Source organism: Apium graveolens, chromosome 8 (assembly GCF_009905375.1).
Source record: "Apium graveolens cultivar Ventura chromosome 8, ASM990537v1, whole genome shotgun sequence".
NCBI classification, from domain to species: Eukaryota; Viridiplantae; Streptophyta; class Magnoliopsida; order Apiales; family Apiaceae; genus Apium; species Apium graveolens.
In genome coordinates, this window is record NC_133654.1 from 67,212,862 (window position 1) to 67,284,950 (window position 72,089).

The following is a 72,089-nucleotide window of genomic DNA, read 5'->3' on the forward strand; positions in this document are numbered from 1 at the left end:
TCATAAACTTTTGACCTAAATCACAAGTGCATTTCTCACAAATACAACCAGGAATTAGATTAACATCATCAATATTGTCCCAAAAAGTCTTCAATTTTGTGTAATACTCAGAAACAATTTGATTATCCTGAGAAATCTCAATCAGTTTTTGCTCTAGTGAATACAGTTCAGTTATAGATGACGAACCAAATCTTTCTTCCAGATCTTTCCATATAGAACGTGCAGTTTTAAGGAATAACACGCTTCTTGCAATAGTTTCATCAAGATTAAACAAGATCCAAGAGATCACCAAAGAATTACACTGCTCCAAAGCATTATAATCTGGTGAAGTCGATTCAGGCGGCATTAAATTTCCGTTAACAAAACACAACTTGTTCTTCGCTGATAAAATCAACATCATCGATCTTTTCCAGTTACTAAAATTAATTCCATTAAATTTGACGGAAACAAGCTGAGTTGTATTTCCATCATATGGATGAATATAATACACACTTGATGGATCAAAATTTGACTGAACAATTGTTGTAGTTTCAGGAGTCTCGACCATTTTTTAGTTCAGAGTTTATCGACTAAAGATACTCAATCAAACAATTTATTCAATCCAAACAGATCGAAACAGAAATTACAGATACTCAATCAATCAAGTTACTCAATCGAAACAGAACGAAACAAAACACATCAATTTCTAAACAGATCTTCAACTATTCTCACTAAAACAGACAATTCATGAAGATTAGTTTAGAAAACACCTTGTATGTTTGCAAGTATATGATGAAAATAAACGGATCTGAAATACAGAATCAATCATTCTCGAACATTGCAATTTTCATCACGATCGTCATCACCAGCTATGATACCATGTTAACTTTCTGAATCTAGATTTTGATATGTAAATGAACAAGCAAAACTAAGAAGCAAAATGTATATTCATTGCTTGAGTCAAAAACTATACAAAGAGTTTGTTATATTCAGAGAGAATTGCTTAGTTGCTAAGATAAGATCTAAAATGCTCTAATCTACTTGCTTATATACAACTCTAATCTGACACATGTACAGCTGGCTACAGACTAACTATCTCACAGAGTTTGTTACATTTCTATAAATAATTGATGACGTTGGGTGATGTATGGAAGTAGTAGTTTGTGCAACATGTGTTTGGTGTGTGTGTTCGATATGATCAATAGACTTACCTATACTGTAAGAATCATATTTCTCCATAATTCTCAATGTCTCCAAACCAAAAGCTCATGCTTGTTATATTCAAAATTAAGCCGCAGCCTTTTATCCAGGAAAGAACATTTTCTATATGTGTCACATTTCTAATACCGAAGGCAATCGTATAACCATCCACGGAGTTATCCTCGAAATTCAGTGCTTCAGCATCTCCCTCAACCCATACAAGTGAATAAGCGATCCATCTTCCCCGAGACCTCTTTCCTGGGCACGCATTTGGCCAACATTGAGCATATTCGGATTGATATCACATACATGTTGAGTATACAACAGCGAAAGCAAAACCCAAAGCGAATAAACAAGAACAAGAAAATAAACGAAAATCACACAAGACAAAGATTTATGTGGTTCGGAAATTCCTACTCCACAAGCCGCACTAATTTTGTATTGATCTCTCACAATTTGTTGTGCTATGATTTTACAATTACATGAGTATTTATAAGAGAAGAAACTAGGCCTAAATTAAAATTATAGTCCAAATCTGAAAAGTAGACTAATCCATAAACTAATCTGAATCTGAATAGTCTATTTTCAAGGGCTTAATTAATAGACTCCACAAACCCAACAATCTCCCACTTGGAGTCTGGCCAATCTTCACTTCACTCTTGTAAGTCTAATAAAATCAATTCTTCAATTAATAACTCTAACTAGTGCAGTGCCTTCTCATCAATCAATTCTAAAGGCCAATTGAAGTTACGCAAAGCTTCAACTTTTCATTCATAACCACCTTAGTCAACATATTTGTAGGATTCTTTGAACCAAGGATTTTCTTCAAGGATAAAGTACCATTTCCTATCAACTCTCTTATAAAGTGATATCTCGGCTAAATATGCTTCGTCCTAGCATGAAACACGGGATTCTCCGCAAGATGAATAGTGTAATATCCCGTATTTTTAGAATTATTATAATTATTATTTGAATATAAATATGTGCTTTTATGATTTAGAAGGAATAAAATGGTGGATATTTTATTCCTGTTTGACGAGTTGGTGTTATTAAATGGTAATGTGCTAATTGTTAAGTTTTATATCGATCATTGTTAATTTCTGAAATTATTTACTTAAATTATTATTTTCAAAAGTTATTTGAAACCCGGTCTTATTGATATCGGTAAATTGAAATTGTTTTGTAATATCCGGGAAATATCATGCAATTATTTTTATCAATAAATAATTATTATGTGATATTATGGGAATTTTGGTGAATTATCTGATGATTGATATTTATATTTGGGTATGTATATGTGATAACGTGTAAGTATTTTTGATTTTTAATATATCCAGAATAAAGTATAGATAATTATGGTATTTTTCTGGTAATTTTTGGATTGTTATATGATTTTATAAGGATTTATAGATTTAATAATTATTTTCTGAGTAATTATAAAACTATTTTATAAAGCTGGGAATCATCCAACTCCAACCGTTTTTACATTTTTACAACCCAAATTTCTTCGGAAAACTCCTTCCTAACCTAATCTGGATATTCCGAACATTTTCCGTGTTTTAACTTTTTCGATCCGGATTACGGTTTGACCCGAACGCGTCCCGGCATAAAATTTTCGATACGATAATCATTTCGGTAGATCAATAAAAACCGTATTCTCCAGAGACGGGATATTTTTACATTATTTTCTCATATAGTGTTTTATAAGAAGCCCGATTTTAATAATTATCCAAATCTGATACTAAATTGTATCATTTTATAGTTACTTAACTGCTAAGTAATCTATTTTCGGATCCGATTTGATCCAATGGGATACTCGTTACGTGTTTAAATTGCATTTATATGAATCGATCCGTAATTTGGACGCATGTTTATTTGCGTCTTTATCGATCTACTCGTTTTATCTCGTTTTATGTGTGTTGGAATGTATTTTATGCGTTTTCAGGATTTTCTGTTAATTTAGGAATCGTTTTTGTTTTTCAAAAAACGGACCGGGACCCCACCAGGACGTCAAAACCCACAAAATTCATGTTTTTATTTTTATAAAATCATTCGTATTTTAAATAACCAGTATTTCTGCATTTTTGAATTATTCGCAATTTTTGGGAAATTTTGATACAAATTTTCAGGGATCCGTTCGTGAAGCTTGAGTAACCAAACTAAAGCTTGTTTCAAGGCCGTTATTTTGATCCCAAGATCATCAACTGAGGTTGAGTAAATCGTGAATTCGTTTTTCTTGTTCTTGAGCTCGAATTGGATTCTTGATTTCTATGAACTTTTGATTGTTTTAAATGTTTGTAGTAGCTTTAACATGATCCTAGGAATCGATTTATGTAACTTTTATTGATGTTGTACTTCGGGATTTCATAAGTCAAGTTCTTGTATTTCTGTTTTTTTTAATCTCGATTTTCCAGATTATTTGCATGTTTGTTGTTGATTTTTAATATGTAGTTAAGATGGGTTGATTGTTAGCTTCAATTCGATATATTGAATTTGGTTACCGTTTCTGAGTTTTCGTGTTCCGCCGTTTTTTTGGCCGGAAGTTCGTCTGAATTTGGCCGGGGATTTGATTCCGGTGATGGTTGGAGAATATACGGATTCTGGTTGTGTTGTGGAGATGATAAGGAGCATTTTGGCATCAAAAGGAGCTGAACCGGGGAGTTTTGGTGGTTGACCGGGTGATCACCGGAAAACGGCGAAGTCGCCGATTTCTGGGGACGAATCCAGATTCCGGTTGACCTTCGACCGGTTTCCGGTCGTCTTCTTCGACCCCGCCACCCTTAGATCTTCCTAAGGCCCTTTCCTGTTTTAAAAAAGTGTTTCTGCAGATTGTATTCTTAAAATAAATCAAAAATTCTTTATTTTAAATTCCTAAAATCTATTTAATTCCAATTTTAATTTGGTTAATTATTTAATAATTAACTGAATTATTTTAAATTCCAAAAAATTATTTCTTTTAATATTTTCAAAAATCTAAAATTTTATTTATTTATTATTTATTTAAATTGATTAATTATTTTGATAATTAACCAGTTTATTTACATAATTTGTATTAATTGTATTTTAATTCCAAAAATTATGGAAAAATCATTTTTAATTCTGATTTTCTTAAATAATGATTTAAAAATTATTTTGAGCTTTTCAAAATATATTTGAGTATTTAAAAATCAATTAATATTATTATTAATTGATTTATTCTTGTTTTATTCGTAGAAAATATACCGTTCGCCCGTTTAACACGAAACGAATGCGTATAAACTCAGAAAAATATTCCGCTTTCATTAAAAATACTTTCGAGACCCAAATCCTTTTTGTTTCGAAAGGTCGCTTGTTTTGCAAGTTAATTCTAAGTCGCGTATTTACAAAAAAAGACGTATTTTGACCCGATTTTAGTTTTAAACGTACCGAATCGAATGTTTTGACGAACCGAGGCATGTGCGATATGAATTATATGATACGTGAGTTATGTGTTTATATGCTATGTGAATTATGTGCGTATGTGGGTCAAGAGTCCTGTGTTTGACTGTCTTCTTTATGTGTGGGCTATCGTATGGGTAGATGATAGATTTTTGACGCGCAGTTCTTCGAGTAATTACCGTTTAGATGATTAAAGCTGTATCTTTTAATTATAAATGCGGATTGTTCAAGTTGATCGGGACTAGTCATTGGAAAGAATGGAATATGATGAGTTGGTTATCAAGCTTCTAGCAATCGCAGGAGTAGTATACCAATGAAGTGTCGAAAGGAAAGACGGTGATGCTTTGAGATGCCAGACTGAGATAATTGTGTTTTGCGAGTGTGACTAACTGCTAAAAACCCAAAGGAAAGTATCCCTATCATCACTTATTGTTCAAGTGATATTTATTTTAAATCTTCTTATGCAAGTATTGCTTTCCCTATTCTCTGTTCGGAATAGATAAATGTTTTACATATCGCTGAATTAAATGATTCTGTTTATGCAAGTACTTTTCTGCTATTCTAAGTTCAGAATAGCTAAGTGATTTTACTCATCAAATTACTGGATTTATGTTTTGGATTTTGAGAAAAATGATTTTGTTGCAAGTATTCCTGCCCAAGTGAATGGGGGAATAAAATTATTTTGGGTATCGATTATTATGACCCCTTTTCAATAAAAGGTTTTAAGATTGGATGGTTACTGGTTGCGTAAGAGGTCGAGGCACCGGTCCAGCGTGAGCTATTATACGGAAGTGTAATATCTTACAAGGCGAATATATGCCTTTTCTGGCACCCTATAGGTACCGTATGGCTGCGGAATACGGGTAGTACCTATATTTACGGTATGACTGCGGGATACCGGTGCTGTTTCTTGACTGATCATCAGGAACAACATAGTGCATAATTGGTTCCAATCTAAACTGTTGTTTCTAAATTGTTTTGATAATCATAGAATAAATGAATTATCGACTGTTTCTGTTTTGGATTAAAGGTGAAATGCAGTTTTGATTCAGTTTCTGATTTATGCTGATACTTACTTTGTAGTTAGATATCAAAGGTGGTATTAGTATAGATGATTAATGTTGACTTCCGTATGGGATGTTGTGAGTATCAAAGTTCGTATTGATATCTAATTTGATATGACAACAAAATAAGTATTAATTTCAAGAGTTCGGTTTTCAATAAAGTTTATGATTCATTCCATAATCATTGTTTCATGTTGGTGTGTTTACGATATTTCCGTAAATACTGTTTTACGAGTTTTTTTTCTCGACAAGATTCAAAGTATTGCTGAAGCATTTCGCTCGAAAATATAAAAAAAAAAGAGTTTTGAATACAGTGACAAACAATTTTCCGATTCTTTAACAAATTTTCTGTTTCAGCAATTATGATTTTAAAATGATCAGCGCTATTGCAGATGTCGGTTTTATATCAAAACGACCATATATATATATATTACAATGATCTTGCTGAGCATTTCTTTCGCTCATACTTGCCTGTTTTCAAATTTAACCTCCGGTGAGGATTAGCTTGTGTTGTTTAGCCGCGTAATTCGAGAAAGCAAGGAAGAAGCTTTTGGAAGGTGGTTGGTCCAGGATTTGCGGACTAGTGTAAGTTTTATTGTGTAAAGTTATTTATATTATTTTATATTATAGTTGTGTATTGTATAGCTGGGCCTAGTATACTTCTTTTCGAAGTTACACCAGTGGGTTTAGTATTGAGTTGGAATATATTGAAAAGAGTTTTAAAAGAAAGTGAAAAAAATATTTATGGAATTTGGATATCTTGTTTCTAGAACTGTAACCTTAAAAGATCTTGGATTAGTTTGGGGTCATAGATGTTAAATATCTTACGCTGGCATTTGTTTATTGATTAAACATGTTAATTTGGATTGAGGTTTCATAGTGACGACCAAATCCTCTGACCCCGGATGTGGGGGCGTTACAAATAGCACCCTGACTGTCGCTATATAAAGCACTGTCCGCATGTTTCTTACCCAACTCCTCAAGAAAATTCTTCAACCAAATCATCTCCTTGCTAGCTTCAGAGATATCCATATATTCTGTTTCTGTGGTTGAAAGAGAAATACTCTTTTGAAGTCGAGACATCCAACTAACTGCGGTGCCACCCAAAGTGAAAATATAACCCGTTGTACTTTTTCTTGTATCCAAACATCCACCCAAATCTGCATCAGAGAACCCTTCCAAGATAACATCTTTCTTACTGAAACATAGTGCAACCTTGGATGTGCCTTTCAAGTAGCGTAACAACCACTTGACTGCTTCCCAATGCTCTCTTCCTGGATTAGACATAAATCTGCTAACAACTCCCACTGCATGAGCAATGTCTGACCTTGTACACACCATAGCTATCATTAAACTGCCAAATGCAGATGCATAAGGAACTTTAGGCATATCTTTCTTGCCTTCATCCGTTCTAGGTGATTGCTTCTTTGTGAGATTAAAGTGACTCGCCAACGATGTACTTCTGGTCTTCGCATCCTGGACATTGAATTTCTGCAACAATTTCTCAACATATTTCTCTTGAGATAATTTTAAAGTACCTTCAGCTCTATCCTTTATAATACTCATACCAAGTATCTGTTTTGCTGCACCCATATCCTTCATCTCAAACTCTTCAGACATTTGTCTTTTTAACCTGTTGATTTCCTTCATGTTTGATCCTACTATCAACATGCCATCAACATACAACAACAATATGATATAAGATGAAACAAACCGTTTAAAGGAACAATAATGATCCATAACACTTCTCGTGTATCCATTCTTCATCATAAAGCTATCAAACTTAAAGTACCATTGTTTTGGCGCTTGCTTTAAACCATACAAGCTTTTTATAAGCTTGCAAACAAGGTTTTCTTTCCCATCTACCTAAAATCCCTCTAGCTGAACCATGTAGATGTCTTCCTCAAGATCACCATGTAAGAACGCGGTCTTAACATCTAGTTTCTCTAAATGTAACTCCTATGTAGCCACAATACTTAGCACAATTCTAACTGTAGTCATCTTAACAATGAGAGAAAATATATCGGTATAGTCAATACCCTTTTTCTGTTGATAACCCTTGACTACTAACCTTGCCTTGTATCTCTTGCTGCCATCATGTTCTTCTTTAATCCTGAACACCCACTTATTCTGTAAAGCCTTCTTTCCTGCTGGTAACTCTATTAGGTCACACAACACTATAGGAGGGGGTTGAATATAGTGTTTACACAATCAAATCGATTTCAATACAAGTATGTAACAAAGATCAAGTATATTCAAATAAACTCTGCTACAATAGAACTGTTGTTCTCTCTCAGTGATGAACAATATCACTAAGAGCTGCTAGGTTATAATGTATAATCTTCTCGATTATGATAACACATATAGTGTAAACCCTAAGCTGTGTTTATATAGTACACAGTTACAAGATATCTTCTAATTGATATGGAATATAATTATGTCTCCTAAAATATATCAATCAGATATCTTCTACAAGTCTTCTAGTTCTCTAACTCTTCATGCATATCTTCTTTTGTTTTAGTCCAGATCTTCTCCTATAAATCAATCACATTCCTTATCTGAAGTCTTCTCGCACTTAAGTCCTGATATATATCTTCTGACGCCTTAAGTTCTGATATTAAGTTCTGACTTCAGTAAGTTCTAATTTCCAGTAAGTCCTGATAAGTCCTGTTGTTAAGTTCTGAAAACTGAACACAAATCAGATTAGACATGACATCTCAAATATATCTGACAAACTCTATTAAAGACCAAGTCTCATTCTTCTCAAGAGAACTCATCTCCTCATCCATGGCTGATTTCCACTGAACTGAATCATCCACTTGTATTGCCTCTGAATAACACTGAGGCTCCCCATCCTCGGTCAATAACATATAATATGATGAAGGAGAATATCTTTGTGGTGGCCTCACACTTTTGCTAGATTCTCTTACCTCAGTCTGTGGAGTTACTGGAACCCTGTCATCAACATTCTCCGAACTCCCACTATTTCCTGCAAGATCTGTTTCTGTAATATCTTCAAGCACTCTTCAAGCACTGCTTCCTCTTTCTCAGGTTGTTCCTTTGTAAACTCAGAATCGACTACAAACTTATCCTTATACACTGCATTCTCATTAAAAGTAACATACTACTTCTAACGACCTTCTTAATCAGTTCATCCCAGAAACGGTAACCTATATTATCTGAGCCATAACCAATGAAGATACACTTCTTTGTTTTCGGATCAAGCTTGTCTCTGTCAGAATCTTTAACACGCACATAAGAAATACAACCAAAAACTCGCATGTGTGAAAGATTTACCTCTTTTTCTTGCCACTCTTCTTCAGGAATCTTGAACCCTATAGGACTTGAAGGTCCTCTATTTATGAGATACGCTGTTGTGCTAACTGCATCTGCCCAAAACATATTTGGCAACCCTGCATGTAATCTCATACTCTTCGCCCTCTCATTCAAGGTTCTATTCATGCACTCTGCAACACCATTCTGTTGTGGTGTCTCTGGAATAGTTTTAATCATTCTAATTCCAAATTCCGCGCAATAACTTTTAAACTCATCATTATTGTATTCACCTCCATTATCCGACATCAAACTCTTCACCTTTAAACCGGTCTGATTTTCAACTTCAGTCTTCCACTTCTTGAAAGTAGCAAACACATCTGATTTATTTTTCAAAAAATAAACTCATACCTTTCTAGTGGAATCATCAATGAAAGTGACATAGTAGGGAGATCCACCCAACGACGCAACTGTTGTTGGACCATATACATCTGTATGAACTAGCTCTAACTTCTTAGCCTTGGGGGTCCTCCCTGATTTTGCAAAAGTAACACGTTTCTGCTTTCCAAGAACACATGGCTCACAGAATCCAACTTCCATATTCTTCAACTCTGGAATCTTCCCTTCGAAGTTAACAGCTTCATACCTTTTTCACTCATATGACCAAGCCTTTGGTTCCACAAAGTTGAAGACTCAATCTCATCACCAACTGCATTTGCTTCATAGCTAGATTGTTCAACAATGTACAAAGTCCCTTTTTTCTCCCCACGAGCAATAACAAAATTCCCCTTTATAACCTTCCACTGTCCGTCTCCGAAAGTAACTCGATACCCTTCCTTATCTAACTGACCCACAGATAACAACATCTTCTTCAGTCCAGGAATGTACCTTACATCTTTCAACATCCAGCTAGTTCCCAAAGAGGTTTTGAGATTAATATCTCCCATGCCCGCAATATCCAAAGTCTCATCATCAGCAAGACGAACTTTACCAAAATTTTCAACTCTGAAATTTAACATTAAATCCTTGCAAGGGGTAACATGGAATGATGCACCAGAATCCATAACCCATGATTCAACCGAACATTCAACACAACAAATCAAAGCATCGTCATCCACCACTTCTTCAACTATGTTAGCTGAATTATCCTATTTACTATTTCCTTTAGGAGCCGCGGGATCCGTGCACTGATTCCTGAAGGTACCCTTCTTCTGACAATTCCAACAAACAATATCCTTGCGATCTTTGGATTCTCCTCTCTTCTGTGACTTCGATCTGCTACGCCCCTTATTCTGCCCCTTTTCAAACTTTCTGCCTCTACTCTCAGCACTCAACAAGGAACCTGACGACTCTCCTGAGTTTCTCCTACGAATATCTTCTCCAAGAATCGAATCTCGAACTCCATCAAAAGTCATCTTACCGCTCCCAGATGAATTACTTATAGCAGTGACAAATCCCGACCAACTGTCTGGTAATGAGGATGCCAATAACAAAGCTTGTACTTCATCATCGAATTTAATATCCACCGATGCCAATCTTGCTAGGATAGAATTAAATTCGTTCACATGATCAGCAACACAATCTCCTTCATTCGATCTCATGACAACTAACAAGGGAATCAAATACACCTTATTTGAAGCAGATGGCTTCTCATACATGTTTGACAAAGCCTTGATCAAACCATAAGTTATCATTTTCTTGACGATATTGTAAGCAACGTTCTTTGTCAAAGTCAACCTGATAACCCTCAGAGTCTGCCTGTCCAATAACTTCCAGTCTTCCTCCTTCATTGAAGTTGGCTTCTTCTCTTCCAGCGGTTCATGTAGTTTTTTCTAATACAAATAATCTTTAATTTGCATCTTCCAAAATCCATAATCTTTGCCATCAAATTTATCGATCTTTACCTTCCCGTCTTCTGCCATCGCTCCCACTCGCCTGAAAACCTAGGCTCTGATACCAGTTGTTGAGTATACAACAACAAAAGCAAAACCCAAAGCGAATAAACAAGAACAAGAAAATAGACGACAATCACACAAGACAAATATTTACGTGGTTCGAAAATTCGTACTTCACAAGCCGCACTAATTTTGTATTGATCTCTCACAATTTGTTATGCTATGATTTTACAATTACATGGGTATTTATAAGAGAAGAAACCAGACCTAAATCAAAATTATAGTCCAAATCTGAAAAGTAGACTAATCCATAAACTAATCTGAATCTGAATAGTCTATTTTCATGGGTTTAATTAATAGGCTCCACAAACCCAACAATACAAATATCCGAGTTTCTTGTTGCAGGTTATTTTCAGGCATATCTTATGCTCTACGCCTGGCACGGTTTATACTTTCTATAATTCTAAAAGCCACATCCCCTATTTTTTCTGGAAAAGAAAAAATATTTTCATTAAATAGAACGTAATCAACTTTTAAGTGTTAATCCGTTAAAACGGCTTACTTTCAGTTACTCAGTTTTAATCTTGATGTGGTTAAGTTTTGCCAAAATTTTGTTAGGACAAGGGAATTACCACCTGGAAGTAATCAAACGCTGGTTTGTTTGATTCCCAAAGTTAAGACTCCTCAGAAGATGACTGATGTACGTCCTATCTCGCTCTGCAACGTGCTGCTTTGAATTCTTTCGAAGGTCATGACAAATCGATTGAAACCTTGTTTGGGAAGTATCATTTCGGATAAACAAAGCGCGTTCATTGAAGGGCGGTTATTGACAGACAATGCTCTTATTGCTTTCGAGGTAAATCATTATATGAAACGTCGAACTCAAGGGAAGACAGGGTTAGCAGGAATGAAGATTGACATCTCAAAAGCCTATGATAGACTTGAGTGGAATTTTATGGAAAATATATTGCTGAAATTTGGTTTTAGTGAAGTGTGGGTTAGCAGAATCATGGGGTATGTAAGATCAATCTCATATAGCTTCCTGCATAATGGTGTTGTTTTTGGTGATATTGTATCTCAACGAGGAATTCGTCAAGGGGACCCTATATCCCCTTATCTCTATATTTTATGTGTGGAGGGATTAAGTGCTATCATGCGAAGAAATGAGGAAGCGGGGTTGATTCATGGGTGTACTATTGCTCGTGGGGCACCTACCATATCCCATCTACTTTTCGCAGATGATTCTTACTTCTTTTTTAAAGCCACTACAGCGGAAGCCAATGTGATGAAAAACATCCTTATACGGTTTGAAGTAATGTCAGGGCAGAGCATTAATTTTAATAAATCGACGGTCACTTTTACTTCGAATACAACAGGAGAAGATAGACAAAGTGTATGTACGTTGTTAGGAGTTCAGGAAGTGAAATCACCAGGTAAATATCTCGGCATGCCAATGATCATTGGTAAAAATAAGATGGAGGTTTTTGGCTTTTTAAGGGATCGAGTCAATCAAAAATTACAGGGATGGGGGAGAAGACGTTGTCTAAGGGTGGTAAGGTGGTGTTGTTAAAAACTTCAGCTCAAGTACTCCCGAACTTTTGGATGAACTTGTTTTTGATTCCGTTAGAGATTTGTGAGGGGATCGAAAAGAAAATGAATGCGTTCATGTGGGGAGATGTAAATACGGGAAAGGGCATTAAGTGGCTATCTTGGGATAAGATGTGTATGAGCAAAGAAGGTGGTGGTTTGTCTTTTAAAAAACTAAGAAGCTTTAATATTACAATGCTTGCAAAGAAAGGGTGGAGACTTATTAATAATGAAAACCCTCTTGAGACAAATATTATGCATGCAAAATATTTCCCGGGATCTGATTTTCTTAGTGCTTCCCTAAGCACTAACCCCAGCTATATGTGGAGGAGTATTATGGAGGCTCAGGATTGGGTTAAACAAGGATGTAGGCGTCGAATAGGGGATGAGAGTAGTACTAAAGTATGGCAGGTTCTGTGGCTTCCTTGTTCGAGTAATGGATTCCTGACAACAAATATGCCTGAGGAGTTAAGTGAGATCGTGGTGCAAAATTTGATGATGGAGGACAGAAGAGAATGGGATGATGAGATACTTCGGGATATATGTAATGAGAGAGACATGACTTTAATTAAACAAATTCCTATACCAATGAGAAGTCGTGAGGATACTTGGTTTTGGATATTTGATGATAAGGGCGTTTTTACGGTGAAGAGTTGTTATCAGAAAATTGAGGGCGAAAATAACTATGGAAAAGCTGGGTTCTAGAGAAAACTGTGGTCGCTTAAGTTGCCTAGCAAGGTGCTTCACTTCTTATGGAGAACGTGTCGAAAATGTCTACCTACAGCAACTGCCTTGCTAACAAAAAATGTACAAATGAGTGCAATATGTACATGGTGTCAGGTGCATGTGGAAGATTCAAGGCATGTACTTTTTAACTGTGACTTTGCTCGTCAAGTCTGGAGTTCGGTTGGGTTGCAGAATCTTACTACGCTGGAGCCAGGTATGTCAATAATGCACCTGTTTTGGAATATTTTTGACAAAGGAACGACAGACCAATGTGCTTTGGTTGGGTTGTAAATGGGTGTGGGATCGTGTGGGTACTTCTGTGTTTGGAGTCAAAACTGCATCCTTAAGCTTGTTATCAGACTGGAAGAAAGCTAGAGAGAGTGAAAGTGTAAAAAATATGGCTCAAAAGACTGGGTCAAGGTCATGGGTGAAACCTCCAGCTGGGTGGATTAAGATTAATATTGATGCTTCTTGGGGACTTCAACCAGGATCTGTGGGTCTTGGAAATGTAGTGCGTGATGAAACTGGTAACTTCCTTCGAGCTCGTTGTAGCACAACACATGCTACCACGCAGCCAAGAGATGCTGAGGCATTGAGTTTAAGGGAGGCTTTATCGTGGATTAAGCAATGGAGGCGGACTAAGTGCATTTTCGAAACTGATTCAAAACTGTTAGTTGATGCACTTAATGGAGTTAGAGGTCGAACTTATTTTGATACGATTGTATCCGATTGTTTGGAGTTAGTTAAGCACTTTGATGATGTGCTTTTTGCGTTTACGTATAGATCTGCGAATAATGTCGCCCATATGCTAGCAAGGGTGGCTGTTAGGTCACACTTTCACTGTAGAGGGGGTGAATACAGTGTTTATTACAATCAAATCAAACTTCAAGAACTTATGTAACAGAAAACAAACTTTATTGAAACAATAAACTCTGTTACAATCTGGAACTGTTATCTCTCAGTGATGAACAAAATATCACGAGAGTTGCTAGGGTTACAGTAAATAATATTCTCGATAATGATAACACTTATAGTGTAAACCCTATGTCTGTGTTTATATATTACACAGTTACAAGATAATCTCTAATTGATATGGAATATAATTCTGCTTCCTAATATATATCAATCAGATATCTTTTCTTCCAAGTATTCCATTCTTTACGGAATTCCTTCTTCATGCATATCTCTTCTTATGTTTATCTTGATCTTCTTAACTTTAATCAGCTACTGTCCTTATCTGATCGTCCTTCAGCACTTAAGTTCTGATATCTATCTCCTGATGCTTATCTCCTGATAACATAAGTACTGATATCCCTTAAGTCCTGACGTCCAGTATAAGTACTGATCAACAGTTAAGTACTGATTTGTCCTGTTCAAATAAGATCTGAAATCTAAACATAAAACATATTAGCCATGACATTATCAAATATATCTAACAATCTCCCCCAACTTGTAAATTAGCAAAATATACAAGTTTAACAGATATTTGATGATGTCAAAAACATTAAGTACAAATGCATGAGAATTAGACAAGATAACTACAACTTACAGTCCTTAAAGCTTTTACCAATTCAACTTCTGATAACAACTTTAGTCTGTATACACATCAGAATTTAAGCAGTTGTAGATCTTCGACTTGGCTTCATCATTTTCTGATCTCTCTGATGTCAGGAGTTATTCTGAGATAATTCTTCAACAAACATTTCTCAGCATATCTGAGTTCATCAATCATTCTCCGTTTGACATCTTTAAACTCTGCAGTATCTTCACCAATTTGAAATATTGCAGCTCTGAGATCATTAATCTTTGCTTTTCTCAACTCCTGATCTAGTCTTATGACATAAGCTTTGTCAGACTCTAGATTGAATTCAAGCCCCTTAATACCAAGATATGTTCTGATCTGTGCAGTATTAGGCTTCATATCAACAATATCACCATTGTGATTTCTGTACTTTGGAACATATATGCTGTCAGACTTAACAGAATAAAGTCTTTTCTGTCTCTGAATCTGTTCTTTCAAATAGTTTGCAGCAGTCCCTGTCAATCTGTCATCCACTTGAAGTAAGAATAATACATGCTCAAATTCTTCAAAATACTTCAATGGAATGGCATTTTGTCTTATATGATAAACCCTACCATCTGTCATGAAATACAACAAGATGTGTTCCTTCAATTAGGTATGGTAAACCATTTGTACAGATTCCAATTGATTCAATCTTTCAGGAGTTGCTCCAATTCCTGGTTCACTCAAGGAAGTTGGATCATTGGTAGTGTTGTGTACTCTTCTTTCATCAGCACTTCCCAATCCAGTTTTATCTCTTGCTTCCTTTCCAGTAACTACTCTAGCTTCAAAACGACTTGCAGTAGTCTTCAAAGGTTGAGTTTGTTTTGCTTTAGTGAATCCTGGTAGGAGTGTTTTTGATCTTCCTTCTGATATCAAGTTAACTTGAGCTGTGTCAGAGGTTACTTGCTTCTTTTGAATATCAGAACTTTTAATTTCTTGACTCTGAACAACTTGAGCCATGTCAGAGGTTGTTTTAAGAACTTTTCTTGAAGTCAGAGCAAGATTATCTTCTTTATCAGTAATTTCTTCATCAACAGGAGGTACATAAACTTTAACAGGTTCACCAACCTTTTCTTTACCCTTGGATCTTGGATCTATCTTTGGTTGTGATTTAGCAAATGTTGCTTCAGTTTGTGCCTTTTCTTTAATCACAATACCTTTCAGTTTTGGAAATGACTTTTTACCAGAAGCTTCAGATTTAGATGTGGCTTTCTTTGATTTAAGTCTAGCTTCTTCTTCCTTTAAACTTTCCAAGTCCATTCCTGGATTTTCTTGAAGAAATAACTGTCTTGACATTTCTTCATCAAGATCTAGAAGTTCATCAGAATTTATTCTTTTACCAGTATCAGAACTTATTCTCTTCCCAGTATCAGAACTTATCCTGTGACTTGCAATTTCAGCATTTCTTGATGAGAATCTTTTACCTTGACTATGACCTCCACCCATTCCAGAGTTTCCTTGGTCATCTTTTTCATCATCCTTTCCTTGCAGTGTCTTGTCATCCTTGCATTTGGACTTAATCACTTTCTCCCCCTTTTTGGCATCAGCAGGAAGTAGAAGAGAGATAAGCAATTCCACTGAAGATTGGATTTCAGTCAGTTGTGATTGCTGAGAAGCTTGATTTTGCAGAATTTTATCAATCTGTGCTTGTTGACGATCTTGAGTCTTCTCAATATAAGCAATCCTGTCCATAGATGGTTGAAAGAACTTTTTCTTATCAAGTTTCCAAACTTGTTCTTGTTTGATAAAGTTCTCCTGAATCTTGTGTATTTCTGCATGAGTAGTTGAATGAAGACCTTGTAGATGTTTAGTACTCAATGCAGTGACACGAAGCTGAGTTTTGAAATCATCAGAATTTAACATTTCATCAGCTTTAGTCAAGTGCTCAGTAAGATGTAACGCAGATGGAATACATGAGACTGAGTTCCATTCCTTAGTCCACTCCTGTCCTGCAGGAGTTTCACTCCAAGGCACTGGTGGTTCCTCTGTAACAAGAGTGAACTGTTCAAGGACGAGTGCCATTAGTCCTAACCATAGACTATTAATCTTCCACTTCAACATATTCTAAATTAATCTGAGACTGTTACCAAATTTTACTCACAGATAAGTCAAAGGGTTAGACTGAAAAATCAGAACTTAGACCTATACCAGAACTTAACAGTCATCAGAACATAATGTCTTAACTCGAACAAGGAATATCTATCTTAGTAAGTTTTCATACAAGTTCTGAGTTATAGTCTTCAGAACTTAATCATCAGAACATATAACTAGAACGTGTCCTCAGAATTTGTGCAAGGTGACACAGTGACTGTTTGTCTAAAAGAACATAGATCACCACAAAAATTTCATCATTCATATGGAGTGATTTGTGTGTGCATTAAGCTAAATAACTAATAAAGAGTAAAGTCTGATTTACTTCAGTACATCTTAGAAATAAGTCATAATTAAAATTTTGCTAAAGAGCTGTCATTATCCTGAAACCTACTGATAAATGAGTTCATGCATGAGTCCACCTCAACTGTTTTTGTACTAATTTTATGCATCTTTTTAAATTCTATTTTACAGTGGCTTCTCAGTGTAAGTGAGTTACGACTGCTTATCAGAATTTATGCTATTATCAGAGTATTTCTCCAGTAATCATAGAGTGTGAAAAGTCACCAAGAAAATATTTTGCTTTTCTAATGCATATTTACTTAATACCAGCTATGCACTTGGGTCGTCCCATTCACATTTTTACTCTAGATCTCAAAGGAGTACCTGATATTATTCTTTGATTCTTTTTCTTCTTCTTTTGATAAGTGAGGTTTATCAGCACTTAGTACATTCAGCAGTTTTACTAGAATCAGAACTTAAACAGATGAGTAGCATTATTCTAATTTGGGACTTAGTAATAAGATGAATAAAGTAAACTAAACTAAGCTCAAGTATCAGAATTTGCTTGTGTCATAAGATTTCCACAGAAATAATTACTTCTTTCATGGGATCATTTGTTTATTGAAGACTAGTAGGTCAGTATCTAGCACAATTATCCTCATAGGATTGAATGATTACTTAAACAGATATATCACTTATTAGAGTTAAGAGATATATATCAGACAACAGTCAGTACTTAAAAACATTTATCAATTAAGCACAGAATACACAAAGAGATTAATTCTGTAAATACTGATCATAAAGTCTGATAACATAGAACAAGTTTAAGCAGATTTAGAGAAAGAACCTGAAATCATTCCAAGTTCATTTACCAATCTTGTAAAGGTAGCTTCACACAGTGGTTTTGTGAAGATATCTGCTACTTGTTGATCTGTGGGAACAAAATGCAATTCCACTGTACCTTCATCCACATGTTCCCTAATGAAATGGTACCTGATGCTGATGTGCTTTGTCATAGAGTGTTGAACTGGATTACCTGTCATAGCAATAGCACTTTGATTATCACAGTAAATAGGGATTTTGAAATATGTTAACCCATAATCCAGTAACTGATTCTTCATCTAAAGAATCTGTGCACAGCAGCTTCCTGCAGCAATATACTCTGCTTCTGCAGTTGATGTGGAAATTGACTTTTGTTTCTTGCTATACCAAGAAACCAATCTGCCTCCAAGAAATTGGCAGCTTCCACTTGTGCTTTTCCTGTCAATTTTGCAACCTGCAAAATCTGCATCTGAGTAACCTATTAATTTAAAATCTGATTCTCTAGGATACCATAATCCTAGATCAGCTGTTCCTTTAAGATACTTAAAGATTCTTTTTACAGCTGTTAAGTGAGGTTCTCTTGGATCTGCTTGAAATCTTGCACAAAGACAGGTAGCAAACATGATATCTGGTCTACTAGCAGTTAGATAGAGAAGTGAGCCAATCATACCTCTGTAATCAGTAATATCTACTGAATTACCAGTATCCTTATCCAGTTTTGTTGCAGTGGCCATGGGAGTGGATGCACTTGAACAGTCTTGCATTCCAAATTTCTTCAGCAAGTTTCTGGTGTACTTAGATTGACAAATAAAAGTGCCTTCTTCACTCTGCTTGACTTGAAGGCCCAGAAAAAATAACTAAGTTCTCCCATCATACTCATCTGATATCTTGACTGCATTAGTTTGGCAAACTTTTTGTAAAGTTTGTCATTTGGAGACCCAAAAATGATATCATCAACATAAATCTGGACCAAAAGTAAGTCCTTGCCATGGTTGAGATAGAACAGTGTTTTGTCAATAGTTCCTCTGTTGAATCCACTTTCCAGAAGAAACTGAGCTAAAGTCTCATACCATGCTCTAGGAGCTTGCTTAAGTCCATAAAGTGCTTTATCAAGCCTGTAGACATAATCTGGATGTTTGGAATCTACAAAGCCTGGGTTCAACATATACTTCCTCCTCCAATTCTCCATTGAGAAAAGCACTTTTCACATCCATTTGAAAGACAGTAAACTTTTTGTGAGCAGCATAAGCCATGAATATCCTTATGGCTTCTAACCTAGCAACTGGCGCAAATGTTTCATCATAGTCAATTCCCTCCTGTTGAGAATATCCTTTTGCAACCAGCCTTGCCTTGTTCCTTACAATTATGCCATCACTGTCAGTTTTGTTTCTGAATACCCATTTTGTACCAACAACAGATCTATTCTTAGGTCTTGGCACTAAGGTCCAGACTTTGTTTCTTTCAAATTCATTCAACTCTTCCTGCATTGCTTGCACCCAATCAGCATCTTGAAGAGCTTCTTCCACTTTCTTTGGCTCAGACTGAGAGAGAAAAGAATTGTAAAGACATTCATTCGAAGTACCTGTTCTAGTTCTGACACCTGCATCAGGATTTCCAATTATCAAATCAGGTGTATGTGATTTTGTCCACTTCCTTGAAGATGGAAGGTTTTCTCTAGAACTGGATGCTCCCCCATGATTCATGCTGTCTTCGTTTTCATTTTCTGATGCTCCCCCTGAAACTATGCTCTCTGAGTTGGATCCTTCAGCATTTAGATTTTCAGCACTGTCAGTACTTGGCTTATCAGAACTTGACGAATCAGAACTTGAAGAGCCAGATGTATGTTCTGATGCTTCTTGAGATGTGATAATATCTTGAGTATGCTCCCCCTGCATTGGTGCATCTTCCTTTGACGTAGTCACCACAGTTTCAATAACATCAGAGTTTAATCCATCAGAGTTTACAGTATCAGGACTTAGACTGTCAGGACTTAAGGTATCAGAATATGAATCTTCATTTTCAAATCTCAGCTGATCATGATCAATGCAATCTTCAAGTCCAGTGATCTTCTTGTAATCAAAAGAGACATTGATAGATTCCATGACCACTTTTGTTCTCAAATTATAGACTCTGAAGGCTTTTGTGGAAAGTGGATATCCAACAAAGATTCCCTCATCAGCTTTTAGATCAAACTTGGATAGCTGTTCAGGATGAGTCTTGAGAACAAAACACTTACATCCAAATACATGAAAGTATTTCAGATTTGGCTTCTTGTTCTTCACCATCTCATATGGTGTTTTTTCATGCTTGTTAATGAGTGTTGCATTTTGAGTAAAACAAGCAGTCTGCACAGCTTCAGCCCAGAAATAGGTTGGAAGCTTTGCTTCTTCAAGCATTGTTCGTGCAGCTTCAATGAGAGTTCTATTCTTCCTTTCAACAACTCCATTTTGCTGTGGAGTTCCAGGAGCAGAAAATTCCTGCTTTATTCCATGATTTTTGCAGAACTCTTCCATTATCAGATTCTTGAATTCAGTGCCATTATCACTCCTCAAAATTTTCACAGAATCTTTGATCAATTTATCCAGATGTTTGACATGATCAATCAGGATAGATGCAGTTTCACTTTTTGTGTGCAAGAAATACACCCATGTGTATCTGGTGAACTCATCTACTATGACCAACGCATATTTCTTCTTTGCAATAGACATGACATTCACTGGACCAAATAGATCAACATGAAGTAGATAATAAGGCTCAAGAATTGATGATTCAGTCTTGCTCTTGAATGAAGATTTTCTTTGTTTGGCCTTCTGACATGAGTCACAAAGACCATCAGGAGCAAACACTGATTTTGGCAGTCCTCTCACAAGATCTTTCTTGATCAGTTCATTTATCTTGTTGAAGTTTAAATGAGAGTGTTTCTTGTGCCAATTCCAGCTTTCTTCAATTGAGGCTCTACTCACTAAACAGATTGCAGAACCATCAGAACTTGTTGAAAGCTTAGCTTCATAAATGTTACCACGCCTGAATCCCTTCAGAACAACTTTTCCTTTAGATTTACTAACTATTTCACAATGTTCTGCAAAGAAATCAACATGATAACCTCTGTCACATATTTGACTTATACTCAGTAAGTTGTGTTTAAGTCCTGAAACCAGAGCTACATCTTTAATGATGACATTCCCAAGATTGATATTGCCATATCCCAAAGTTTTTCCAATGTTGCCATCTCCATAAGAAACACCTGGGCCAGCTTTCTCCACAAAGTCTGATAGCAGGGCCTTATTTCCAGTCATATGTCCAGAACATCCACTGTCCAGAACTAAAATATTTTTCCTGTTGCCCTGCAATCAAAAAGACCACTAATTATTAGTTTTAAGGACCCAGACTTGCTTGGATCCTTTGGCCTTTTTAGGTTTGTTAACATTTGCAGCGGATTTAGCATCAGATTTTATGTTAACAGTTTTCTTATCAGAACTTATACTACCAGACTTTGAATCAGAACTTACACTAGAAGGAACAACAGAAACTTTCTTTAAAGAAGGTTTTATTTGATAATAATCATAGTACAAACTATGATATTCCTTACAAGTATAAATGGAATGCCATAAACTACCACAATGAAAATAAGGATTTTGTGGTTTGTATCTAACAGACTGACTCTTAACTCCTGATTTTGAAGATAAGGAGTTAATATTCTTATTCTTCCTGCAAAAAGAAGCCAGATGGTTAGAACTTCCACAGTTATGACATGCTTTCCTAGGAGCATCAGGAACAGATTTATAGTTATTGCTTTTATTCACACCTTCCTTTCCATTCCTGTTTTTCCTAGGTGATTTTACCTTGTTTGCATTCTTAACATCTTTCAGCTTATGCTTAAGCTGCTTCTTTGTCATTAAGCCTATGTTAACTTCAGCTGTCTTTTCCTGTTTTAGTTTGTCAGAAGCTAATTCCTTTTTAACTTCTGATTTCTCATTTTCAGATTTTTCAGTTACAAACTTAACAGGTTTTAACTTCGGCTTTTGCTTATCAACAGGCTTAATTTCTACAGTTCCTTTTTCATTTTTATTTTCTCCATAACCTAAGCCCTCTTTCCAGTTTCCACTGCTTAGCAAATTTTGAGTTGTTTTGCCAGAGTTAGTCCAAGTCCTAATAATCTCTCTCTCCTTTTCTAACTCAGTTTTTAGAGATTCATTCATTTTTAGCACTTCATCCCTAACATAAAAAGCATCATCTCTATCCTTCTGAGTTTGATGGAACATGACTAACTCTTTTTCTAAGAAATCATTTCTTTTCCTAAAAGCAAGATTTTCAGAAGTTAATCTTTCACATGTTAAAGTTTGATCTCTATAACTAACAAACATGGTTTTAAGATATCTTCTCAACTCATTAATATCATCAGTATGAAAAGCATAAGTAGTCTGAGGTACCTTTGTTTCAGCAGCTTCAGAACTGCTCTCAGAACTTGATTTATCAGCATTTGCCATCAATGCATAGTTCTCCTCACTTTCAGAGTCTGAGGTGTCTGTCCAGCTTTTCTGCTTTGTGACAAGAGCTTTGCCTTTGTCACTCTTGGTCTTCTTGCAATCAGGAGATATGTGGCCTTTCTCACCACAATTATAACATTTAACATTGGCGTAATCTCCTCTGTCAGACTTTCCTCTTCTTCCTTCAGATCTTCTGAAATTCTTCTTATCAGAACTTATGCCTTTCCTGGAAAACTTCTTTCCCTTCCTGAACTTCCTGTATGCAATCTTTGTGATTCCTTTCACCATAAGAGCACACAGCTTCATCATCTCCTCATCAGCATCAGTTTCAGGCAAGCTTTCAGAATCTGAGTCATCATCACTCTCAGAACTTGATGACTCAGTATCAGACTTTATGAAAAGAGCTTTACCCTTGTCTTTCTTTGAGGAAGGTGCTTTGGGGGATTCCTCTTCAGCCTTGAGAGCAACTGTCCTTGACTTTCCTCCTTTCCTCTTGCTTCTTTGTTTCATCTCAAGTTCATGAGTCTTGAGCATTCCATAGATTTCATCAAGAGTTGTTTCATCAAGATTGTAGTTGTCTCTTATTGTTGTTGCCTTCAAATCCCAGCATTCAGGAAGAGCTAACATGAATTTTAGGTTGGTATCTTCAAGATCATACTCTTTATCAACCAATGACAAATCATTCAAAAGTTTGACAAATCTATCATATAAATCATTCAATGACTCATTAGATTTTGAGTCAAAATGTTCATACTCTTGAGTGAGTATTGTCTTCCTGTTCTTCTTAACTGTTTCAGTTCCTTGACACCTTGTCTCCAGTGCATCCCATATCTCCTTGGCAGTCTTGCAGTTGATTACCCTGTTTGACATTACATTATCAATGGCACTATGCAGTAAGTGTCGTACCTTGGCATCCTTAGCAATAGATGCTATATCTTCAGCAGTGTAATCACTCTTTTCCTTTGGTACAGTCTTTGCTGCTTCACCTGCAACTACAACAGCGAGCTTGGTAGGTTTGTGAGGCCCTTCCTTGATTCTATCAAGGTATTCTGGATCTGTTGCTTCCAGAAACATGGTCATCCTTACCTTCCATATGGGATATTCAGATGGTCTCAATATGGGAACTCTGATAGTCTCATATCGACTCTGAATTGATGTCTTTGATGATTCCTCAGTTTTGGTAGGCTTAGTTGGAGTTTCTGTGTCAGACATGATTGTGTTTGGATCTTTAACTGTATGTGTGTTAACAGAAGGCTCTGATACCACTTGTTAGGTCACACTTTCACTGTAGAGGGGGTGAATACAGTGTTTATTACAATCAAATCAAACTTCAAGAACTTATGTAACAGAAAACAAACTTTATTGAAACAATAAACTCTGTTACAATCTGGAACTGTTATCTCTCAGTGATGAACAAAATATCACGAGAGCTGCTAGGGTTACAGTAAATAATATTCTCGATAATGATAACACTTATAGTGTAAACCCTATGTCTGTGTTTATATATTACACAGTTACAAGATAATCGCTAATTGATATGGAATATAATTCTGCTTCCTAATATATATTAATCAGATATCTTTTCTTCCAAGTATTCCATTCTTTACGGAATTCCTTCTTCATGCATATCTCTTCTTATGTTTATCTTGATCTTCTTAACTTTAATCAGCTACTGTCCTTATCTGATCGTCCTTCAGCACTTAAGTTCTGATATCTATCTCCTGATGCTTATCTCCTGATAACATAAGTACTGATATCCCTTAAGTCCTGACGTCCAGTATAAGTACTGATCAACAGTTAAGTACTGATTTGTCCTGTTCAAATAAGATCTGAAATCTAAATATAAAACATATTAGCCATGACATTATCAAATATATCTAACAGTGGCGTATTCTATGCCAGATCCTCAGGAGTGGGTAACCACTGCCCCTGATTTTATTGATTGTATTATTGTTGTTGAGATGAATTAAGTAATGCAAGTACGAGTATTTCAAAAAAAAATCAAGTTATGAATATGTCTCAATTATAAAATGTGTTACGTAAACGTTTAATAATAATACAAAAGTTTTATATATAGGATTAAAACATCTCCACCGGTATTGTTAAAAACTGTTAGTTAAAATAATTTACAATAGAGATTATCTAAAAATTTACCGGACCTGTAGGGTTATTTAATTCGGTAGAGTTGATTATAATGATTGACTATATTTTAAAAATGATATGTTATTATTATTTAAGGTTGTTATAAAGAGAATGTATTATTTGAATATGGTAACAAATTATGTGTAATTTAAGAAGTTCGACAAATATAGCCAATATAGAGGGATTGACTAAATTTTTAGTTAAGAGAAATGCACCGATTAATTTTTTACATAATATGTAAAATATATATTTATAAGAGCATCTCCAATCATATAAAACTCTTAGCTAAAAATCATTAATACATATTATAAATACAAAATATAGAGATTATGTAAAAAAAATTCATCTCCAATGGTACATTCCCCTTGTTTATAAATATAGTCAACCTGTTGATGTTGGCTATATTTGCTGAACCACAACAGAACTGTAAAAAATTTGTAAAAAAAATCTAATCATTTATTACCATATTGAAGTAATATATTGTATTTATAGCAACATAAAATTTTAATAACATACTATTTTTAAAATATAGCTGACCAATATAGCCAATACCATCGAAGTACAATGTCTTACAGGTTCAACAAATTTTATATATTGTCCTACATGTCTGATTTAGTCCACGAATTATAGCCAAAACCATTAGAGATGCTCTAATATATTTGACACATTTTTAGCTAAGACTCGTCCGGTCGTGTTTCAGCGTGATTTCGTTACATTTTTAAAAATAAAAGCTAAATTCTTAATCAAATCATACAAATTGGTCCTATAAAAAATTGTCTAGCTCAATCCAGTAGGATATCCGTCAGATTTAGAAAATTTTATCCTACAAATTGTTTAGCTCAACTAAATCCAATCAGAAATTTTGTCAAAAAAGGGTTTTTTATTATTATGTCCCAATTCAAAAACTGATTTATGAATATATCCCATTTATTATTATATTTACAAATATATCCCATTTTCAGATTTTTGTAAAATTTTAGATTAAATATGATTAACTTCACAATTTTACAATTTCAATGACATATATAATCTTCGATTATTGTTGTGCAATGTGTATGATACCTTAGTCACGTTGCTAACAGATGACAAAACCGTATCAATTTTCCATCCCAATTAAGTATCTATTTTTCTTAATTATATTTTCATAGTTTAATTTTTGTTGGCGAAAGAGAAGAAGTCTATGTTTTTAGAAGACTTCAACTTCCTTATTGTTCTTGTAGAAAGAATTAAGAAAGTTACCTATGTATAAAAGGTTTGTATTGGTCAACGCTGTCTAATCTTATTATCAAAATTAGTATGTGCACGCTACAAACATAATGTTTTTTTTACTATTATCATCAAATCAATTGAAAATGTAAAACAATAAAAAAAAATTATGTTTCACTAAAAGATAATAAGAATTAATAATTTAAAAAATAGTATCTCATAGGATGAAAAAGATATAACATATTTGTATTTTTTGTTTCCAAAAGAACACATTTGATGTAAAGAATTGGGAAAGTGATTTTAGGTGATGCATTATAAACTAACTTTTAGGATGAATTTTTTTTTAATATATTTGTATTTTTTTCTACAAAAGAACACATTTGATATAAAGAAGCTGGGAAGTGGTTTCAGATGATGCCTTACAAACTAACATCTATAGGGGTATTCTGGTCATAGATACTAGACAAATAATTATTTTTATAATTTAAAAATATTAATATGAGTTAAATGTGAGTTAAAACTAACCGCAGAACATATTTATAATTATTGATAATGATAAAGTGACTCTTGGGACATATTATACAAATTTTCAAAAAAAATATCCAATCAGAAATTTTTTATCACACAAATCAATGTATATATGATCATCAATTTTCAATTTATATTAAAAAGTTATTAAAAAAGAACATGGTTGAAGTTGAATGTACATACTACTAAATTTTGCAGCAAAAAAGTGTGATGGCGCTTTCTCTCTCGACATCTTCCACTTTCTCTCTCCACAACCACCCCAACTTTCTCTCTCTAAAATCTCAACGTCAACACCGCCACCTTCTCACTCCAAGCTCCTTCACTCCTCTCAGGTACCTATACATACACACTCAACAGTCCACCTATACATACACTCAACATTCCACTCTTTCGCAACATATACATGTCTTTTATTTCATTATTTTTAATTAATTAATCTTTTCAATTGTTTTTACTAGATTATCTTCAATTGAGTTTAAAAATGGAGGACCAGGATTCATCAGTTTAGTGCTTCCAAAACGACGTCGTTTTGGGGGTGCAGTTTGTTACAGAGGTGTAGTAGGAGGAGGATCAGCATTGTTTTCGCCTCGTAATCTTCAATGGATCGCCACCATTTCTTCTGCGTATTACTCCCCTTTATTTTAACTAGTTCAATTCCAATTATCATTATTATCGTTGTTTATACTCCTACTTACATTTTGCGATTTTTTTTATTAAGTTTGCGTAGAGACTACAACATTGTTCGGTTATTATTAAGTCGAAAATTTTGAAATAAGTGAATAATTATGTCCCGAATGATTATAATATTTCGACTACGCTTCTAATTTATAGTTTGCTTATTCGTATTGTAGTGATCCTTTTAGAATAACTGTTTTAACTGATTTTTGATTGATCTCGCACTGTCCCCAATGGTATTATTATTTATTAGTCTCACGGAAATGTAAAGAAAAATGAACAGAATTTAGTTTGTGCTTTAGTGGGATATAGTATTAAAATTAGAGTAAGCAGGAATGGCCGTAGTTTTGATCATCTATAATGATGGTTTCAGAATTGGAACTCATTTGAGTTTGCTAGTATCTAATACTATTGTATTTGTCATGTTTAATGCATTGCTTCGATATTTGATTTCAAATGCCATCTGGCGGACTAAATAATGTGTTCTAATAACTACTTTTGATTATAGGGTATTAATGCTTGCAAAAGGCACTCCCATACAGAAATCTTTTATTGTTCCTATATTTGCTCTCCAAGCACCTTCAGCCATCGTCTCGTGGATTAAGTATGTCTTCCAGCCTCATTATCTTATCGTTCATTACTTATTTGGGCCAGGAATCGCTATGTAGTCTTTGTCATCATTGTGATATTAATCAATGTGGCATAAGAGCTTGCTTTTGTGTACTTACTGGTATCATACTTTGCAGGGGAGAATATGGTGTTTGGACTGCTTTTCTGGCTCTCCTAATACGTCTCTTTTTCTTCATCCCTGGTACACATGTACTTTTTTTAAAAGTTACTAAATTAACTTCCAAGTGAATGATAGTTGATCTACTTACTGCATTGATCCTCTGTAATTTCTAAGTCTTAAGTATTATATTACAACTAAAAGTTGTTTAATATCAATCTCGAGTAGTGCACAAAAACAAGGATCAAGACACAAAACAATCACATGGTTTGGTGACTTTGGTCACTGGTATCTATTCAATACAGGCAGAAAAAATCATTATTTCAAAACCATATTCTTATTGAAGTATTTAGATCATGTCTGGACCTTCCCTTGTTATACCATAGTGACTAATTATTATTATGTTGAGTTCTGCTCCCACTTCTGAGAATTTGTTAGCTGACCTGCTTAGTTGGTTATCACATTCCTTTTTCTCTGTGTTCTGTTCAATAGTCCTCGTGTTTTTCCATCCGCTACTCTGCACCACGTATCACGTCGTACAAGTTAACCAACTTTTAAACCATGATACTTTGCATAAAATATAGATTTTCTCCTTGTGAACTTGATTTGCACCCTAAAAACTTCAGAACCATAGAGTAGTCAAGGTTGCCAGATTCTTTATCAGACTTATTATTCCATCCTATTTGAAAGTGACATTTTAGGATTTTGTTCACTATGTTGAACCCTGTCATCTGAAAATTTCTAGAACCCTCCATAAATCATGAACTCCTTGCTGTTTTTAAGATGTTATTGTTCAGTCTCTCTGTAACACCTTTTTGCTGTGGAAAAATAAACCATTGAATTACATCATTTCTCCCTGTTGTAGTACATTGCTAGTCAGTAGTCTACTCTATCCATAGGAGTATAATTTTGTGAGCAATCCAATGGTTATAATAGATCAATGTCTTCTGGGAGAACTCTAATATGGCATCTTTCAGTTATCATGCTATTTCTCCACAGTATGATTTAGTGCATTTAGGTACAAGAAGAAAATACAAAAAAAAAAAAAAACTAGACTATTTATTATTTACACTTATATGTGAAGTTTTATTATATATATATAAATATTGAGACAAGTTATAATATATATATATATATATATTTTGATAATTTACTTCACATTTGAGATCTTACCCTATATTTTTATTTTTGCTCTAGGTGAACTGGAGCTGCCATTTATTGGTTTACTAGTAGTATTGATTGCTCCTTATCAAGTCATGAGCCTAAGGTACTTAAACTACCTCCCAGATAACTGACATTCTTTACCTTTTAAGTGTTGTATGTATCTCACAGTATCTCTCATCAGGGGAAAACAAGAAGGTGTTATCCTTTCCTTGGCTATAGCTGCATATTTGGCATTCCAGCATTTTTCACGAGCAGGCAGCTTACAGAAGGCATTTGATCAAGGTTCCGTAATTGCTACAATATGCATCATTTGTGTCCTTGCAGTGCCATGCTTGCTCTTGATCGGATTTTAATACAGGTGTAGCTGTCTGTATATTATTAACCTAAATTAAGGGATAGAAGTACAGAAATACTTTCTTGAAATAAAGTTATTTTTAACCTTGTAATGGAAATTTAGGTATACATTGAAGGCAATTTAAATACATATTCATGAAGATATTGACTTGTATCTTTTATGTTGCTTATGTCGTCTTTGCACTTTCTTGAAATTATGATAACACCCTGCATAAATCAGTTTGTAAGTAGCTCGGCGTAATGTGTAGATATACCTGAATCATTCTATTTTTATTCTGACATGATACCAAAACACCAGGTGCTCAAATTTGACAGGACAGGAACAGGATACTCCATGTTAATATGTTTTTCTTAGATGATTGATATGATTCAGGTTTTTTTTTAATTCTTATTTTTTTGGATTAGGTCAATAACAAAAAAATGCTCACGTCTCAGGCACAAAACTCAAGTTTATAAGGCCCGGTTAGTTATTAGCTGCCTGTAATTCCAATATTGCTCCATGTTTACCTTATAATCTGTCTATTTTGCATCGGTTTAAAAAAGAGTAAAAGAGCATTAACCAACTAATAGTTTAAACAACAAGTACCCTCCATGTTCACCTTATGATCCGTCTATTTTATATCGGTTCAAAGAGAGTAAAAGGACGTTAACCAACTAATAGTTTAAACCACATATACGAGCTTAAGTAGGCATCTAAATTATACTTAAGTAGGCATCGCAATTTTTGTGGTAAACTAGAGATAGTAAATAATATAGACGAAACCCTGCAGAATTCTAATGGTATAAATTCAGAAGTGTTTTCTATTCTGGTCATGCAGCCAGTTGATAGTTGTTACATGCTCTACTCCAAGTACACTTCTAAAACCAGTTTGTCTACATTTATCCTGTTAACTGAAGCAAAAATAGCTAATTAGCTATGATGAGCCCTCTGGATTGCTATGCTTTTAACTTGATCTGGTTTCTAAACTAACTAAAAGCCATAATATATAATAAATACAATGATGATGCAAAGAACCTGAGATGTATATCTCATTGCTCACTTAATAATATCTACTGCAGGCCGCTGGGTAAGACGGTATCAGGTGGTGGAGTTGCTAGTCTTCATCTTCTTCTGCTTAAAACTCTGCTGCAATCAGTAATACTACCAGACAGGTCATCGTGAATAGAAACATTGAGTTGAATGATGTGAAATCTGCTGAATTGGGTGATTCTGTTGGTTCTCCACCGAAACCTGTTGGTTCTGTACCATCAAGTGTTGGTGGGCTAGGCATAGAGTCATATCCTGTTGGTGGGCTAGGCATAGAGTCATATCCTGTTGGTGCACTAGGAGAGGTAGGAGTTGGATAAATCGGTGAAGGATTGACTGGCGGACTTATGCTGAAATTGAAACATTCGCGCACTTAGTGTTTTGTCGTTATAACAGAATAATTATGCATAGATTGTCACAAATCTACCTTGAAATGGTCTTAGGTGTTGAAAAACGACAACTTCCAGAACCTGAAATAAGATCAGTACGTAATTTAAGCTTAAAAACGCCAAATTTCAAATTTAAGATTAACCTCCGTAAGGGGTGGGGGTGATAATCATTCTATTGAGATCAATATGAGAAATTTCAACGGCAATATAGTTCAGAAAGAGTTTCTATGCACTTTGGAATGAGTTCAAATGTTAAAATCCGGAAAATTAATCATTTTGACTTGGTATTTGTTTGAGTTGTTTGATACGATACTGGTAGTAAGGAATAGTAAGAGGATATTGTCTACAGAGACCAGAAAATGATAAATCTTCATGTATCTTACTTGGGTCATTGTTGGAAAGTTGTGCCGCTCCCCCAAAAGCACAGCTAGTGGGTACGGGGTTCTTCTGGTAGTAGTCGTTGAAAGCATATGAGGCATGATCCCGAAGGCTGTTTGGATTGTAACAAGTGGCACCTGGCTGAATTGCAGAACAATCTGCACCTCCATAACCACAAGCATAGTCAAGTGCTACCTGTAATGCAGTTTCTGAAGCAGTTGGATTTGCAACACACCAAGTTCCTCCAGAGGATGCAGGAGAGGTTGTAGTTGTAGTTGGTGTTGTAGTCGGGGTTGTGGTAACGGTTGGTGGCATGGGGTTGAGTGTGATCGGTGGCACAAACGTGATTGGTGGCACGGGGTTGGTCATGGTTGGGGGCATGGGGTTGAGTGTGATTGGTGGCACAGGGTTGAATGTTGGAGTTGTCGTGGTTGGTGATGGAGGATTTGTAGGGTTTATTATAGGTGTCGTTGTTGAGGGTGTTGTGGGATTGATGTTCGGGATGGTATCGAGTTGGGAAGTGTATTTTGAAGCATCTGGAAATGATTGGTTTACTTCATGAATCCATTCTCCATTTTGCCGGACTGCTTCGGAAGGAGGATTCTCTACAACGCTTGAACCTGAATACAACATATTCATTATTAGGGGTGGTAAGATCCGACATGACCCCGGAACTCTTCTCTAATTCGACAGGAGAAATACATCATCAATCCTTATTTTCTTTTCTTTACCTAAAACAACAAAAAGCTACGTGCTCTAAAATGCTTAGTTATGTTCAAGTTGAAGTTTGAATATTGCTGAGAATTTAGACAGATAGTCACAACTAAAAGTATCCCAATTGATACTTAATCAAGTGAGAGAAATCTCTGGGCAAGAAGGTAGTTTTGAAAGATGATCATTGTAGACAATAGACATGATAGAGAATATTCTAATAATGTAGTACATTTAAACTATATCAAATCTTCAACGAGGGCTCCACCAGCAAATGACTGACAAACAGAGAGAGAGAGAGAGAGAGAGAGAGAGAGAGAGAGAGAGATTGTTCTTCATCATTTTGTGATCAACAAATCACGTAGAGAACTTAGAATACAGAAAGATGCAAGTCTGTCTGGAAACTGCAGTATAAATTGAGAGGCTGAGCATGCAGCCATACTAACCTGAATCTAAAAATTGACAGAGGAGATAGAAAACTAAATAATGAATAACTCTGGCACCCATCTCCAAAAATGAATTCTAAAATTTTGAATCCGGAGTTCTCTTTTGTTGAGTGAGTATGTACATATAATATTGACTTCCAGAAACCTGAGAAGTTCTAAGAAGACGGCAACATAAAGAAGACATAGTTTTCTTGCCTTCATTGGCTTCATTAGTGTATGTATAAAAGTGGCAAGAATCAGAACTTTCTTGTGTTGAAGGTGATATGAGATTTATGGGCTGAGGAATATCAAAATACTTTACAAAAGAGGCATTGGGTAGTTACAGACCGCAAGCAAGAGGAGGTGCCAAAGAGAAACAAAAGTACAATCATGAAGAGGAGAAGTTGCAAAAAGTAAGCTTATATTCTACCGGATTAAATAAACTAGTACCAGAACGGCATTTTACGTTGGTTAAATAGTTCATATACGTAGCTAAATGGAGATGTATAGTTGTTAAAAAGCGAGGTTTCGAGATTCACTTGCATATTGGAATATCCCTCTTCCTTTGATATATGAGGACGTTCGCAATTCAGCAGAGATATAAATGTTTATATTACTGTATCAACAGGTGGCTGATTCAATATTCATATAAGAGCAACTCCAATGGTTGGTTTCGCCATATAAACAAAAATATTATAGTTTAAAATTTCTCTCTTTTATATCATTTTTAGCACTTTTTTTTAAAAAGTACTCCAATGATTGACACCCCAAGATATCAACTTTATTAACTCAATAAAAAATTGCTTAATTGAAATATAGTAGAAAAATGATATTTTATGTACCATTAGGACCATATCGGGACCACAAATGAAGACATCCTACTTTTATGGAATTGACAACTTTTGGCACCCCAAAATGACACCTCATGCCAACTTATTTGACACCCCAACAACATCCCTCAAGTTAACAAGGATTTCAAATCACGTCATACCACATACCACATGTCATAGGCACCCCTGTTGGCATCTTCCAATGTAGTTACTCTTAGAGCATATTCAATGATTGATACCCTTAAAAGAGTGTCAATTTTATCATTTAATCAAAATATTATTTTTAATGTTTTCTCTCTTTTACATCAACCATGTTACTCTTTTTTTACAAAACACTCTAATGATGACACCCTTAAATATCAATTTCACAAATTTAACAAAATATATGTAAAATATAAGTATATTAAAGATATAATTATTTATTTATTATTGGGACCACAAAAAGACCATAAAAAAATTAGCACCCTATTTTATGGGATGCCAAATTTTGACATCCCAAGTTCACATCACATGACAACTCACTTGGCACTACAGTGACATTCCAACACTTCAATGAAGCGCCAAGAAGAGTGCCAAGTTACGTATGATACCCCTTTTAACACACCTCTTAACACCCAAGATTGCCACGGGAGTTGCTCTTAAGCATACATGAGGATTCAAATATTGCAGTTAACCATAACAAAAGAGAACCCAGTACTCTCTTCGTCCCAAAATGTTATCCCTCTTTTGACTTTTTGTACTATTTGTTATACCCAAATTTTGGTATTGGATCAAGGCGGGTCAAACGCGGGCTAATTACGGTTAAACTCGGCGTTGCATTGCAAAAGAAGGGACGCGCCTAGGCTGTCGGGACGCGCCGACTACTGTAGGAATGTTTACTAAGGATGGTCCTGTGGTAAGAAAGTTTAGAAGCACATACCTAGGGTAGGTTGCGTCCTGCCTCTGTGGAATATCATGAAGAATGGTTGCTGTAGAAGAATATAGGTTTCATGAAGGTCAGGACGCGCCCAGCATCCCAGGACGCGTCCTCTGTGCTTGGGGAATGTATTTTCAGCAGTGCGCTTAGGGGAATGCATGCAAGCATGGGACGAGGAATGAAGATTATTTGCACTAACGTATTTGTTGCAGGTACTATTTGAAGAATTCCCTCCTTGAGACGGTCAAGGAGGGGGATGTTCGTGAAAAGCTTGAAGACCTCCAGGGGTATGCCTGATGATTGAAGGCCTCCTCCTGTATTCAACTGGTGTCCTCGTTGGGGATGCGGGGTTAACTTTGGTGTGTGCTTTGGGAGCTCTGTTCTTGTATTCAACGGGTGTCCTCGTTAGAGAACTTTGGAGTCATCCTGCACTTTGCATCCAAGAGCTTGGGATTACCTGTCCTTCTATCTGGTGGGTTATCCTCATTCGGGGGACAGGGACGCGTCTGGCATTTGGGGTGAACCGTGGTTATACCTGTGTTCGTAAATCAAGGGAGATAGCTATAGCGGAGTGTTATCCTTGCGCAAGGAGATGCACTATCCGTGAAGTACTACGATTACGGACGAGCCTTGGGCCTTCGCGATTGGGCCTCATAGTTGGACATTCCTAAAGCTAGTGGAAGATGGATTCTGGATGGGTTTCTACCGGCCCTGGGAATAAGAAGTTTATACCCATTAGATTTTTTATTCTCCAAGAACTATGCCAGGCTTGATCCCTATATAAAGGGTACGTAGGCACATTGAGAGGGGTAAAAAGTTGAGAGCTAAAAATGAGCCACCACTTGCCCTAATCAATCTCAGCCACCAATTAACACACAACCACCACACACCGCTTGATTTTCCGGTGAAAAACCACCATCATAGATCTTAATTCCGGCGAGAAACCTCAAACTTTGTTGTTACCGAATTCCTCCGTCAACAAATTGGCGCTAGAAGGAGGGGTGCTGATTAAGATCATAGTCTTGGGAGGAAAAGATGTCTTACAATCATGATGGAAGTTCTTATGATGGAAGTGATAACAGATCTGAAGGAGAGGGCGAGGGAGGCTACACTCACCATGAACCCTATGTGCCCAGAAACATGGTAGATCCTCCGAGAGCTCCGGATGTAGGAGGAACACCTTTAGTTCTCATTAGCAACGATGATATGTTGGAGCAGCTGTACCGCATGGGGGATACTCTGAACAACTTTCACTCAAGGCTGAGTATGGTGGAGCGTCGCAAAAGGAGGAGGGGTCCTCGTTTACCCCGCCGTGGCCACGCCGTGGGGAAAGCACCCGTGGTTGAGGGAGATGCCCCGGATGCTCGTGTTCAGGCCAGCGGAGGGAACCCGAGAATCACTCCGCGGTGCTTAAAATATTCTGATGATGTAGAGCCTATTGTGGAGCTTATCGATGAGGACACTGACGGAAGAGAAAGGCCTCGCACCGACAATCAGGTTATCCCGCATCCGCATAGGTCTGGACGTACGATTGACGAGCGTCGTCGTGCAGAGAATATCCAGAATCAAGAGGAAGAAAAACGAGATTTCTCGACCCTGAAAAGAAGACCTGGCATGAGATTGGAAGATGATGATTTGAGGATGTTGTTGCTAGAATGGCAAAAGGAAGGAAACGATGGAGAAGCGATGCCCTGTGATACAACGCGTGTGCCCCCTACATATCCAAGAGATGATAGAGTGCGGCACCGCGAACACGAGCGTGCCCCTCCACGTGGAAGGTTCGGAAATTATGGCCGATGCTATCAAAAGAATGGACGAGGAAGGATGAGATACCAGCATGGAAGGACGTCCTCCACTGAAGAAGCCCCTGTCATTGTTCCTGTAGCTTCTCACAGTGCTACGGGCAATGGATCCAGGACGCGTCCTCATGACCGGGACGACGTGCGAATTCAAGAGAGGTTGCAAAACAATGATGAGATACCGAGACGCGGCCAGGAGGAACCTCATTCACAAGGAAATGTTCAAAATCAAGATGGTAATATGCCACAACCACAGCCTCAGGGCGAGGGGCGGCAAGATCCACCAGTACACCCGGGGGGTAATCAAGGGGAACAACAACAAGCTGCAGAGTAACCCCAACAACTTAGCGTTCAAACCATCCCTGGAGTAGGGACATTTATTGTAAATGATCTTAAGAGGCTTCTCAACCATCTCGAAGGAGGAAGGGTAACAATAACTGCTCAAGCCCCATCCCCTTTCTCAGCTGTTGTAAGGGAAGCGCAACTCCCTGCAGGTTACAGAAACATGACCAATGACTTGCGCTTTCATGGGAACTCCGAACCCGTGGAATTCTTGGGGAGTTTCAACATTGAGATGGATGTATATCAAATACCTGACTTGGCGCGGTGTCGTCTTTTGGCAGCTACCTTCAGAGATGGCGCTCAACAGTGGTTCCAAAAACTGGGCCCGGGGGTTATCACTTCTTGGGAACAGATGAAAACCTTGTTCCTGACTCAATTCCAAGCTGCGGTGAAGTATACGCTGCCTGTTACCACACTGACCAATGTGAAACAGAAGGAAGGGGAAAGCTTGACTTCTTATTTCAAAAGGTTCAATACAGAATCTACCTTGGTGAGAGGCACAACTGATGAAATAATGAAAATACTTCTCATAGCTGGTCTGCGTGTGAGAACATATTTCTGGAAACATTTGCAAGAAAAAGACCCTGTGTCGTTGGCTGATGTACTCGCGTAGGCTAAATCCTTCAAAGCGATTGAGCAATCGCTTGTCGAGACTAAGAAGAATGACAATACCCACAGTTCAAAGGGGCGAGCTAAGAGGTGGGATAGGTCCGCAATTCCAGATTATCGGAGGAATGCTAGGATCCCGAATAGGGTGAATGCCTTGAACGTGCAGAGAGAGTTGAGTCCACCGTCAAACTATGAAAAGAGGGTGAGCAATTACACTCCGCTGGCAGCATCCATTGATCACATCTTTGAGGTAAATAAGGACCGAGGATTCTTCAAGAAACCAGACCGTTTGACCTCGTGGCAGAGTAGAGACAAGCAAAAATATTGCGAGTACCATGAGTCTACCGGTCACGATACTCACGAATGTCGTCACCTAAAAGATGAGATTGAAGAGTTGATAAAAGCTGGATATCTGGGAGAGTGGATTGACAAAGTGAAGCGACGCAGAGGCAACGACGACAAGGAGAAAGATGAAAGGCATTCCCCACAAGCAAACACCGGTGAGAAGCCGGCCGAGTTTAAGTTCCAAAGAGCTGGAAGTATTCGGGAAATTTTTGGAGGACATCCATTTGTTGATGATAGTAATCGGGCGTTGGAAAGAAATGCTAGAGAGACACAACACCCACCACTCACCAACATTCATAGCTTAGAAGATAGACCTCCAAAAATATTCAAAGGGGAATCTGCTGATATTATATTCAAGGAAAGAGAGTCAAGATGGGTACATCATCCCCATAATGATACGCTGGTAATAACTATGCTTATTGGGGCAATGAACGTGCATCGAGTCTTCTTGGACAACGGGAGCTCTGCGAACATCCTGTATTATAGCACGTGCAAGAAATTGGGTTTCCCGGGTAATGACATGAATTTTGAAGATGCACACGTCTACTGTTTTACTGGAGAGGCAGTAAGAGTTATGGGTTCGGTTAGACTTCCTGTCACGCTTGGGGAAGGGGCTCTGTCTGTTACTTAAATGATAGACTTCAAAGTGCTGGATCAGGACTCCGCGCACAATGTGTTGGTGGGCAGACCTTGGTTACGAGCGTTCAAGGTAATAACCTCGATACATCATTTGATGATAAAGTTCCCAACGCCTAACAGAATGGGCAGTCTGAGAGGGTCGTAATACGAATCGCGTGACTGCTATCACAAGGCTGTCAAGGAATTTCGCAGGAGAAGGTATGAAGGACAAAGTCTCCCCATTGAAGATACGACAGACATTCAGGTGAAACCAAATGGAGAAGTTTACGCCCATTACTTTTTGGAAGATCCAGCAGAAGAAGAAACTCATATAACCAACACTCCTGCTTGGATATTGGGGAATGTTTCAAGGATTCGCAGTGTGGAGGAAGTCATAGTGAACCATGTGGGAGATGTTGTGTAGAAGGAAATTAATGGAGAAAAGTTGGAAGGGAGAAGTGAGATTTTACAAAGCCTGGAAAGTAACCTCAAGGTAGAGGCTCCTCAGAGACAGGACGCGCCCTTGGAAAATGAAAATGAAAGTGAGGTTGATGCTCCTCAAAAGAAGGATGCGCCCTCCACACCTGCAATGCATGGAGCTATGATTTGCACTGAGGTGGATGCTCCTAACTGTAAGGACGCGCCCTCAAGTGCAAAGATGGAGGTGGAAGACCCTCGAGACTTTGCTGGATCCTAGGATCCCTATGCCTGCTGAAAAAACGGGGCCAGCTGAGGACGCAATATCTGTTCCAATCGACAAAGATGATCCAAGCAAGATTTTGAAAGTAGGATCTCAGTTAAGTTATGAAATGAGGGAAAGGCTTACCCGTTTTCTGATTAAAAATCTCGATGTCTTCGCATGGAGTCATTCAGACATGGTGGGGATCGACCCAAGGGTAATGTGTCATCGATTGAAAATCTTCCCTAATTGCACGGGCATACGACAAAAGCGTCGCCTGGTGAGTGGGGAAAGGGCGATAGCATTAAATGAAGAGGTAGATCGACTGTTGGAAGTGAGGTTGATTAAAGAATCCTTTTATCCCGAGTGGCTTGCGAATCCAGTGCTTATGAAAAAGCCGAATGGGAAGTGGAGGACGTGTGTAGATTTCACAGATCTCAATAAAACTTGCCCAAAGGACAATTTTCCGCTCCCATGAATTGATCAGTTGGTCGACGTGACGACAGGGCATGCCTTGATAAGCTTTATGGATGCATACTCTGGTTACAATCAAATTCCCATGTACGGCCCCGATCAGGAGCATACATCCTTTATCACTGATAGAGGGTTATATTGTTACATAGGGATGCCATTTGGATTGATCAACGCAGGCACAACCTACCAACGGTTGGTGAACATGATGTTCAAGAATCAGATTGGAAGAACCATGGAAGTGTATGTAGATGATATGTTAGTAAAATCGAAGGAAGCAAATGATCATATCGAGCACCTGATGGAAATGTTTAACATGCGAAGGAGGTTTCGCATGAAGTTGAATTCGTAGAAGTGCATATTTGGTGTTGAGTCAGGCAAGTTTCTCGGGTTCATCGTCAACCATAGAGGAATTGAAGCTAATCCTGCAAAGATCAAAGCGCTGCTAGACATGAAGTCTCCCACCAGTGTGAAGCAGGTGCAAAGTTTAACTGGAAGGATCGCCGCGCTGAACTGATTTATTTCTAAATTATCCAACAGATGCAAGGAATTCTTTAAGGTGATTAAAGTGGCAGGGAAAGACTTCGTATAGATACCAAAATATGAGGAAGCTTTCAGGAGGATCAAGGAACAGCTGGGGAACCCTCCCATGTTGTCAAAACCATTGGATGAGGAGTCTCTGATCCTATACATTGCAGTTTCTGATTATTCAATCAGCGCAGTGCTGGTGAGAGAAGAGGATGCGCAACAGTCACCAGTGTATTATGTGAGCAAACAATTGCACGATGCTGAAACCCGCTATACAAGTATGGAGAAGCTGGTTTATGCCTTAATCCTTGCATCAAGAAAGCTGCGACCATATATCCAAGCCCATAGAATTGAAGTCCGTACAGCATATCCTCTGCGGCAGGTCCTTCACAAGCCATAATCTTCGGGGAGAATGTTGAAATGGGCTGTGGAGTTGGGACAGTTTGACTTGGAGTATATGCCCCGCACAACAATCAAAGGTCTGGCTCTAGCTGATTTCTTGTTAGAATTTGATTCTGAGGCTGATGATAAGGCTTTGGTGGTGTCGCGTCCATCTCATACTGAGGAGGTCTTAGAGGAGTTTCTGCACCCCTGGTGGATTTTACATGTGGATGGAGCAGTTAACAATGGAGGAGCAGGCGTGGGCATAGTACTCGTATCCCCGGAGGGCCATCATCTGATGAGCGCAATTCACTTCAAATTTTATGCGACGAACAATGATGCGGAATATGAAGCATTGATCAATGGCCTAAAGATCGCTTTGGGAATGGGGGCACGGAACTTAATTGCAAAGAGTGACTCAAAGTTGGTGGTAAACCAGGTGAATGGGGGGTTTCAAGCACGAGGACCGTGGACGGAATTATACTTGAGGTACACACAGCGCCTGATTGGAAAGTTTAAAGAGGTTAGGATGGAATGTGTACCGCGGGAAAAGAACAGCAATGCGGATGCTCTGGCAAAAATGGGATCCTAGCAGGAAGCTGTGTTGTTGGGATCTATACCCTTAGAGATCCAAGAGATTTCTAGTATCCCATAGGTAGAGGTGATGCAAGTAGATGAGGCTCCTAAGGAAACATGGATGATGCCCATTCTTGCCTATATTCATAAGGGAACACTTCCTGAGGAACAATTCAAGGCTCGACGACTCCGTTACCAGGTTGCAAGGTATGTGGTGTACGATGAAGTTTTGTACAAGAGAGACTTCAATCAACCGCTGCTCAGGTGTGTCGATGAAGAAGAGGGGAATTACATCTTAAGGGAGGTACATGAAGGAATTTGTGGTAAACACTCGGGGGGTAACTCATTGGCGATAAAAGTTTTATGCCAAGGATATTATTGGCCTACGATGAAGGAGGATGTTGCAAATTTTGTTAGAGTATGCGATCGCTGCCAACGCTTTGCGACTTACTCATCTATGCCAGCGACGCTCTTGACGCCTATGGTGAGCCCATGGCCATTTGCCGTGTGGGGAATTGATCTTATAGGAGAATTGCCCAAGGCTAAAGGAGATGTCAAGTATGTAGTGGTTGCGGTTGATTACTTTACTAAGTGGGCAGAAGCTATGCCATTGGCGACTATCACCGCAAAGAAAATCAGAGACTTTGTCTTCAACTTCATGGTGTGCAGGTTTGGAATCCCTTACAAACTTGTGTCTGACAACGGAAAGCAGTTTGATTGCAAGGAGATGCGATAGTTGTGCGAGGATTTGAAAATTAAGAAGGAATTTGTAGCGGTTTATCATTCTCAGAGTAATGGACAAATGGAGGCTGTCAATAAAATAATAAAGCATACCCTCAAGACCAAACTGGAAGAGCGCAAAGGAAATTGGCCTGAAGAACTCCCAAAAGTGATGTGGTCCTACAAAACTACTCCAAGATCTACTACGGGAGAAACTCCGTTTATGCTGACTTACGGGTATGAAGCTATGGTCCCTGTGGAAGTTAGCACAGGGTCGCTTCGTAGAGATCGTTACACGGAGGAAGATGCCGAAGTTAACCAGATGCTTCATTTGGATCTCTTGGAAGAAGCAAGGGAAAATTCCCAGTTGAGGTTTGCGGCATATCAACAGCGTGCTGCAAGGTATTACAATAAGAAGGAAAGGGACAGCTGCTGAAGGTAGGAGATCTGGTGCTCAGGAAGGTGATGCCAAACACAAAGAATCCTCAGCATGGAGTATTTGGAGCTAATTGGGAAGGACCATACAAGATAAAAGCAATCTTGTAGAAGAGGACTTATCACCTTGAAGACTAGGAAGGGAAGTTGGTTCCGCAAGCATGGAATGCGGAGCACCTCCGAAAGTATTATCAGTAAGGCGCGGCTTTGGCCCTTTACGTATCATGTTTACATTTTTAGTTATATACTTAAGGATGTGCCCAAAATTTAGACCAGAAGCAATAAAATTCCTCCTAGCCTAGGGGATAGTGCATGTACTACTTACCTTAGAACTAGTTGAATGATCGTATTTTCGAATAAATTCCCCACAGAGCATAGTAGTCGTGGGACTGGTGCCTTTTGACACTAGAGCGCATTATTAATAAAGACTTTGAAAAAATTACAAATAGCTGTTTGCTTGTTTGTTTGCTTGGTTTTGTGACGCGCCCTAAATTAACGCGTCCTGAGAACAAAACTATGTAATGAATTACGATGACGCGTCTCAGTCTAGGACGCGCCCTGACAGTATACTTCTTTATTTGCAAGATTAAGGGATGACATGAATACGACTATAAAAAGGAAGCTAAGGGAAACTAAGGTGAAACTGAAATTAGGACGCGTGTTGAGCTAAGGATGCGCTTATCATATAACTTGTTAAATGAAATTTTAATAATATTAAGTGTTAGGTCCACTAGGTTAATACAGAGGGGGGGTGAATGTATTATCGTTCGTTTTTATCAACTAATTGCAGCAGATAAAGATACTATGAAAAACAAACACAAACACAAGAGCTTCAGAGGATTGATCTTATATTATTAAGAAAAATCTCCGAGTGGGTTGCTTACAAACTTTGTTACAAACATAAACAAAGCAACAATAACTCTACACACTACAAAAGATAACTTATCAAATGTGTGTATCGCTATCACTCTAAAACGCAATAAAATCTATCGGATACAAGCTATCAATACAAGGCTTTAATGCTTTTGAGTGCTCCTATGTAAGACTAGAATTCTGTATAAAATTCAGCAGCACTTCACTTTGCAAATTGATGATTTTATAGAATGAATCTCCAAAGAGCGAGAACAAGGCTACCATTTCTGATTGTAATTCATTATTCAATTCACTGTTGAACTGATAGATATAGGTAGGTGAATAGACTGGGAGACGTGGTAAGCTCTCGTCCAAGTAAATAGATCTGAACAAGTGCAGTCGTCGAAATTCACAAGTCGAATTAAAGTTGCCTTGATTTTCAGTAGTCGAATTGTAGAAGTCGATATGAGTTCCTGTACTTTGATAATTTAAGAATTAAGCTACTAGTCGACCTAATTCTCCCTGTATAACTTCCATGCCTTAGAAAATATTCAAGTAGGCAAGCAAGAAGCTAGTAGTCAACTTGTATAGGAGAATAGTCGACTAGTACAATGTCAAAATCGACTAGCTAGAGTATAAAATCGACTAATAGGTTGTTTAACCTTCTACAAGTCGATTTATACATACTAGAAGTCGACTTGTGATGATTGCCTTGGAATATTTTCAATCTAGCATTCAAAAAGCCTACTAGTCGACTTGTAGAGCCATTTGGTCGACTAGTGAGATGTTCTTTGACTTCTACTAGTCGATTCCTATTCCTTGGTCGACTAGTAAGACTTTTACTTAGTTAAATTTCCATCCTTGCTAGTTGCTTGATCAAACATTCTTGGAAGTTGACTTGTATTCCTTTTTAGCTTGTACTTAAAACCTTTTTCTTCCTTAAAACTTGATTCCTGCAATCCCTAAGTCATACCACTTGATGTCTTCCTGTCTTCTGAGCTTCGTCTTCAATCTTCGAACAGTTTTCTTGAATACGAATCTCACTTGACAGTCTTTCGAATGATAGTACTTAGTTTCCTTTCACGGATCACTGACGCCTAGTGCAATGGTCTGGTTTACAGACGACTAGTTCCGCTCTCAAGCCTTAGTACTATAGACTATACAATTCACTGTCAAGTCTTCAACCATATCAAATCAGCTTCACTGAAACCCTTATGACCTTCACACCAATCCAGATTGCTACTTCGAATATCTTCAACCTTATTCCTTCGATGAATGAACATATTAATGAACTTCCTTCGAACTTCTGTTGACGACTTCTTCACTGTGGCTTTCCAGATCATTGTGTATATGTCAAGTCTTCTATCTTCCTACTGGTTTCAATGGTTATAGGATTATTTGTAAGTCCTGTCTGTGTTGAGTTATCATCCTCTGCATTGTTGTCATAGATGAATCTATCTTTAATCTTCAACTCCTTCTATATCCAACATAAAGCAAACATATGCATAATCTTGGTTGATGCTCCTTTTGGTAGAATGCGCCCTCTTTGTCTAAACCTTTAGTTTTAGCATTCCATGAAATAACTAAAAATGAGGACACGTCCTGGTCTAGGACGCGTCCATAATGATGTCAATCATCATATTACTTCGGGTTATTTCTAAACACTCATCTTCAAAAATTAAAGGTTGACGCGTTCATAAATGAGGATGTGCCCATATATTGTGCGTTGCATAGCAAGAATAGAAAAGAGTATAACAACATGTTATCATACTAAGGGAAAAATATACCATCCAGGAAATTTAAAACAACCAAAGTACAGAAATTAACATAACGTATCTTGACGCGTCCGCAAGGCAGGATGCGCCCTATATGATGTTAATAGTCTATGGCGCCGGAATAAAATTAGTAAATAAGGTAGATGCCTCCTAAATATGAGGATGTGCCCGTGCAGGATATCTTTTAGTTTACAATGTTAAGGGGATAACAGCGATGTGATTTGTATATATAAGGAAAAATCAGGCGCATAGGCGATCTTAAGCAAAGGGAGACGTAACCTGAGTTGAAGACACGCCCATAATATGAGAAAACAAGATGATCAGGAAAGCAAAATATGCATGAAGATAATTCAAGGTGTAAAACCTTAAAAAAGTACCGGCAACATTCAGAAATAGTCATAAGTTTATAACTTGCAAGGCTTAAAAGGGCCTGCACCCTTGAGACAGTTCAAATAAAAAAATTCATAAATAGACATAAGAAGTTCCAGGATTCTCAACTCAAGAAAAGAACTACCCTTATATCACCAAAAATTCCCTTCCAACTTCCTTATATCTCTCAAGAAACAGAATTTCATAACCAGAACCAGGAGAGAACCTCATACAGAAAAAGTCCTCAACCCCAGATCATCAAAGCATTCTTGAGAATATTACATACAAAACCAAGTTAGAATAAGAACAGGTGCTACAAATTTCCTCACAGTGCAAGTGTGTGATTTTTGTTCAGTGTCCTCACAGTGTGTTTCACTCCACTCTACACTCAAGTGTTTGAACTCATCCTCACAAGTGTTTCACTCCACTCAGAGCTCCAGAAGTCCAACAATGAATGTATCTGCAAGAAAATCCTTTTCATAGAAAAGTTGCCTTCCATCTTCAAGGATGAAAACTCTCAGTCAAGAGATTCAGAAATATAAGGGGAAATTATGATTCTATAAAGTGGCAGAATTCCTGATATCCCTCAACTTCTATGAAGAAACATACCTTATAAACTCGTCAGTTGATATCTGAGTCCTCATTTACAAGTTTCTATTTTGACTTAGTCAAAATCATATCCAGATTTGAATTCTGGGAAGATAACCAGTGATCAATGATATGCCATTAGGGATCAATGATTTCTTCTTATGTCATTTAGACATGAATCAGAGATAATGGTCTTAGGATAAACCAGAGTACCAGAATGTCATCAGAGTTAGAATCTATATGGAGCTCAGATTTAATCAAAATTAAATCTCAAGTTCTATCAGTGACCTTGAGATGGGTTGATAGACTTACTCCGTCAAAACCTTCCTTGTGTGTGAAACTCACACGTGCATTGAAATATTTGAGGTAAGGTAGTGACTCTCATTCAGATGCCCTGGCTGACAGGCGAATTTTCAATAGAAATACAACCTGTTGAGAGAATACTTCTAGTAACAGTTTCAGTGCCTTTTTCAGCTTTATATTCTTTTGAGAGCATATAAATGGGCTTTACAGTTGTCTCAGGATTTGAATACTCCACTACTTTGTGAGAGACGGAACTGTAGGGTTGACCTTTCCTTCCTTATGTGGTGCTGCTTGGCACTATCTCCCTCACTCAACTCAACTCCAGTTATCAAGGTTCAGAATGCAACTGATCATGTGGTTTTCATGTATCAGAGCAAAAGCTTTGGATAAATATTGTTTGAGGAGTGTTTGGTTCTATGACTTTGGTCAGAACCTATTGGTTTGATAGGCTCATAGTCAGCTTCCTAAGCCACTGGGGGCAGTTATAAGTTTCAGAATACTAGGACTGGGCCTTAGGAATAATCCACAAAGTTTCAGAATGCTTAAGGATCAAGGAATGATACCTTAGAAGTAACCACAGAGAACACAGGACAAGATCTACTACCAGAGATCATTCAGTGTGTGATTGTGTGGTGTTTTAACTTGAAGTACATTCTGAAAGATTGGTCATACCTGAACTTTACCTTAGCTGCTTTCTGTGCTTGGATATTCAGCGCAAGACTTAAATAACAACAGAGTTAGTATCAATGGTAAACAGTATCATGTATTGATTTAGAATTGAGTAAGTAGAATAATTCTTTCTAGAGAATGTATCAGAGCCACATGGATGAAACATGTGATAAAGATGGAAGAAATACTCTACTCATTTTAGTTCTAAAGCAATATAACGGGTTATCTAGCATATAGCAATCATATGTTGTCAAGTATTTTGTCAAGTATGTACACATGCATAAATATTTTATGTATCAGAGCAAGAGCGTGCATACATACAGGACAAATAGACATTATGATTTAAGACAATTAAACACAATTCATGCTAGGAATAAATTTATCTAAGATAGAGTGTTAGGTCCAATACAGAGAAGGGGTGCTAACCTATCTCAAGTACATACAAAGCTCCAGATAAACTAACTCAATTACCACATAACATGTAACATGTAAGATCATGGTAATCAATTAGCATCAAAATCTCAAATCCAATTATCACTAAGCATACAAGCATACAAAACATGTGATAATCAATTTGCTTCAATCCATGGATAATGAATATAGGTTAATAAACTTTACAAGGCCTCAAAGCATCATCATAGGATTTGTAAAATTTATCCCAATCAAATTACATAATATGTTAACTTCCATTTTTAAGTGGACAAGTTTAACATGCCAAGTTCACTAACCAACTTGCTAAAAGTAGCTTCATCAAGTGGCTTAGTGAAAATGTCTGCAATTTGTTCAGCTGTGGGAACAAAAATTAGTTCCACAGTACCATTCACTATGTGCTCTCTTATGAAATGATACCTTATATCAATATGTTTGGTCCTCGAGTGCTGAACAGGATTGTTTGAAATTGCTATGGCACTTGTGTTATCGCAATAGATAGGAATATGATTCAACTCAAGTCCATAGTCTCGGAGTTGGCTTCTCATCCATAGAATTTGAGAACAACAACTTCCAGCAGCAATATACTCAGTCTCAGCAGTAGATGTAGAAACCGAATGCTGCTTCTTGCTAAACCAAGAAACCAATCTTCTTTCAAGAAACTGACAGCTTCCTGAAGTACTCTTTCGATCAATCTTACAACCAGCATAGTCAGAATCCGTATAGCCAGTGAGATCAAAGCCCGTGTCTTTAGGATACCAGATACCCAAATTCGGTGTACCCTTCAAATATCTAAAGATCCTCTTGACAGCTATCAGATGTGACTCTTTCGGATCTGCTTGGAACCTTGCACACAAGCATGTTGCAAACATTATATCTGGACGACTTGCAGTCAAGTACAAAAGAGATCCAATCATGCCTCTATAGTGAGTGATGTCCACCTTTTTACCAGACTCATCTTGATCAAGTATTGTGACAGTTGCCATAGGAGTCTTGGCAGGTGTTGAATCTTCCATCTGATATTTCTTCAGAAGATCCCTGATGTACTTCGTTTGACAAATGAAGATACCATCTGGCTTCTGGCTTACTTGAAGTCCGAGGAAGAAATTCAACTCACCCATCATGCTCATCTCATACCTACTCTGCATAAGCTTAGCAAACCTTGCACAAAGTGCCTCATTCGTAGACCCAAATATAATATCATCAACATAAACTTGCACAAGTATGATATCATTTTTATGCTTTTTATGAAATAGAGTCTTATCTATGACACCTCTAGTGAAACCATTCTCAAGTAGAAATTCAGAGAGAGTGTCATACCATGTTCTAGGCGCTTGCTTTAGACCATAAAGAGCCTTGAAGAGAAGATACACAAAATCTTCAAACTCAGGGTCTGTGAAACCAGGAGGTTGCTCCACATAGACCTCTTCTCAAGCTCACCAGTCAGAAAAGCACTTTTCACATCCATCTGATAAACCTTGAAGTTTGAATGTGCAGCAAATGCTAAGAACATTCTAATAGCTTCAAGTCTAGCCACTGGTCCAAATGTCTCATCATAGTCAATATCTTCTTCTTGAGAATAACCCTTAGCAACCAGTCTCACCTTGTTCCTTGTTACAATTCCATCTTCATCCAGCTTGTTCCCGAATACCCACTTAGTGCCAATAACAGATTTATCTTTTGGTCTGGGTACAAGCTTCCACACTTCCTGTCTTTCAAATTGATTGAGCTCATCTTGCATAGCAATCACCCAATCAGGATCTCCAAAAGCTTCATCTACTTTCTTTGGTTCCATTTGAGAAAGAAACCCAGAAAATAGACATTCATTAGCAGTAGCTCTTCTTGTCTGAACTCTTTCTCCAGCATCACCAATAATGAGATCTTCAGGATGAGATCTACTCCACTTTACAGCTCTAGGAAGATTTGCCCTTGATGATTCAGCTTGATTAACATTCTGTTGTGTTCGACTAGCAAATCCTCTTTCTTGTTCTGCTCCCTCTGAGTTGCTGCCATCTTGATCTGTAGAAATCTGACACTTGAGGACTGGTTCCAGAAACTGTCTCACTATGCACAATTGTGTTACCACTATTGCCATTCATATCTGAACCATCTCCACCATTTCCATCAGAATCTGAATCACCATTATGATCATTGTGATGATCATCTCCATTGCTATCTCTATTTGGAACAAACTCAGGTTCGTCTTCATCATCAAAAAGATCTTCCACACTTAAGTGATCATTACTATCTTCCTTTTGAATACTCGGGAGCTTGGTGTCATCAAAAGTTACATTAAGGCTTTCCACAACTTTGCTGTCATCAGTCACAAACACCCTGTATGCCTTAGAGTCCAATGAATAGCCTAGGAAAATACCTTCTTCAGCTTTGGCATCAAATTTACCAAGATGCTCATCGTCCTTTAGCACATAGCATTTTCCTCCAAACACATGAAAGTAACTCACGGATGGTTTCTTGTTGGCCATTAACTCATATGGTGTCTTTTCAAACATCTTGTTGATCAGGGTTCAATTCTGAATATAACACGCAGTGCTAACAGCTTCAGCCCAAAAATATGTAGGAAGATTGGCTTCATTCAGCATTGTCCTTGCAGCCTCAACCAACGTACGATTCTTTCTTTCTACCACTCCATTCTGTTGAGGAGTCCTTGATGTCGAATACTGTCTCGAGATGCCTTTCTCCACACAGAAATCATTCAACTTTGCATTTCTGAATTCTGTGCCATTATCTGATCTTATGCATCTTACAGGCACGCCAGCTTCTAACTCAATCTTGTTGATGTGATCAATGATTATTTCAGCTACTTCATCCTTTGAATGTAAGATTAACACCCATGTGTATCTAGAATAGTCATCAACAATCACTAAGCAATATTTCTTTCTCAACATAGACATTATATTGACTGGTCCGAACAAATCAATATGCAGAAGTTGTAAGGGCTCAGCAATGTCAGAAACTGTCTTCTTCTTATGTGATGCTCTCTTTGACTTTCCCTTCTCACATGCTTCACAAAGTCCTTCAGGACAAAATTCCATCTCGGGCAGACCTCTCACCAATTCCCTCTTAACCAAAGAATTCATGGTCTTGAAGTTTAAGTGGGAGAGCTTCTTATTCCATAACCAACTATCGTCTGGAGAAGCTTTACTATAGAAGCACAGAACTTGACCATCTCCAGCAGAATTCCAGTCAGCTACAAACAAATCACCCTTTCTCACTCCATTGAGAGTAAGCTTCTCATTCTTCTGATTAGAGATCAAACACCTCTCCTTCTTGAACAAAACTTCACAGCCTTTATCACAGAATTGGCTTATGCTGAAGAGATTATGCATCAGACCTTCAACCAGAGAAATATCTTCAATAATGACATTTCCAATTTCCAAACAGCCATATCCCGTTGTATAACCTTTGCTGTCATTTCCAAAGGTAACTTCCGGGCCAGCTTTCTCAACCCCCATTGATAGCAGGGCTCTATCTCCAGTCATATGCCTCGAACATCCACTGTCCAAAATCTAAATGACCTTCTTCTACTTAATGCCCTGAAAATAAAGGAGATTAAGTTTTCTTTGGTACCCAAACTAAATTGGGTCCAGGGGACTTAGAAGCATTTGAATATTAATCATTCTGCTTCACAGAATTGACAGGCTTAGTATGCTGTGCATTGTCTTTGACTGTCCCTTTGTCACTTACAGAAGCACCATCAGACGTGCTTCTGGGCTTGGTGACAGGTGCCTCTTTCCTAACCTTAGGAGGGCTGACAGACTTAGACCTACCAGTGTGAGTGTGTACATGCTTATCATGATTATGCGATGAATTATGCGGGTGTGTGGAATCAAGATAAGTGTTCATGAAATTAACAACACATGGCATGCAAACAGAATTATTGCACTTAGGAGATTTAGGCATGCTAGACATTTTATGCATATTAACATTCTTAACATTATCTACCTTAGCCTTCCTACAAGCATGAGTAAGATGACCAGCAGATCCACAATTGTTGCATAACTTTCTAGGGCCATTGCCTCCTATCCTGCCATTTCTATTCCTGCTTCTTTTAGTTTTGGAACTAAAACCTAGTCCAGCCTTAGATGTTTCACTATCTGAGTCAGCTGACTTACTAGGTTCCTTTGCCTTTTTATCTTTTAATTCATTTAAGTCCTCAACAAGCAACTCATGTTCAATGAATAGTCTATCCTCATCAAAGGGATCAGAAAATGCTTTCTTGTAAAAAGGTTTCTTAGCTTTTTTCAGAACGTGAGGTGTATCAGGTGGATTATTTACTTTTTCAACCTTTTCATTTTCCACCACACGTTTCTTACTTGACTTTCTAAGCTCATCATAATCTAGTCCAATTCCAAGTTTACCACTTACAACTTGGCTAGATATGAGTTCCTTCGCAAGATTAGCAGAATTGGCATAAGCTTGTAACTTAGCTTCTAATTCCTTTATCTTCTCATCTCTCTGAGCAATGGTCTCAACATGATTATTAGCCTTAAGTTCTAGATAGTGATGTTTTTGCCTAATGTCTTCAACATTAACTTTCTCAAGAACTAACTTATCAAGTTCTTCCTGTAGTTTCTTTACCTTTTCTTTCAAGTCACCTACAGTACCATTAGCATTTTTCAAGGAGACTATACAGTGATAATAGCTCAGATTTATGGAATTATATCTATCAATTCATGCTTTCTCAGTGCATTCAACTTTTATACTATCAAATGAAGATGCAACAGGTATAGTGATAGACTTTCTAAAAGCAAGGTAGTGTTCATTCTCACATAGGTTTTCAGTATGAAATGGAGGTGAGTAGGAGCAAAGGATTACCTGTCTTGAAGAGTGTGGAGTGTCAACCATGAGTGCCAGATTTCCAAACTGCTCTTCCTCATCATCAGTATCATCCCAGCTTCTACCCTCAGCTATGTAAGACTTCACTGGATACTTCTTCGAACCTCCAGAATCTTTCCTTTGATAAGCCTTTCCTTTGTCTCTTGCCAGTTGACTCCTTCTACATTCAGTGGCAAATTGTCCCATTTCTCCACAGTTGAAACACTTGACATTCTTTCTATCCACCATCCCTGTCTTGTAGCCTGAGTCTGAATATGATGGAGATTTCTGACCCCTGTTGCTGCTACCAGATCCCCTGAAGGCTTGTTTCCTCCTGAATCTCAGATTTCCAAATATAGCTGCCATGTTGGCCATGGTGGGATCCTTCATATCTTGTAACTCTTCCATTGTATAATAATCCCTTGGGTCTCCAGAGAGATTTCCATCATCAACTTCAGCATCACAAAGCACTTGATCATTTGTCTTTGGCTTTTCAGCAGTTATGTCCAAGTCCTTGTGTTTACTAGCTACAAGAGCAGTTGTCTTCAGTAACTCAGCATTCATCACGTCCACTGCACCACTTCCATATATAATCTTTTTCTGTTCCAATTCCATTTCATGAGTCTTCATCTTCCCATATAACTTGTCCAGAGACATAGTCTTGAAGTCCAAGCGCTCACGAACTGAATCTCCTTTACTTATGAGATGAGTGGGCAATGTCAACATAAACTTCCTGTTTATCTCTTTCTGTTCATATCTCTTCCCATAGATGCTTAGTTCATTTATCAACTTGTTCAATCTTTCAAAGACCGAAGTTATATTTTCTCCTGGGAGAGATTTAAATGCCTCATACTGGGTAGTCAGAATATCAAGTTTGTTTTCTCTGACGTCTTCCGTTCCTTTCATTAACAACTCTATGGTTTGCCACATATGCTTAGAATTTTCACACATAACAATTTGATGGCTCATGTCATCATCCATGGATTCCATCAACAAGTGCTGCACTTTGGCATCCAGACTATCCAATTCAATATTATTCTCAGTGTAGTCATCTGGATTCTTAGGAATTCTCTTCTCAGCAACATTTGGATCCTCTATCTTAAATACAAATGGTCCTTTCTCGATGACCTTAATATATCTATGATCTGAAGCTCTGAGATAAAGAAGCATCCACTTCTTCCATAGATTGTAGTTTGCCTTATCGAATTTCGGAACCTTAAGACCGCCAATCTTTTGAGAACTCAATTTTTACAGATCTGTAAAATTTTCGCAATACGATGTCTCAAACTGCAACTATCCAATCAGTCACACAACACAACCAATCAACAGAAGCTATCCCAGTCTCCGTTCAACCAAAATCCAACACAAAACTTGCTAACCTAAAGGATCTGATCCGTATATCGATCAACAAGCTCTGATACCAATTATTAGGTCCACTAGGTTAATACAGAGGGGGGGTGAATGTATTATCATTCGTTTTTATCAACTAATTGCAGCGGATAAAGATACTATGAAAAACAAACACAAACACAAGAGCTTCAAAGGATTGATCTTATATTATTAAGAAAAATCTCCGAGTGGGTTGCTTACAAACTTTGTTGCAAACGTAAACAAGGCAACAATAACTCTACACACTACAAAAGATAACTTATCAAATGTGTGTATCGCTATCACTCTAAAACGCAATAAAACCTATCGGATACAAGCTATTAATACAGGGCTTTAATGCTTTTGAGTGCTCCTATGTAAGACTAGAATTCTGTATAAAATTCAGCAGCACTTCACTTTGCAAATTGATGATTTTATAGAACGAATCTCCAAAGAGCGAGAGCAAGGCTACTGTTTTTGATTGTAATTCATTATTCAATTCACTGTTGAACTGATAGATATAGGTATGTGAATAGACTGGGAGACGTGGTAAGTTCTCGTCCAAGTAAATAGATCTGAACAAGTGCAGTCTTCGAAATCCACAAGTCGAATTAAAGTTGCCTTGATTTTCAGTACTCGAATTATAGAAGTAGATATGAGTTCCTGTACTTTGATAATTCAAGAATTAAGCTACTAGTCGACCTAATTCTCCCTGTATAACTTCCATGCCTTAGAAAATATTCAAGTAGGCAAGCAAGAAGCTAGTAGTCGACTTGTATAGGAGAATAGTCGACTAGTACAATGTCAAAATCGACTAGCTAGAGTATAAAATCGACTAGTAGGTTGTTTAACCTTTTACAAGTCGATTTATACATACTAGAAGTCGACTTGTGATGATTGCCTTGGAATATTTTTAATCTAGCATTCAAAAAGCCTACTAGTCGACTTGTAGAGCCATTTGGTCAACTAGTGAGATGTTCTTTGACTTCTACTAGTCGATTCATATTCCTTGGTCGACTAGTAAGACTTTTACTTAGTTAAATTTCCATCCTTGCTAGTTGCTTGATCAAACATTCTTGGAAGTTGACTTGTATTCCTTTTTAGCTTGTACTTAAAACCTTTTGCTTCCTTAAAACTTGATTCCTGCAATCCCTAAGTCATACCACTTGATGTTTTCCTGTCTTCTATGCTTCGTCTTCAATCTTCGAACAATTTTCTTGAATACGAATCTCACTTGACAGTCTTTCGAATGATAGTACTTAGTTTCCTTTCACGGATCACTGACGCCTAGTGCAATGGTTTGGTTCACAGACGACTACTCTCAGGCCTTCATACTATAGACTATACAATTCACTGTCAAGTCTTCTACCATATCAAATCAGCTTCACTGAAACCCTTATGACCTTCACACCAATCCAGATTGCTACTTCGAATATCTTCAACCTTATTCCTTCGATGAATGAACATATTAATGAACTTCCTTCAAACTTCTGTTGACGACTTCTTCACTGTAGCTTTCCAGATCATTGTGTATATGTCAAGTCTTCTATCTTCGTACTGGTTTCAATGGATATAAGATTATTTGCAAGTCCTGTCTATATTGAGTTATCATCCTCTACATTGTTGTCATAGATGAATCTATCTTTAATCTTCAACTCCTTCTATATCCAATATAAAGCAAATGTATGCATAATCTTGGTTGATGCTCCTTTTGGTAGAATGCGCCCTCTTTGTCTAAACCTTTAGTTTTAGCATTCCATGAAATAACTAAAAATGAGGACAAGTCCTGGTCTAGGACGCGTCCATACTGATGTCAATCATCATATTACTTCGGGTTATTTTTAAACACTCATCTTCAAAAATTAAAGGTTGACGCGTTCATGCATGAGGACGCGCCCATATATTGTGCGTTGCATAGCAAGAATAGAAAAGAGTATAACAACATGTTATCATACTAAGGGAAAAATATACCATCCAGGAAATTTAAAACAACCAAAGTACAGAAATTAACATAACGTATCTTGACGCGTCCGCAAGGCAGGACGCGCCCTACATGATGTTAATAGTCTATGGCACCGGAATAAAATTAGTAAATAAGGTAGACGCCTCCTAAATATGAGGATGCGCCCGTGCAGGATATCTTTTAGTTTACAATGTTAAGGGGATAACAGCGATGTGATTTGTATATATAAGGAAAAATCAGGCGCATAGGCGATCGTAAGCAAAGGGAGACGCATCCTGAGTTGAAGACGCGCCCATAATATGAGAAAACAAGATGATCAGGAAAGCAAAATATGCATGAAGATAATTCAAGGTGTAAAATCTTAAAAAAGTACCGGCAATATTCAGAAATAGTCATAAGTTTACAACTTGCAAGGCTTAAAAGGGCCTGCACCCTTGAGACAGTTCAAATAAAAAAATTCATAAATAGACATAAGACTCGTCCTAGGTAGGGGGCGCGTCCTGAGACTTGTCCTGGTCTTTTGGGGAAGAAGGTGGAGGCTGAGTTTGAATTGGAGAAGGCGCCAGGGATGCGTCATCCTCTTCCAGGCCTATGATGATCCTTTTGTTCTTAATTGAGTCTGCAGCCCTGATTCTGAAATCATTTACCCACTTTTGGGTATCCTCATCAAACTTGGAAAAAGTGTATTGTGGGTCATTTGCTATGAACCCAGAGCACCACTCTTCAAAACCAGCTGCAAACCCATTTTGATATACCAGCTTCTTCTCTTCTTTCCAGCCGTGCAGTCTGTCATCATTCAGAGTATCAAGCTCTAATTGCATGGTGGAGTTTAGGGTGACTACGCTTTCCATAGCCTTCTCCACAGAGGTGACATTGCCTTCAAGCTGTGCCTTCTCACCCTCAAGACGCGCCTTGTCTTGCTTTAGCTGAAGGATCTCAGCATCTTTTTCTTTTGTGAGCAAAGTAATGCTCTTTTACAGAGTTTTGATTTTGTCTTCAGCTTGACTCTTTGCAGTATCAGTGACAGAAAGACGTTCCCTGAGTCTGGTAGCCATATTGGCATTCTGCCTTGCGTGCATATGAAGCTCGGCTGCTGCCCTCACCATAGCTTCCTCAGTATGCTGCTCAGTTCTAAAAGTCCAGCCCCTTACCTCCTCCTCAGTAAAAGTCCCAGATGAGGACGCGCCCAGATATCTGAGAACAAAGGATTGGTCATCTGGAATCATCTTTTGAAGTTTAGGAGGCGCGTCCTCCTTGTCAGAGATGTTCACCATGGTAGTATCAATGATCTTTAGGGGAGGGGAAGGAGTTACAGCAGGTGAAGGATCTTTGATTTTTGGATATGGCTTAACAGAAGTTTGCTTCCTGGCTCTCAATTTCTTAGAGGCCCCAATAGCAAATCATTTTGGAAGAGAAGTCATGTCTTAAAAAAGACATGTGAAGTATTAGCTCTGGATGCGCCCAGAAATGTAGACGCGCCCTACAGTTAATAGATTTATGGTGAAATGAAAGATGACATACATGCATATTTCTAATTAGAAAACATAAGTAAGATACACTGGCTTTATGTGCACATCAAGAATTATTTATATCACAAGGTTGACGCGCCCTGATAAGATGACGCGTTAATACCAAATACGTGGATTATGAAGGATTCAACCAAGTGTTCGTTATGAATTTAAGAATGCATGGGTGATACATTACAAGTTGTATCATGTGTAGGGAGAATGACAAGTATTATAACTTTGGTTAAAAAGTGGAGCTTAAGACGCGTCCTGGGGGAACACTAGAGGGTGTGTCCTGATAATCAAGACACGTCCAATGGAATTTGGGAAACATAAGATAAATTAGAATTAAGAAAGAACTTTAACGCGTCTTAATCCAATGACGCGTCCTATATTACCTTGTTCTAAATCCACTTGTCTGCTAATGTCGAGTTGGACCAACTCTGTAGCATTGAGCCCTTTAGCCTTCTCAGAAGATGTGAGGATAAGCTTTCTATTGTAAAAGTCACGGTATTTGCAGATAGAACCAACCCTTGCAGATAGAGCCCCAATCTTCTTAAGGTTGGCCTCTGTGATCATGTCTTTAAGGTTGAAATATTCCTCAGCGTACTTGAGCACCTTCTCTGCTCTCTTCTTTCTTTTTCCTGTTAATTCTTTTTGGGTTCTTTTATCTAAGGAAGAAAGATGAGGATTTATCAAGGGAAGAAAAAGGTAAAAATTTGGTAAAGGGGAGGACGCGTCCTGGTTAATAGGACACGCTATAGGGAAAATCACTTACTTGGTTTTAAGTTGAAGCGAACCCGGGCTCTCTTGACATTATAGATGTAGAAGAAAGGTTCTTTCCAGTCCCTCTCACGGCTTACCTTGCCTTCATTGAAGCCTTTGTTGTTTAACCACTTGTTGACGACAAAAAAGTGGTATCCATGGATGGACTTCCTGATGCTGAAGAAGAAGCTAAACTCCTTCATGGAGGGCGCGCCCAACCTAAGGTTGTGGTACATGATATACAAAGCCCATGCTAGCTTGTATGAGTTTGGAGATAATTGAACTGGAGCAACGTCATACCATTTTAAAATGTTCTTGATGTAAGGATGCAAGGGCGCGCCCACACCCAGAGAAGTAAGTTTTGGAGTTAAGACCATTCTGGGGATCCTCAGATTTTCCACGTTAAAGATATGGGGCCTCATCATCCTGAGAGGACGCGCCCAGATTCCCTCCATGTCGTAATACTTCATGGTCCACCCAATCTCTAGGTCTGTTGCAGTGGATTTCATCCCAACACAGGCTAATTTGTGTTCTTTCTTCCTCCAGACATTCTTTTCTATCTCAGGGAGATCTTCAAGTTCTTTTCAGTCAAAATCAAGCTCTACGTCGCTTGGCTCCAAATGTTCCAGTGGAGAGATGGACTATTGAGGAGAAATGGGGTATTTGCCAGGCTCACGTGCTCTTTCCTCAAATTCACCCTCACTATGGGGAGAGGGCGCGTCCTGAATAGGAGACGCGTCTTGAGCAGGAGATGCCTCCTGAGCAGGCGTGGACGCGCCCTTGTCTGAGATGACTTTATGTTTTTGAGACTTGTTAGATGAAGGGATGACCTCATCATCAGTCCAATTTTCGATTGCTTGACTACAGGCGGTTTGGGAAGTCCTTTTACGTTTCTTTCCAAGTCTTACACTAAGGGGAACATTATCCATTGATTAAGAGCTTGAACTTGCCATAATTGAGGTTTTTGACTTCAAGGATTCAAAAGCACGGGATTCCGCTTCAAGGAAGGATTCTGTCCTATGATGTTCAGGTAATTCGGAAATGAAAGAAACTGGAGGAGGAGAATAGATTCCAATACGCTTGTTGAGAACTTTGAATAGATGGAAAGGAGAAGAAGAAGACGCGTCCTCCAGCTGAAATAAGAAGGAAGAAGATGTTAAGAATATATTGTGAACTTGATGATAAATTAAATAAAACATCTTAGTAGATTTAACTTAGTGGATTTTGTAGCACTCGACGGATGATTAAATATAGTCCCGACGGATGATTTAATATAGTCCCGACGGATGATGATTTGATATCCATCGAGTGAGTAGCTTATGTAATAATAAGTATTGTAGCACATTTCTGCAGACAACTTTGTATAGATTCTGTAGGAGTATATGAGTCATGTTGACTACTAATAGATATGAAAAATAGGCTGATTAATTGTAAATATAAGATGTCTTGTTATTCTGTGTAACACCCCCAGATCCGGGGTCGGGGATCCGGGTCGTCACGAGTTCCATTTCCCTTAACAACACCCAATCTTAATAAATAATCAACTACTTTGTACTGTGACCCCACAATAAACACACACACCACAAGTTATAGTCTCAGAGATGAATATCCAAAAATAATCACAAGTCATTTTATTCCACAATTATATGCCAATACACCTTAAACAGGTTTCTGAATAAATTTACATTTCTTTGCCATTATTACAATTCATAAATATACATAATCTGATACATCAAAAGTTGAAAGCCTAGCCTATTGGTAGTTCCTACCTCAGCTATGGCGGCATCAGTGCTTCTAGAAAACTGCGAAACGTCTCCTAACCTCTTGCGAATCGGAAGCTTGGTCCGGTTCATCTTGTCTATCTGACGTTGTGTGATGAAAGAAGAAAGCAAGGGTGAGCAGCAAGCCCACCAAAATAATATGTATAATGATTAACAATATATGAGCCTTCTCATAGTACTCATGAAAGTCTTGGTCAAAAGAAATGAACCAAGTTGATATCTTAATGCGATGAAGTCGCAAAATATTCAGTATATATATATATATACATATATACTTTTCAAAATATTGGAAGTCCTCTTCCATGCATAATATACACAACGTTCCAGTTTATAACTGTATAAAAATATCGTTGCAAGGTGATCTAATATATCTAACCTTGTCTCAACATTTTTCTGAAAATCTTTGTCATACATAAGATAATCATTTACTAGATATAAGTTTAAAAGATGAAGTTACAAGATACTCCAATATACTTATATCTTTTTCCAAATACTACTTGAACTACCACCATTCAAGTTATAATTAGCTTCAAAAGTTCATCACATAGATGAGACTATAAGGCAAGATTTGAATAGATTAAATCTTTAAAATATTATCAAAATAAAATGAAGTTACGAGATACTTCATTTGATGTAAACATCATTTTGAAAACTTGACCCTGCCAACACTCAACAATCGCCCAACCGTAGCCTTTCTATCGAAGTGCTCTGGGTAGTGTTGCAGAAATTATCCAATTGGATGATGAACTCATTACGGGAGTTTGCCGCGCCAGGAAGACCACTTACGATGATCAGTCGTAGTAGTACAACCCCACCATTTTCTACATGTAGAGGAGAACCTGTCGGATTTACTTGTCAACCGAACACTGAACTCCTAAGGAATGGACCGCCTTAGCGGAACTTCCAGGCCATTTGGGCCAATATAATAAGGCTGGGCCGGCGCTACTCGGCCACTTATGCCACTCCTAGTTCAGATGAAATCCATGACTCTGAAACGTAAAGCTCGTCCCCACTTTCCCCAAGTAGAAACTTGTTGATACGGCTCCACCAAGAAGTCGTATCTATTTGGAAAGGAGAACTCACCGATATTTCCCAGGCGATGCCTGTTAATGGATTAACTTGTTCCAAGAATTTTACTTCCCGAGTGTTGGGTAAGTAATCAATTCATTTATCAAAACAGCAACCTTGTTGCGAATATAAAACACACCACAGAGCCGGATCCCTCAGGTTTTGAGCGAGTATTTAAATCCCCTTAAAAGGAAGATCTTAAATATAAAAAAATGAGTTTTGGGATCCGCTTTATCTTTTAAAAATCATTTTGAAGACTCGAAAACACTTTATAGAGTGTTTGGAGTAAAGCTGATTTAATGAAGTAAATCAGTCCTCAGAATATTTAGAAAATAACTGAATATTATTATTTAAATAATATTCTCATAAAGAATAATCTTTATAAAAATAATTGAAGTAAAAGTATTAAAACTTATACTTGAAACGAGTATTAAATAACCAAAGATATACTTATACGAAAGTACTATCTTTATTTGAATAATCAAAGATAAGTTTGATTATCGACACCTTATTCTTTAATAAAATAAAGAATATATCTCATTAAATAATCGGAGTCATAGATCCTCAAATGAATATTCAAATAATATTCATTAAATAATATAAACTGAGTCATAAGCCCTCGAATGAATATTCAAATAATATTCAATAAATAATATAAAGGAGTCATAAGCCCTCGAATGAATATTCAAATAATATTCAAATAATAAAATAAAAGGAGTCATAAGTCCTCGAATGAATATTCAAAATAATATTCATTTAATAAAATAAAGAAGTCATAAGCCCTCGAATGAATATTCGTAATAATATTCATTAAATAAAATAAAAGGAGTCATAAGCCCTCGAATGAATATTCGAAATAATATTCAATAATAAAATAAAGGAGTCATAAGTCCTCGGATGAATATTCAAAATAATATTCAATAATAAAATAAAGTTAAAGTTATCGAATAAACCTTATTCGATTAATAGTTTTGAAAACTATGACCATATATATATATATAAGTATAAATATATATATATTTATATCCATATATACAAAATCTACTCGGGATCCTCGACTCCCGGTTTTAGAAATATTTTCACCTTTGGGTCCCTGTACTAAGGGTATATGCAAATTACCGCTATCCTCTAGCATAGGTATTATCAACTGAATCAACAGATATATATATGAAAAGAATGCGAAACAGGCATGCATATATATATACCATAGCAGCATGCTTCAATATATAACAACATTTGCTAATTAACCAACATGCATCTATCACCAGATAATGCAAATACATATATTCATCACCACAACAGTTATAACGGGTAGAAAACTTGCCTGAGCGACTTGGGGTGATAAAAGGCTCGGGATGAGTCTGGTAACCTATAAACAACAAGTAAGTTGGAATTAAACCAAAATCACTTGTAAATCTATACTTTAACTAACTTAGACTCTAACGCTTGTTTTGCGCTCACTGATTCGCTTAAGTCACTCGGGTACCCTCGGCTCCACCATTTTTAATAATTTAACCTTTACGAGTTTTAAAGCGATTCCTTCGCGAGTGTCTTACCAACTGCCTAACACACTTACCATAAATGTTTCATACATTAATTAACCCTTTTTGGTCTTTAACCTATGTTTCAAAGTAAGGCGAGGGGAAAAGTTTCGTTCGCGAAACGCCGTTACTTGAAACGGTCGTTTCTCCTAAACCGTGCATCGGAATCGAACGAACTACATATCAAAACGAAGCTCGTAACATGAGCTATCTAAACATGGCAGTGGTCATAATCTAGCAGGGGGTTCTCGGGTCCTAATTCTATGCACAAAAACAGTCCAAAGAAAATCGGACGTTACGATGGCTATGTTTACGCGATTTCCAATATTTTAAACCATTCAAAACCATTCCAAATCAACCTCAAATCCAACATACAGCCAACATCCATCCTCATCACATCATAACAACCCCAACCAATTCAATTTAATCATTCATACTTATGCCTAAGCTTAACTTTAATCATACTTAAGTTCTTTTCATCAAAACCTCAACATTTACCATTCCATTTCACTACCATTTCAATCCCAAACTCTAATCACAACAACAAGCTACAATATCATCCTACTAATCAAAATCATCTTATAATTTATAGGAATCTAGGGTTTGGAGATGGTATACCTTCCTTGAAGTGGTGGGAGGAGCTAGGAAGCCTTAAGAAGCTTTGAGAAGTCTTAGGAAAGCTTGGATCTTCAAGAAAAATAAGAAAAACTTCAAGTTAAAAACTTGAAAACACTATTCATAGTCTTCTTCTTTGATTAAATGAAGAAGATTGAGAAGGAATTAATGGCTTAAACTCATGATATAGCCCTAACTAAGCATGAAGATTATTAGGGAATTAACTCACCAATTTAGGAGGATTGGATCTTGAGTTTTTGAATTCTTGCCCATTTGCAATAGTAAAAAGCCGAGAGCATGATGAACCATGCCTTGGTTTCTTTTTGATTTTGATGAAAATGATTTTGCTTGGCTTGGTTGGCTTGTTGTTTGTGTTTGATTTAGTTAATTACCTTGTTGCCCTTGAATTTGTGTGGTTAAAAAGCCACCACACCTCCTTCCTTCCCATGTCATGCTTGTGTCACCTTGCACATGTCATAATGCTCCCACTTGTCCACACCTTGTGGTTTGATGATGTCACAATCCCTGGCTTCTTGTACAAGCTTGTCTCTTGGTCACTTATTTGTTTTACGGTTCGCTTATCTTTCGTTCTCGTTTATCGTTTGAGGGATCATACCCGGGATCTTATTACTTAGGTTCCCTTAACCTTTCTCAATATATTGTATTCCTTCTATGATCCTCTCTTATAATCCTTTAATTTAAATCCTTTTTATCCTGTTACCTTATACTCAATTCTCTCCGTATCTTGTGGATTTCCGGGAAAAATCAAAGTGTTCGGAATTGGATTCTGACGATCTTTACATACACTTATATACCATATAGAGTACTAATAAAATCTCAGAATATCCATAACAGAACCCCTACATAGTGTGGCATGAAAAGTTTTCTCGTTCAGCAAAAACACTATTCATAAGGGTTTCAAAATTTCTCAAAAATTGGGGTTATTACAGTCTCCCCTCCTTAAAAGGATTCCGTCCCGGAATCAGATAGAAAACAAATGGGGATACTTTCTTAGCATTACACTTTCTAACTCTCGAGTCAATTTTCCCACATTGTGGTTCTACCACCAAACTCTGCCTAGTTTGATAATCCTTCTCCTAAGCACTTGTTCCTTTTCACTCTATAACCCTTCCTGGTTGCTCCATATAGGTTACGTCGGGTCGCATATCTATGCGCTCATATGCCTCTATTTATCTGGCATCTGAATTACACTTCCTTAACATTGATACGTGAAACACGTTACGACCTGCTACATGTTCGGGGTTAGGGCTAGCTCATATGCTAACTTCCCAAACGTCTTAATATATCCAAGGGTCCAACAAATTGTAGACTTAGCTTTCCTTTCTTTCCGAACCTCATCAATCCTTTCTAAGGGATACCTATAACATTACTAGGTCCCCTATTTCATACTCTTTATCCTTTCGTGTCAAATCAACATACTTATCATGTCCATCTTGGGCTACTACCAGTCGTCCTCTGATTAGATCTATCATATCCTTGGTCCTTTGGACTACTGCGGGTCCGAGCATCTTGCGCTCTACAACTTCATCCTAACATAAGGGAGATCGACATTGTCTTCCCTCAAGGATCTCATAAGGCGACATCTCGATAATGACATATGATCTATTGTCGTAAGATAACTCAATCCGAATTAAGTGATCATTCCAAATTCTTTCAAGTCTATTGCACAGACTCTCATTATTGCTTTTAGCATTAGAGCTTCTGCTTCTCAATACCCATTCTTTTCCAGTTCGTAATCGCTACTACCTTCCCTTCCTAATATTATACTGGTTATACTTTTGCTCGTTAGCATTCTATAACCTTTTAATAACCACGTCAACCTTAGTATCACGAATGTGTTCCCATTCCGCATACTACCACCACTTTATTACTCCTTTTTCAGTTGTTTCTATTTTCCAAAATTTGATCAATCAAATAGAAGTAAAGGAATTTGTTGAGAGATCACTATGATCATGAACACTTGTTATATCGCATAGTTAGTACAGAAGGTGGCCAGCCTTTAGTACTTGACAAGCAATTAAACAATAGCTGGTATCCTACTCGGCTTCTATCACACAGATAGATAGTCATTCGGCAATACCTCCCATTCTGGAAGGGTTGTTCTTCTCAGCTTACATGAAATGAAAAGAAGAGAAAAGAACGAATTGAAGAGAATTGTATATTCATAAAAAAATTTTATTGCCATAAAATATCTGGCTTGGAATCTACCTCTGAACTATAGAGGTTTGTCATAGAAGAACAAAACATATATGTATTTATATCAACATCAAGTATTATAGCATCGCATTTCATGTGCCTAAATATTTTCGCTATCCCGTCCATCATTCTATGGACCCACACTCTTCCTCGAGCTTATACATAATCACCTTTGAAACTCCCTCGACATCGAAAATCGAATCTGGGATCTCATTCTATACATCATCGTTACTAGAATTCTATGCTTGCACCGCAACCTTCCTCGTATAATAATACGACTCTCTATTGATAAGAAAGAATAATTATTCACTAGGTAGATACTCTACTTAATTAGTCTATCAATGATAACTTATACACTACCACGACCCGATTAGTGGTACTCAATCTCAACACCCATTCCAATACAACTCTCACGGTTGTAATCAGCTCATTACTCGCAGAATCATTGCTGCCTTACTATGGTCCACCACTGACCTACTGTAGTCATTCATTTTCCATGAAGTCTTAATAGCTAACCATACGGAGTCTATCCATGTCCTATCAAATCATTCTAAGGAGGTAACATAATCACCATTCCTGATTCATGAAGAACACTCCTGATCCTGACATACATACATGACATGAAGCAGATAAAAGTGCAGAAGAGTTTCAATCGAAGCAACGATAGCAGGTTAATACCATTCTTAATCATACGCCCTAAATAGAAGAATTAACTCAAGGGTTCATCTAGTCCTTTTTGAAACATGGTTCTGGCTTATCTCAAGATAGGACCTTTTAAGATAGATAGCCCGTTCATGGCGATTACACGAATTAAACCTTTACCAACTACTATTACGGTTGGGTATTGCACAGTCATCAGGAGGAATGTCAATCTTCCAAACCATAATACAACCTTCACAGTTTTAACCATCATCACTGTATTCTTTTGGCACAAGCGCCTATAATTATCCTCTTACCTTTAAAGTGTCGACCACCTCTTTAGCCTTTCCTGATAGTAAAATTTCCTTACAGTCAATGTCATTTTAACCACCTCCAAATAAATTTTCTACCTTATTTCAATCACAGCTTATGTGAAGATGTTTTCCTTAAAATCTGATGAGTAAAAAAAAAATCACCATTTTTCCATAAGTTATTGCCTCAGTCTTTAGAGGTTAATCACTGTCATGACTGACGCTCAATCATAATTAGAACATCTTTTATCTTAAGTCCTAATTGCCCTGAACAATTTCGACCATTACTGGTTCGATCCATACTTTCTCGTGGTTTAGCACGTGCCTCACTTGGCAACATTATAATTACGTCATATTTCCTTTATCAACATTTCTATTCTTGAGAATTTTGAATATTACCTTTCTCCTTGTAAAACCTCTAAGGTTATCCTTCAATCGTTCCTCCTGTATTCCCTAGATACAGGGCATATCACAATACCATTTACTAATACTAGAACCATTGTCTATATTCTTCTGAAAAATTTCTCCACTGATTCTTAAAGGTTGTTGTTACCTTAACCCTTTCCCAATCATACTGTCAAAACTCATACTGTCCCTATTAAGGGTGACATGCCAACCTTTATGCAGTCCCCTAGGATTCATTTTAAGTTACCAATGTTCTATCCTTAATTCCACCTTTAAAAGGTACCTGCATCCTTTCATGGATAAATCAAGTCATATATCCTTGATAGATTATCTTATTCATCATTCCCACCTCGATAGTCTATACCTAACTTCATAATAGCATCCTTATTCAAATTGAGGTCAATCCATATGGCCTCCAAAAGATAACAATGGTCATCCGCTTTTCTTTCCTGATTTGGTAATGATAACATGGATGTTCTGGAAGATATTGGTCATGTTCAACGTGAACTTCTTCTTAATAATTCCTTATTTACTTTTGTTGTTTATCTCAACAGTCACCTCAATGTTGGGATACCTCCCATACCTGGCGTCTCCCTTTCTGGGTATCGAGCCACCGGTCTTACATTTCACATTATTGAAGGTCACTTCCTTCATCCAATTTTTCCTGATTTCTTACTTTCTTGTCTCTTAAGTCTATCCGTGTCTCAATATTTATCCTTCGAACTATCTCAAGGTTTCCTCGAATCCTCCCAACTTAAAGGGGGTACAATATATGTATCTCTTATGCCTTCAACCATCAATTTTAACTCATGGTGGATCATCATCCTGACGATTACATACTTTTCTATTTCTATTGCTATGAGTCTTTAGGGTTTCCTCATACCCAACTCCCTTATCATTCCTCAAACTCTATTGCCTTTATATTCCTTTCCACTTCAGTTTCTTTTTATTTTCCTTTCTCTTATCATTATTTCACAAACCAATCACAATATAAGCATTGATTTCAAACATCCCGTCATTCTGGATTCGTGTCCTCAGAACGAATCTTGACAACTTTTACAACTTAGATTCATAATTTATCATACTTGTCTGCCTTTGTTCTGGCTCTAAAGCTTTTACACTATCTCCTTATCTTTGGGAATTACTTTCCCGAAAACAATTGACTGGACTTAAATCAGTTTATTCTAACCTCTGGCTCCGTGCCTTTCTTGGTCTTTCACCAACGGGTGGTCTCTCTCTTAGGAGGGTAAGTGACAAAAACGGTCTTTGGTGGTTCATCAATCATTTTGAATCTCAAATGATTCCTATATTTCCTTTAGCCAGGTTCTTGCCTCGGCTGGGTCAGCCTGTTCCTTGGAACTCTGAGAGCTTAGCGATTTAAAGGTCATGAAAGAATTTCACACCACATTGTTTCCTCAAGGTGGTGGTTGGGAATAAAATATAAGTTATGTTTAGACAGGTTCATGAATTTCTGTATAGGAGTACCGTCTCGGGTCTCCTTATCTCGCTCGACTTTTGCTTTCTTAGTCTAAATATTTCTTCCTACTCCCCATAATTGGAGTCATCTTTTAATTTAAAATCTTCATTTTCCACTTTATTATATTCCGGGTTCTTTATATCTTAATTGCAACCTCCCTGATTATCACGTTCCAGGTTTGCCCTTAATCTTTTTCCTTGTGGGGGCATATTACTTGGAAAATTTTGAGAATCTCCGGATATTTGTCTTACTTACTTTGCTTAAGTCTTCCCCTTCGTTTAGTCCTTGCACGATTGCAAATCATGAATTCTTAAGTTCGATAAACTTCATGACACTCTCTTAAGTGTTAATAGAGCAATTAACAATGTGATTTATCACAAACAAACTGACCTGAACTAAAATTAACGAATATATACATAACCATTTGTTCGAGGGTACAACAGCTGAACATATTACAGAGGGTTACATCATTTGAACTTATCGCTCCTATCCCAAAAGTACTACCGTAGATAGTCATCTCATTATTAAAACTAATCATTCATAACTTAGGCTAATCCTCCAAAAGCGGTGCTACATGAAACCCTTGTTTGATTGCTCTGGCTCTACACACTACCATGGATTAAGAGATGCGAGCACGCACGACATCCCTAACCTGCTCCATCACAGAGGTGATGAGGTCTAAGATAGTCGCAAGTAGAGCCGGATCGACCTGACCCACAAGATGGCCTCTAGCTGTAACACGGGTGGTAGCCTCAATCCTTTCCATGCTATACGCTAATCCTGCCGGAAGTATCCCGCCCTCAATCCTTGGTGCAGTAAGTCGATCCAACAGATCACTCCTAACATTACGGGCCTCAGACAGGCCACCCAAAGTCATATAATAATTGGCGATAAGAGAAGCCTGAGTGGTAGCATCTAGCAGTCCATGGGGTGCGGGTGGTGCAGACCCAGGAGATCCAAATGGATAACCAAGCACGGTATCAGGTGATAATGGTTCAGGGGATAAAGGTGGCATTTCCTCAGTATGTGCTGGGCTCTGTACAGGGGATGGGACAGGAATTGGTGGAACCTCATGGATGTCTACAGGAGCCTCTGGAAGAGGGTCTGATACTGGTATAATTGGGGTCGTGGAAGGCCCCACTCCTTCTGCCCTTATTAACCTTTGTGCCCTTGGTAACTCTTCATCCTCTAGTGCCACCATCGCGGCCATTCTTGCTCTGGTAGTCGCCCTGACTACGGTCATCAGTTCCTCAGCGGTCCTCTCTTCATTCTCATCAGGATCCTCCATGAGATCCTCCTCAGCCACAATCCTTTCCGGAATAACATCCTCAACCGCAACATTCTCTATCTGAACCTCATCCGGTCCCTCATTAGGGTACTCCATCGGATTCACAATTTGATCTCCAACTTGTAATAAAACATCCTCATATTGATGCTCCTGAACCTCAAGGTTCGGTGCTCCGCTGCCCTATACGAGAACGAACTATGTTACTATCACGATACTAATAAGGGTTCCCGTAAGGGTTTTATCTGTCAGTGCTACATTAGGTAGCCCGACTATGAACTTGGCAAGAGTTTTTATTATCTTAGTGAACTTATTATCTTAACATCCCATCATCTCTGAGGTTTATAACGCTTAGCTCTGATACCATTTCTGTAACACCCCCAGATCCGGGGTCGGGGATCCGGGTCGTCACGAGTTCCATTTCCCTTAACAACACCCAATCTTAATAAATAATCAACTACTTTGTACTGTGACCCCACAATAAACACACACACCACAAGTTATAGTCTCAGAGATGAATATCCAAAAATAATCACAAGTCGTTTTATTCCACAATTATATGCCAATACACCTTAAACAGGTTTCTGAATAAATTTACATTTCTTTGCCATTATTACAATTCATAAATATACATAATCTGATACATCAAAAGTTGAAAGCCTAGCCTATTGGTAGTTCCTACCTCAGCTATGGCGGCATCAGTGCTTCTAGAAAACTGCGGAACGTCTCCTAACCTCTTGCGAATCGGAAGCTTGGTCCGGTTCATCTTGTCTATCTGACGTTGTGTGATGAAAGAAGAAAGCAAGGGTGAGAAGCAAGCCCACCAAAATAATATATATAATGATTAACAATATATGAGCCTTCTCATAGTACTCATGAAAGTCTTGGTCAAAAGAAATGAACCAAGTTGATATCTTAATGCGATGAAGTCGCAAAATATTCAGTATATATATATATATACATATATACTTTTCAAAATATTGGAAGTCCTCTTCCATGCATAATATACACAACGTTCCAGTTTATAACTGTATAAAAATATCGTTGCAAGGTGATCTAATATATCTAACCTTGTCTCAACGTTTTTCTGAAAATCTTTGTCATACATAAGATAATCATTTACTAGATATAAGTTTAAAAGATGAAGTTACAAGATACTCCAATATACTTATATCTTTTTCCAAATACTACTTGAACTACCACCATTCAAGTTATAATTAGCTTCAAAAGTTCATCACATAGATGAGACTATAAGGCAAGATTTGAATAGATTAAATCTTTAAAATATTATCAAAATAAAATGAAGTTACGAGATACTTCATTTGATGTAAACATCATTTTGAAAACTTGACCCTGCCAACACTCAACAATCGCCCAACCGTAGCCTTTCTATCGAAGTGCTCTGGGTAGTGTTGCAGAAATTATCCAATTGGATGATGAACTCATTACGGGAGTTTGCCGCGCCAGGAAGACCACTTACGATGATCAGTCGTAGTAGTACAACCCCACCATTTTCTACATGTAGAGGAGAACCTGTCGGATTTACTTGTCAACCGAACACTGAACTCCTAAGGAATGGACCGCCTTAGCGGAACTTCCAGGCCATTTGGGCCAATATAATAAGGCTGGGCCGGCGCTACTCGGCCACTTATGCCACTCCTAGTTCAGATGAAATCCATGACTCTGAAACGTAAAGCTCGTCCCCACTTTCCCCAAGTAGAAACTTGTTGATACGGCTCCACCAAGAAGTCGTATCTATTTGGAAAGGAGAACTCACCGATATTTCCCAGGCGATGCCTGTTAATGGATTAACTTGTTCCAAGAATTTTACTTCCCGAGTGTTAGGTAAGTAATCAATTCATTTATCAAAACAGCAACCTTGTTGCGAATATAAAACACACCACAGAGCCGGATCCCTCAGGTTTTGAGCGAGTATTTAAATCCCCTTAAAAGGAAGATCTTAAATATAAAAAAATGAGTTTTGGGATCCGCTTTATCTTTTAAAAATCATTTTGAAGACTCGAAAACACTTTATAGAGTGTTTGGAGTAAAGCTGATTTAATGAAGTAAATCAGTCCTCAGAATATTTAGAAAATAACTGAATATTATTATTTAAATAATATTCCCATAAAGAATAATCTTTATAAAAATAATTGAAGTAAAAGTATTAAAACTTATACTTGAAACGAGTATTAAATAACCAAAGATATACTTATACGAAAGTACTATCTTTATTTGAATAATCAAAGATAAGTTTGATTATCGACACCTTATTCTTTAATAAAATAAAGAATATATCTCAGCAAATAATCGGAGTCATAGATCCTCAAATGAATATTCAAATAATATTCATTAAATAATATAAACTGAGTCATAAGCCCTCGAATTAATATTCAAATAATATTCAATAAATAATATAAAGGAGTCATAAGCCCTCGAATGAATATTCAAATAATATTCAAATAATAAAATAAAAGGAGTCATAAGTCCTCGAATGAATATTCAAAATAATATTCATTTAATAAAATAAAGAAGTCATAAGCCCTCGAATGAATATTCGTAATAATATTCATTAAATAAAATAAAAGGAGTCATAAGCCCTCGAATGAATATTCGAAATAATATTCAATAATAAAATAAAGGAGTCATAAGTCCTCGGATGAATATTCAAAATAATATTCAATAATAAAATAAAGTTAAAGTTATCGAATAAACATTATTCGATTAATAGTTTTGAAAACTATGACCATATATATATATAAGTATAAATATATATATATTTATATCCATATATATAAAATCTACTCGGGATCCTCGACTCCCGGTTTTAGAAATATTTTCACCTTTGGGTCCCTGTACTAAGGGTATATGCAAATTACCGCTATCCTCTAGCATAGGTATTATCAACTGAATCAACAGATATATATATGAAAAGAATGCGAAACAGGCATGCATATATATATACCATAGCAGCATGCTTCAATATATAACAACATTTGCTAATTAACCAACATGCATCTATCACCAGATAATGCAAATACATATATTCATCACCACAACAGTTATAACGGGTAGAAAACTTGCCTGAGCGACTTGGGGTGATAAAAGGCTCGGGATGAGTCTGGTAACCTATAAACAACAAGTAAGTTGGAATTAAACCAAAATCACTTGTAAATCTATACTTTAACTAACTTAGACTCTAACGCTTGTTTTGCGCTCACTGATTCGCTTAAGTCACTCGGGTACCCTCAGCTCCACCATTTTTAATAATTTAACCTTTACGAGTTTTAAAGCGATTCCTTCGCGAGTGTCTTACCAACTGCCTAACACACTTACCATAAATGTTTCATACATTAATTAACCCTTTTTGGTCTTTAACCTATGTTTCAAAGTAAGGCGAGGGGAAAAGTTTCGTTCGCGAAACGCCGTTACTTGAAACGGTCGTTTCTCCTAAACCGTGCATCGGAATCGAACGAACTACATATCAAAACGAAGCTCGTAACATGAGCTATCTAAAAATGGCAGTGGTCATAATCTAGCAGGGGGTTCTCGGGTCCTAATGCTATGCACAAAAACAGTCCAAAGAAACACCTGATAAATATGCTCCAAGAAAAATCTGTGTTAAGTGTGGTAGTGTTAATCATCTGTCTGTTAATTACAAACTTTCCATGCCTACTCCTTTGTCTGTGCCTCCCTCTTTTTCTAACATGAATGTTATGCTTACCATGCCTATGAATGCTATGTCTACTCAGAATATGCATGCACAATTTGCTAATATGCCATTTGCACCTAATCCTTATTATGCTGCATTTAGTATGCCACAAATGACATTTAGCATGCCTTACTGGAATAACATGTATGCAAATAGCATGCCTTTTCCTGTTAATCAAAATGTGCATGATAATTCTGTTCTAATGACTGGTTTCAAAGGTCAAACTCAAATGACTAAGGATGAATCAGAAATTC

The 72,089-nt window shown here is 37.4% G+C and overlaps 6 protein-coding genes across 6 annotated transcripts; 4 read left to right on the forward strand and 2 right to left on the reverse strand.

Annotated features, from left to right (window-relative positions):
* Positions 1 to 26,419: 26,419 nt before the first annotated feature.
* Positions 26,420 to 29,337, forward strand: LOC141678165 (cold-regulated 413 inner membrane protein 1, chloroplastic-like). Its single transcript, XM_074484416.1, has 6 exons — positions 26,420 to 26,595; positions 26,722 to 26,886; positions 27,447 to 27,542; positions 27,685 to 27,749; positions 28,863 to 28,932; positions 29,011 to 29,337. Exons 1-6 carry the CDS (start codon positions 26,474 to 26,476, stop codon positions 29,180 to 29,182), a joined length of 690 nt encoding a protein of 229 aa, XP_074340517.1. The 5' UTR covers positions 26,420 to 26,473; the 3' UTR covers positions 29,183 to 29,337.
* A 309-nt stretch (positions 29,338 to 29,646) lies between these two features.
* On the reverse strand, positions 29,647 to 32,459 carry LOC141678164 (uncharacterized). The gene is made up of 4 exons (XM_074484415.1): positions 32,135 to 32,459; positions 30,983 to 31,597; positions 30,638 to 30,680; positions 29,647 to 30,560 (listed from the first exon to the last, which is right to left on the reverse strand). Exons 1-4 carry the CDS (start codon positions 32,193 to 32,195, stop codon positions 30,299 to 30,301), a joined length of 981 nt encoding a protein of 326 aa, XP_074340516.1. The 5' UTR covers positions 32,196 to 32,459; the 3' UTR covers positions 29,647 to 30,298.
* A 3,704-nt stretch (positions 32,460 to 36,163) lies between these two features.
* Positions 36,164 to 37,585, forward strand: LOC141679666 (uncharacterized). Its single transcript, XM_074486105.1, has 2 exons — positions 36,164 to 36,544; positions 36,614 to 37,585. Exons 1-2 carry the CDS (start codon positions 36,164 to 36,166, stop codon positions 37,583 to 37,585), a joined length of 1,353 nt encoding a protein of 450 aa, XP_074342206.1.
* A 2,077-nt stretch (positions 37,586 to 39,662) lies between these two features.
* Positions 39,663 to 40,223, forward strand: LOC141679667 (uncharacterized). Its single transcript, XM_074486106.1, has one exon. The coding sequence runs from the start codon at positions 39,663 to 39,665 to the stop codon at positions 40,221 to 40,223; it is 561 nt and encodes a 186-aa protein (XP_074342207.1).
* Positions 40,224 to 41,009: 786 nt separating this feature from the next.
* On the forward strand, positions 41,010 to 41,363 carry LOC141679668 (uncharacterized). The gene has a single exon (XM_074486107.1). It carries the CDS (start codon positions 41,010 to 41,012, stop codon positions 41,361 to 41,363), a length of 354 nt encoding a protein of 117 aa, XP_074342208.1.
* Positions 41,364 to 41,432: 69 nt separating this feature from the next.
* On the reverse strand, positions 41,433 to 47,363 carry LOC141679669 (putative mitochondrial protein AtMg00240). The gene is made up of 2 exons (XM_074486108.1): positions 47,048 to 47,363; positions 41,433 to 41,575 (listed from the first exon to the last, which is right to left on the reverse strand). The coding sequence occupies exons 1-2, from the start codon at positions 47,361 to 47,363 to the stop codon at positions 41,433 to 41,435; spliced, it is 459 nt and encodes a 152-aa protein (XP_074342209.1).
* Positions 47,364 to 72,089: the final 24,726 nt, after the last annotated feature.

Coding starts and splice junctions, on each gene's coding strand:
- LOC141678165 (XM_074484416.1), top strand. CDS start 26,474: ATGGCGCTTTCTCTCTCGACATCTTCCACTTTCTCTCTCCACAACCAC. Junction 26,887..27,446: donor ATCGCCACCATTTCTTCTGC/GTATTACTCCCC, acceptor TTTTGATTATAG/GGTATTAATGCTTGCAAAAG. Junction 28,933..29,010: donor TATCAAGTCATGAGCCTAAG/GTACTTAAACTA, acceptor ATCTCTCATCAG/GGGAAAACAAGAAGGTGTTA.
- LOC141678164 (XM_074484415.1), bottom strand. CDS start 32,195: ATGGGTGCCAGAGTTATTCATTATTTAGTTTTCTATCTCCTCTGTCAA. Junction 31,598..32,134: donor CTGTCAATTTTTAGATTCAG/GTTAGTATGGCT, acceptor TGTTGTATTCAG/GTTCAAGCGTTGTAGAGAAT. Junction 30,681..30,982: donor ACTTTCCAACAATGACCCAA/GTAAGATACATG, acceptor ATCTTATTTCAG/GTTCTGGAAGTTGTCGTTTT.
- LOC141679666 (XM_074486105.1), top strand. CDS start 36,164: ATGACCAATGACTTGCGCTTTCATGGGAACTCCGAACCCGTGGAATTC. Junction 36,545..36,613: donor TTCTCATAGCTGGTCTGCGT/GTGAGAACATAT, acceptor GTACTCGCGTAG/GCTAAATCCTTCAAAGCGAT.
- LOC141679667 (XM_074486106.1), top strand. CDS start 39,663: ATGTTGAAATGGGCTGTGGAGTTGGGACAGTTTGACTTGGAGTATATG.
- LOC141679668 (XM_074486107.1), top strand. CDS start 41,010: ATGGAGGCTGTCAATAAAATAATAAAGCATACCCTCAAGACCAAACTG.
- LOC141679669 (XM_074486108.1), bottom strand. CDS start 47,363: ATGGAAGATTCAACACCTGCCAAGACTCCTATGGCAACTGTCACAATA. Junction 41,576..47,047: donor GGATTCTGACTATGCTGGTT/GTAAGATTGATC, acceptor TGATACGTAAAG/GGCCAAAGCCGCGCCTTACT.